This window comes from Hyaena hyaena, unplaced genomic scaffold, assembly GCF_003009895.1.
Source record: "Hyaena hyaena isolate Hyena2069 unplaced genomic scaffold, ASM300989v1 scaffold_12, whole genome shotgun sequence".
NCBI classification, from domain to species: domain Eukaryota; kingdom Metazoa; phylum Chordata; class Mammalia; order Carnivora; family Hyaenidae; genus Hyaena; species Hyaena hyaena.
The window spans coordinates 5740089-5812177 of NW_024080644.1; the positions used below are offsets into that span (position 1 = coordinate 5740089).

General features: G+C 36.8%; 1 long non-coding RNA gene across 1 annotated transcript; it reads left to right on the forward strand.

Annotated features, from left to right (window-relative positions):
* Positions 1 to 27467: 27467 nt before the first annotated feature.
* LOC120248341 lies at positions 27468 to 36098 on the forward strand. Its single transcript, XR_005532559.1, has 3 exons — positions 27468 to 27569; positions 29173 to 29406; positions 35805 to 36098. It is a non-coding gene; the product is annotated as an uncharacterized LOC120248341 (long non-coding RNA).
* The last annotated feature ends 35991 nt before the right edge of the window (positions 36099 to 72089 follow it).

Below are 72089 nucleotides of genomic sequence, written 5' to 3' on the forward strand. Positions count from 1 at the left end.
ATTTGTGAAAAGATCAAGGAGATATAGTATAATGTAGAGAGAAGAACATTCCACTGAGAAACAGGATATTTGTGTTCCTCTTCTGAGCTTGTGATGAACTACTGGGTGGCCATGAGGAAGTGACCATCCCTGGATGTAAAGTTTCTCACATGTACAAGAAAGGACTGGATGAGATCTTACCTAGTCACTACCCTGAGCACTTTCCCATTTCCTTTGATCTTCACAACACCCCTGTGAGGTACGTGTCGTCACCCCATTTCACTACTGGAGAGTCACGGCTTGAAGAATGAGGAACGTGCCGTAGACACAGCCTGCAAGTGGCTTAGCTGGTTCTCTGTATCCTAATATCTATGCTGTGTTCCTCATCTGGACCAAAATGTCATAGGAAAAGCTATGTTTTGTCATCAAAGCTGCCTATCCTGGATCTAAGATCTAGTACCTGAGTGGTGAACAAATTATATTAATATACTGAGGTGTTTGAGTCCCACTGGATTACTAGCCACTTTCCTGAGCTGCCAGACTTCCTCCTTGTTATTGGCCTGGACAATCTTCCCTCACTACCCTAGGATCCATTCTGCAACTACGGGGGCATGCCTGGTACCACCTTCTAGAATCTTTTCTAGAATTAGGGCCATTTTCCATAAATAGAGTCATAATGTCACTTTCCAGTGTAATAACAAATGTGTATACAAGAGGGTACAAATCCATAAGGCAAGCTGAGGAGAGATGGAGCTAGAGTCCAGAGAGCCCTTTCAGAGCTTCACTGCCACTGAAAAGTCTAGAATTGGTACATAAGGGGTGTAGGCCACAGTATTTCCTGACTTGAAAGCCTGCAGGGTAAGCTCTTTATGGAGTGCTTACTGAGACACAGAGATACCAACTTAGGTCCCGAGGTCAGATATATTCTCATGGTGCCACACTCCTGGGGGGGATTGGCCTGGGTCGTGGGCCGCTAAGGTCCCTGACCTAGTCCTAAAAAAGACAAGAAGTTACCATCTGGTCAGCAGGCAAATGAAAGTCTTTATTAACATATAAAGCTATTAGCCCACACGAGGTCATGTATTAATAACCATCCAAATCTGGAGCATATATGATTTCATTAATTAGTGACACAGTAACTAATGTGGTACAGAGAGAAGACAGAAAGCAGTTGGAAATGGAAGGCAGGATATTTTACCGCAGCCTCAGGGTGACCATCAGAACAAGGCACTTGACTGTGGAGGGTTGGGTAGATTTGGAGATAGGGGACAGAGGAGCTTTGACAGGATCAATCTCCCTGAAACTCCATTGAACCCAGCTCTTCCCCGGTGATGTAACTCACAGGGACACAGTTTAGTAATGGGGTCTCTCTGAAACAAAGCCAGGGAAAGGCAAGCATGCTGTGTTTAAGCTCATCTCCAAGTCAGTCACCCCTCTGGGTTCCTTAAGCGTGTGCTCTTTAATGTCCCTTAATTCTGCTTCACTCCTGTTCTTTTGTGATGAGTCTTCCCTCTCCTTTCAGGAGCTATTTGGAGGTGAACAAACAGGTCTGTGAGGGGTGTACAAGAGCTAATTATTTCATGGAAGTTGCTAAATGTTGGTATACTGCTCTACACATCCCTGTTATGGTCTCTGGTTGTAGAATTGGTTGAGTTGATATTGGTAATCTTTTTTACAACTTTGATTTATAAAGGCTCACCTTCACCTGGTTTTAAACCCTTCCTTCCTTCCTTCCTTCCTTCCTTCCTTCCTTCCTTCCTTCCTTCCTTCCTCTCTCCCTCCCTCCCTTCCTCTCTCCCTCCCTCCCTTCCTCTCTCCCTCCCTCCCTTCCTTCTCTTTCTTCCCTTTCTTTCTTTCTTTCTTTTGCTTAGTTACAGAAGTAATTCTTGAGGTTACTTATTTATAAAACAAAAGTTAAAAATTTCTAATTTATTATCGGGATTTATAGACCACTGACTCTTCATTAACTTCTCTGATTTATAAACAATAAACCAAAAGTCCTAGTTGATAGATGCAAAATCTTCTACTGGATTTAGCACTCTAACGTAGAGCCCTGCTATGAATCATTGTCACATTTCCAAATATTCTCATTAGTTAGTGCTTTGACTGTCTTATTTGAAAACACCTATCTTCACTATTAAATTTTGATTTGTCATTTTAATATATAGCTCATTCTGATAATTTGTTACTACTAAGTGCTGATTTATAAGAACATTAATAAATCTTTTAACATAAATTTGAAAGGCTTTGAGTTATATACACTATATTTTGAAAGCTTTATGGTTGAAAAACAATTCTCAGAAGCAAGAAGTAAATTTTACAAACAACATCCTACAAAACAAAACATGGAGTGTTGGCCATAAGAATGTTTTTCTTTTCTTTCTATACTGTCTCCCCACCGCCTGAATTAAGATTTTCCATAAAAAAAAAAAAAAGATTTTCCTTTTTAAACAGTTGTATACCTTTGTTGGCTGGACCTAAGGAGACTTCCAAAGACAAACTATTAGTGTTTGACCTTAACAGATTGATATGATTACTGAGTACTAAGCCTCTTTTTGAATTTTGAGGGGCCTGCATGCTTTTATCTTGGTTCTCTCTTTTATTTGTGCTTTTCATCTGCTGGGGACACACTGGTGCATATTTGGACTTAAATACCTACTTGGGGAGCTCAGAACATTGGCTGGGCAGCCTGTTCATTACGCATTCATTGAATTTATTTATTGTTTCCTTGGCTAAGGGTGCAGGGATTTAAGTTTATCAGTTTCATGCCTTTACCTACTAGTGACTGAACTACTGCCCGCTGTCAGAGTGAATTGCTCCTATAGGGGTTGAGGGCAAGGCCTGGGAGTGCTGAGTAAGGATTAGCATTTTAGAGTGATGCTCTTCTCAGAAGCGTTATATACGATAAAGGAAATGGATGATTTCTCTCTTAATTATATCAAATCTAGTAGATCTGTGTTCCTTAGATTCCTGTCATTCACATTTGTACCTTTCTCCCTCTCAAGGAGGCATACATTATTACATGGTGACATTTACTATATAGGTTTTATCCTACTGAATTTCCAAGAGCTGAAAGTTACTAAATGATCATTTAAAGGGGAAGATATTATTTGGGATGAACTGACAAACAGTAGACAGAAATTTTTACCTTGGAGGGGCGCCTGGGTGGCTTAGTCGGTTAAGCATCCGACTTTGGCTCAGGTCATGATCTCGCGGTTTGTGGGTTCGAGCCCTGCGTCAGGCTCTCTGCTGACTGCTAGCTCAGAGCCTGGAGCATGTTTCAGATTCTGTACCTCCCTCTCTCTCTGACCCTCCCCTGCTCACGCTGTCTCTCTCTCTCTCTCTCTCAGAAATAAATAAAACATGAAAAAAAATTTTAAAAAGAAATTTTTACCTTGGAGTCTCTACTTAGCCCTGAGATTTGTAGGAAATCTGGGAAATGATGGTTGGCAATTTGCTGTATAGCGGTTGAAATTGACCATAAAGCATTTTTTTCTTGAAGTATTTTTTAACAACAACATTTTTAGAATAAAGTAGTCCATATATTTCTTAGCGATCTCTTTTGGGACTATCACTGCATATTGGCATTAGAGCTAGGCACATGGAGAAACTAACACAATATTCTAGAAGTACAACACATGGTCTGTGTCCTCAAGGACAAATCAAAGTAGCAAGGAAAGGTTAAAAATCCAAAGGAGTAAATTAACAACATGATATTTTCTCTGGGATCTTTAGGCATTCAGTTAGGTTTCCCTCCTAAGTAGCTGTGTCAGCCACTGCAAGTCACACCAATCTTCCCAAGTCTTAATTTCTTTACCTTAAAGAGCTGAGCTGATTAACACACATCTGATAAGCAGCTATTATTTGCCAGGTGGTGTCAAAACTATTGGGGAATGAGGGATCATTGGAGCCACAGTCCAACTTTTGGAACTAAAGTCCAGAAGAGAAGGCAGCATTTTTACTACTACTAAGGAAAGACAGATGTTAGAAAAGTTTAAACAAATACAATAGAAGAAGAAGAAAATTCCCCAAGGTCTCTTTCAGCTTTGCAGTACCAGTAGTTCTGAGAGTTGCTTATAGGTACCAGAGGGGGCAATACAAATTTTGTTTTACAAAGAATTGGAGTTTTGTCCTGTCTGATGGCTCTCTGAAGGTTCTGGTCCAAGGACTTGCTTTTGTTTTGCAAACATGAAACTTTCTTACAGCTGGATAGCCTCCCAGTGAGCATTTATCAAAAGAATTTAGTGGCAAATGTATTAGCCTCAGCCATCTGGGACAAGAAATAACAGATTAGAAAAATACTTTGGGATAAAAATAGAAAAACCAACATACCAAAACTTAGGGGATGCACTGAAAGTAGAGCTCAGAGTGAAATTTTTGGCCATAAATGCTTGCATTAAAAAAAAGAATAAAGATCTCAAAATAATAAGGTAACTTGCTACCATCAGAGACTAGAAATTAAAGACTAAATTCAAAGCAAGCAGCAGGAGGGATGTTAAAATTAGGGTGGAGATAAATTAAATAGCGAACAGAAAGTGATAGGAAAAAAATCAATAAAATCAAAAGTTGGTTCTTTGAACATATTAAGAAAAAAGGACAAATCATTAGATAGACAGACTAAGAAAGAGAGAAGACTTGGATTTCTAATACTAGCAGTTAAATGGGACATTACTCCTAACCTCACAAAAAATAAAAGAGGATGATAAGAGAATATTATAAGCCACTGTATGCCAACAAATTACATAACCTAAATGGAAAGGCCAAATTCCTATAAACACAAAGTATCAAACCAGATTTATGAAGAAAAAGAAAATATGAATAAACTCATAACAAGTGAAAAGATTTATCTTGATCATTATAAACTTTGTAACAAAAAACCCCACACCCTTTACTGGTGAATTCTGTAAGACATTTAAAAATTAACACCAATTGCTCTCAAACTCTTCCAAAAATAGAAGAGAAGGTAAAACTTTCTAACTTATTCCACAGTGTCAGTATTACCTAATACCAAAGCCAGACAGAGATATCACAAGAAAACTATAGAAAAATACTCCTTATGACTATAAATGTTAAAACACTCAACAAAATACCAGCAAACTGTAGACTGCAGCATATTAAAAGGATCAGACACCTTGATCAAATGGGATTCATCCCAGGAATGTAAGAGTGGTTCTACATATGAAAATCAATCAATATTGTACATTATATTCATAGAAGAAGGAAAAATCTCCACATGATTATCTCAATGTATGAAGAAAATGCCTTAGACAAAATCCACATTCTTTCATGGTAAAAACACTCCACAAAATAGGAACGGAAGGGAACTTCTTCAACTTGACAAAGGGTATCTAGGAAAAATCTACAACTAACATAACATTAATGGTGAAAGACTGAATATTTTACCCCTAAAATTAAAAACAAGTCAAAGATGTCTTCTGCTACCATTTCTATTTAATACTGTGCTAGAAGTTCTACCTAAGGTAATTAGGAAAGAATGAGAAATGAAATGTATCCAGATTTGAAAGTAAGAAGTAAAATTTTGCATTTGTAGAAGACATGATCTTATATACAGAAGTCTTAAATAATCGACGGAAGTTATTAGAGCTAACAAATGAGTTCAGCATAGTTGCAGGATTCAAGATCAATATATAAATATCTATTGTATTTCTATACACTTGTAATGAAAAACCCAATGAAATTAAGAATATAATTCCATTTACAATAACATCAAACAGAATATACTTAGTAATAGTAATACTTATTAATTTAACCAAGTAAGTGTAGGACTTGTATGCTGAAATTTACAAAGCATTGTTGAAACAACTTAAAGAAAACCTTTAAGAAACTTAAAGAAAGATATCCTGTGTTCATGCAGTGGAAAATTTAATTTTATTATGATGACAATATTCCCCAAATTGATCTATAGATTCAATAAAGTCACTATCATAATTCCGAATGTGGTGGGTTTTTTTGTTTTTGTTTTTTTTTTTTGCAGAAATGGATAAACTGATCTCAATTCATATAGAAAAGCTAAGGGCACAGAATTCCCAAAACAATCTTGAGGAAGATAAACAAAGCTGAAGGACTCACACTTTCTAATTCCAAAGCTTACTACAAAGCTACTGTCATCAAAATAGTGTGGTACTGGCCTAAGGACAGAGATACAAATCAATAAAACAGACGTGGAAATCTAGGGAAAAAAACCTCTATACCTATGGTTAATTGATTTTTTAAAAAGTTTATTTATTTATTTAGAGAGCAGAGGAGGGGCAGAGAGAGAGGGAGAGAATCCCAAGCAGGCCCCATGCTGTTAGCACAGAGCCCAATGTGGGGCTTGCTCCCACAAACTATGAGGTTATGACCTGAGCTAAAACCAAGAGTCAGACACTTAATCGACTAAGCTACCCATGCACCCCTATGATTAACTGATTTTTGACCAAAGTTACAAGATTATTCATTGGGGAAAGAACAGTCTCTTAAACAATTTGTTCTGGGACAACTCAATAATCATAAGCAAAATAATGAATTTGAGTTCCTATCTCATGCTATATACAAATATTATTTCAAAATGGATCAAAGACTTTTAGGTATACATTGAGGTATACTTAGCTGCAAGTATAAAATTCTTAGAAACAAGTGTAAATTTTTATAACCTTGGATTAGACAATAGTTTCTTGAATCTGACACCAAAAGAGGGCGTCTGGGTGGCTCAGTTGGTTAAGTATCCAATTCTTGATTCCAGCTTAGGTTATGATCTCACACAGGGCCTGCTTGGTATTCTCTCTCTACCTCTCTCTTTTCCTCTCCCCCTCACTCACTCATGCTCTCTCTCTCTCTCTCAAAAATAAATAAACATTTTTAAAAAATGACACCAAAAGAACAAAGGACCAAAGAACAAACAGTTAAACTGAATTTCATCAAAATTAAATACATTATGCATCAAAAGACATTATCAAAAAAGTGAAGACAACCCACAAAATGGGTGAAAATATTTGCAAATGTGGATATATATCTAATAAGGGCCTAAAAGCTAGAATATATAAATACCTCTCATTACCCAGTGACAAAGAAATAAACGTCCCAGTTGAGAAAATGAGCAAAAGACATGAATATGTATTTCTTCAAAGAAGACAAGCACAGGCAAAGATCCTTGACATCATTAATCAATAAGGGGATATAAATCAAAACCACAATGAGGTACTGTCTCATACCTACTGGAATGACTATGATAAGGAAAAAAAAAAAAAAAGAAGTGTTGGTGAGGATGTGGAGAAACTAGCCCCCCTGATATGCTGCCAGTGTGAATGTAAAATGGCACAACTCTTGCAAAAAATATTTTGTCAGTTCCTTAAAAAAAACTTAGTCACTGGGGTGCTTGGGTGGCTGAGTTAAGCGTAGGACTCTTGGTTTCAGCTCAGGTCATGATCTCATGGTTTGTGGGTTTGAGCCCCACTGATGTGACTCTGCGCCAACAGTGTGGGGCCTGCATGGGATTCTCTCTGCCTTGCTCTCTTTGCCCCTTCCCCACTTGCAATTACTCTCTCTCTCAAAAAAAACCCAACTTAGTCATGGAGTTACAGTATAACCCAGTAATTACGTCTCAGTGTATACTCAAGAGAACTGAAAATGTATGTTCACACAAAAACTTGGACGTAAACGTTCATAGCAACATTATCCATAGTAGCTCCAAATTGGAAACAATCTAAAAGTCTACTAACTGAACAATGGGTAAACAAAATGTAGTGTGTATGTGTGTGTGCGTATGTGTATGTATAGTGCAATATTATTAAACTATGAAAAGAATGAAGTACTCATAAATTCTACAACATGGATGAACCTTGAAAACATTATGCTAATTAAAAAGCCAGATTCAAAAGTCAACTTGTTGCATAATTCCATTTATGTGAAATGTCCATAATAGATAAATCCATAGAGACAGAAAGTAAATTAGTGGTTGCCAGAGAGAAAGTAATGGAATGAGTGCTTAATGGGTATAGGCTCTACTTCTGGGATGAGGAAAATGTTCTTGAATTATTTACTGATGATAGTTGTACAACACTATGAACATAATAAAAACCACTAAGTTGTACGTTTTTAAATGATTAAAATGGTGAATTCTGTTATATAAATTCTATCTCAATTTAAAAAACATAATTATGGGGGTGCCTGGATGGCGCAGCTGGTTGAGCATCTAGCTTTTGATTTCAGCTCAGGTCATGATCCCAGGGTCATAGGATTGAGCCCCATGTCAAGCTGTGCACTGAGTGTGGACTCTGCTTAAGATTCTCTCTTTCCCTCTGCCCCTCTCCTCCACTCACATTCTCTCTTTCTCTCAAATAAAAATAAAATAAAATAATTGCCAAAATGATAATACAATTCAGTAGGCAGATGACCTCTTTGAAAAAAAGAAAAGGAACAATATTAGCCAATCAACTTGTCAAGTGAATATGAAAAATTTCCTGCTTTCTGAAAATCTAAGAAGAGAATAGCATTTTTAATTATTCATTACACTGATGCTCAGGAAAAAAAAGTTAAGTCACCTCATTTTATAAGAATTTAATTCAATTTATATGCTGTCCTTCTATACCATCTTTCACACGAGGTCAGTTTAAATAGAGATTTGAATGAAAAGTTGCAGCTTTGTCTCTTTCATTAACATGATTTTCTGCCACAATCATCACCTATACCCTATGCCTGGGCTAGTGACATCAGAGCCATTTCAATTCAGGACCATGGCTCTTCTGATAAAAGACAAGACAGGGCGCCTGGGTGGCTTAGTTGGTTAAGCGACCGACTTTCGCTTAGGTCATGATCTCGCGGTTCGTGGGTTCGAGCCCCGCGTCGGGCTCTGTGCTGACTGCCAGCTCAGAGCCTGGAGCCTGTTTCAGAGTCTGTGACTCCCTCTCTCTCTGACCCTCCCCTGCTCACGCTGTCTCTCTCTCTCTCTCTCCTAGAAATAAATAAAACATTAAAAAAAAATTAAAAAAAAAAGACAAGACAGACATGAATGATGTCCACCTTCAGAAAAGATGCTGGTGGGACAGACATGTGCTTGTGTTCAGATATGTCCTGTTCAACATTTTAATAAGTGAGTTGAATGGATTCACAAAAGAATATATGCTTTTAAATGCATGGGTGATGCAGAAATGGAAGAGTCAGCTAATATGATAGATGATAGAATCAGCATCAGGATCTTGACCCGTGGATATATGAGCTAAATTTAGCAAGGTGATGTGTTTATATCCTCTAAGGATACATATAAATTCTTTACTCAGGATTTTAAAAATCCATTGCATATATAAATGGGTTGGGAAGACCTGGACAAGTGGTTATTTATGTTAAAACTATAACAACAGTAGCAGCAAGCAAACAAACAAAACTAGAGTTTTAGTTGACTTCAAGCTCACTATGAGTCTCTGGTTGCAAGTCCAGTGCCATGAAACTCAATCTTGAAAAATGTGATGAAGCTATACAGCAAACTTGCCTTTGGGGGATGAAATATATTCTAGAAATACTCCAGTAGGAAACTCTTGCATTCTTTTTGATATATGACCTCTTGGACTACTCATACCTTGTGTCAGGGAAAGCGAGCAGCACTGAATACAAAATGTAAGAAGTTAGTACTGGAAGTTCTGATTATATCTCTCTTCTGTAGCTTCATTTATTCAAATGGCTCACTTAGTTTATCTAAAATTAGAACTGATAAGGGCCAGCTTCCAGCATTTTTGTAGGGATAAATTTGACATAAAGATAAAATTATATTAAATTCAAAAGTACTAACCAGTGTTAATTTTAAATCACAGTTTTCCATAGATTTATCCTTGGTGAGGTCATAGGAATGTGTGCACTCTTAAGAAAACAGGCTTTTGAAAACTGTCTGCTAGGGGAATATAATTTGACACAGGCAACTTGTTCATATCCTTCAAATTTCTCAAGGTACCTGTTTTAATCAAGGAATTCCATTTCTATTCGTCTTTCCTCCAGAAATACTCAAACATATTCACAAACCTATAAATAGAAAGAATGTTTACTCCAGTATTTTTTTTGTAACATCAAGACACTTGGGGGGAAACATCTTAAAGGGCACTAATAGGGAAATAGTTCAGAGTCATTAGTCAATTATGGCATGCCAATTCTATGGAATACTGTCTTAGTCACCTTGGGTGCTATAACATAATACCATAAACAGGGTGGTTTAAACAACAGTTTATTTCTCACAGTGCTGGAGGCAAGAAAGGCCAAGATCAAGGTACCTCTCAGAAGAGTTTTGCTTTTGGTGATGGCCCTCTTCCTGGCTTGCAGAAGGCCACCTTGTTGTTCTTTTCTCACATCGCAGAGATAGCAAGCGCTGGTGTTTCTTCCTCTTCTTTTTAAAAAAAATTTTTTTTTAACGTTTTTATTCATTTTTGAGAGAGAGAGACAGATTACGATCAAGGAAAGGGCAGAAAGAGAGAGGGGAAACAGAATCCGAAGTAGGCTCTAGGCTCCAAGCTGTAAGCACAGAGCCCAAGGCGGGGCTCAAACTCATGAACGGTGAGATCATGACCTGAACCGAAGTCGGACTCGCTTAACTGACTAAGCCACCCATGTGGTCCTTCCTCCTCTTATAAAGACACTAATGCCATCATGGAGACTCCACCCTCATGACTTCATCTAAACTTAATTACCTCCTCCTTTTTGGTTCCAGGACCAAATGTCGGGGGTAGGGGGTTCTCCCACAGCACCAAGCAATTCTCAGACATCAGCAGGGTGTCAAGAATTCAACTTAATTCTCACACAGTCTACTTGGAGATAGCATCAGGTTCCACAGTTTAAGGCATCAGTCTCACAACACTGCCCCATCTCCTCCACTGCAGGTGGCAGCCATAATAAAGACTCTCTTTCTAAGGCAAAGGTTAGACAGAGTTGCTAGCAGTCACTTCAAAAGGCTGCCATTTCCTAAAGTCAGGGTTCTTCAAGAATTCAGATGATACCTTTTTCTGCCTCTGTGTGTATGTGTATGGAGAGAGAGTAGGAATCAAGTTTTTCACTTGAGATGATAAAGGGTAAATCCTGCCACACCAGCAGCTTCATGAAAAACTAGGTACATCCAGAGGGCAGACTTAGAAGCCAAGACTGAGAAAAAGTTACAAGGGAAGTAGAGGTAAAATTTTGATCAATAAGAGGAAAAATTTCTACATGTTAAAAAAAATGAATAAGCAACTTCCCCATTAGTAAATCACTATTGGCCCTATGACCTTATTATTCATTTTTCAATAAAGAGATAATGAAGGCAAAAAAATATGTACACCCAATATGCAAGGGTCCTAATCTAGTGAGTCAGTCAGTCCTTGATTGAAGTTAGTGCTAAGTGCTTAAAGGGCCTTCTCCAATGAACTTGATCTTTCTCTCCCTCCCATATGTTCTCTCTTCCTTTTCATCCACATGGGTTGGCCTCATATGAGCAGCTCTATCCTTCTGAACCATTCATGGGTCTTTTCTTGTTCACAGAAGTGGGGTCTAAGGAAGGGCCAGAATTTAACGTGAAAATTTGGTGCAGCCTTGTATCTAGTTGAAATAGTAAACAAAAATTTTTCACTGCAGGTCTGTGGAAGCCAGGAGGCCACTCAGCCTGCTTTGATTCTGAGCTCTAAGTATCTCTCTTACAGGTCACAGTACTATGAACCCTGACAGGTAACTTAGATCATCTGGTAGTGCTCTGTGTGAGGTTTAGGACTAAAGAACCATTGAATAATGAAGTACCTCTTTATTTTCTGTGCCTCTCATGTACCTTCCTTGAGAAGGTGATAGGGAAAATCCTGCAGGGCTAGGTAGGATATGAAGTTTCTATAAAGTATTCCATTCATACAAGGATTGGTTTCTTGCATTAACTTCACATATCACAGGTATTAGTAAGATTAAGGCTGTAAAAGGAAGAAAGGAATAAAAATGTAAATGCTTATGTGCAAAACCGGGCACCTTAAAATGTATATTATGTCTCCCTGTTTTACAAACCACATGACAAACGAATTCTGTATGTCAGAGGAGTTTGAGAAGATAAATATCAGACAGATCTCAAGTATGTTTCAAAATCATTCTGTCCAAGTATAGCAGCCTAATGTCCATGGCAGTAAACAATAATTAATTCATCTCCCTCCTGTAATTTTCCATTCTTCCCTTTTCACATATCACAAGCAGCCAGAATACCTGAATATTTCTTAGAGTAATTGTACTGGAGTTTTCTAACCTTAACTATTGGCATCTTTATCTTCCTTTTGGGCCTGTTTCCATTTTATAGAAACATCATGCTTTCTATGGGGACTGGCCTGTACTCCTCAAGAAATGCTAATAAAATTTCCATCCCTTTTGTTAACCCTTTGGAAATGCCAAGCAATGATTTATAACTCCTTACTATGTAGGATCTTTATAAACAAAGTTACCCAGATGGTGTGAAACACTCCTGAACAGTGCAATGCGGGAATGTCTTGGAGGCTTTGTGTACTCAGGATAAGGCATGGAGAAAGAAATAAAGAGAAAAATAATGGAGCTCAAACTTGAAGCCTATGCTCCAGAACCCTTGAGAGCAAAGCTCTAAAAAGGATCATATCCTGTATTTATGGAAAGTGATGTTTAATTATAACTGAATAAATAATACAACAAATGGATGTGCTAAAGAAACTAGAAATAGGGCTATACATACAATACACACACTCAAACACATATATTATACATACTAAGTATAATATACACATGTGCTCTTTATTTCCTGCGATGTTTTTCAAAATCCAATATATTTTAGAACAGGGTCAGCCAACTTTTTCTGTAAAGGGCCAGATATAAATATTTTAGGTTTTGTGGGCCACATATAATTAGTTAGCTCTTTCATTATAGCTTTAAAGCAACCACAGACAGTGGGTAAATAAATGGGCATAGTTGTGCTGGAATTATATTTTATTTATGGTCACTGAAATTTCATACAATTTTTATATATCACAAAGTATTCTTTTGTCTAAGCTTTTCAACTATGTAAACATATACAAACTATTGTTAGCTTATGCAGTGTACAAAAACAGATGGCAGGCTAAATTTGTCCCATAGGCCATAGTTTGCTGACCTTTGTTTTAGAGGGTCAAGATCCATGAAATGAAATGAAATGAAATTTGACGCTACTTAAAAACTAAAAATACTTTAGATTTGTGGAACATCTCCTAAACACAATTCATACATCCTATTTGATGTGACTGTTTTGAAGAGCTAAAGTAGTCACTAGGTGGCTCTGTACTCTTTGTTTCCTCTGTATTTATAACAGCCTTTTCCCCATCCTCTGCCATGCGCTCAGCACTAGATGGCATCAGCCACTGACAATGTGCTTTTTTAGTCTTTTGAAATTAATATTCCTAAATATACAAGTTGTTTCTCATTTTCCCTATATTACAGGAAATACACCATCAATCTTGGTCCTTATTATCAGAATGCTAAATAATCGCTTCAGTGTCAGCTCAGAAAGTAGAGCTTACCTGTAATACCCTGTCCAAAAGGAGCATTTTTATATAATAACAGATTCAAATGATGCATTTGGCCAAGAGAAGCAAAGGAAAGAAGAATATGTCACTTTGGCATGTGGATTATTTTGAACTGAAGGCAATTAAGACCCAGGAGACTCCAGAAAAACTTGAACCTCTCTTAACTACCTGAAAGAATTTAGATTAGAGGGCCTAACTCAGACACAGAGTTATCACCAGAGAGAACTCTCCCCTGAATGACCCATCTGTATGGCAGGGCAAACATCTAATTACCAAACATCTCCTCTTTCTTTTTTAAGTTTTTATTTATGTATTTTGAGAGAGAGTGAGTGAGTGGGGAAGGAGCAGTGAGAGGGGAAGATAAAGAGAATTCCAAGCAGGCTCCACATCATCAGCACAGAGCCTGACCTGTGAACCATGAGATCACGACTTCAGCCAAAACCAAGAGTCAGATGCTCAACTGACTGAGCCACCCAGGTGCCCCAACATCTGCTCTTCTAATTGTCCTGTGAATTACCCTCTTCCTCTGTGAAGTCCCAGGCCCATATCCCATTTGTTAGTTTAGGATGGCATATAAACCCCAAATACCTGAGCTGCTTTTGGGTCTCATATTGTTATGGGGCTCCTGTTAATCTGTCTTATATCAGTTTAATTATTAGACCAGCCAAAGAACCCAGAGGGGTTGAAAGGAAAAATTTTCCTATTTAACAGAAGCTATGCTTACAACGGCTACAGAAAACTAACACATTAGTTCCCAAGTCTCTAATTCCCTATCTAATTCTAAGTAATATTTTGTAAAATACATAGACATGAAATAATTTAGTAAATCAAAAATAAAGTTGACATCACAGCTTTTGTGTCTATAGTGAAATAAATCTGTTATTTCTGAAAGCCAAAGAAATGGCATATTAATACACCCTCAGGACGCAGAATCAATCCTACAGGTCATTGACTTTTTGGGTTAAAATTGCTTTCAAAATCTTATTATTAGCATTGTTGCATCGGAGACTTCTAAATCTATTACAATAGAGGCAGGATTGCATTTCTTATAACAGTTTGCTGGCACTTTGAGCAGACTTGATTTTCCTAAATTGAAAAAGACTGAGCTCATTGTAGGTAACTTGCCACAAAGGCAAACTTCCAAAATTTACAAGTGAAAGAAACGTGCTAAAGTAATATGCAGATAAATAAATCACAGGCAGGTTTAAAAATGAAATGTTTTTGAAATAGTTGGCCTTACTTGTAATTGGCTCATTTTACCTTCTTTACCACCTTCTTAAATTTAGGTCTCTCTCAAGCTGGAGAAGAATAGATGAGGGAATCCAATTCTGTCATTTTGTTTTACTGCCAAATCTATTCTCTAATTTCTTTTCCACATGCTGTTTTCCAAATGTCATGAGATTAGAATGCTGTTTGTTTTTATTCAACTTTAAGTGGTTCTGTATATGAGAAATGAATTGCATTATGTGTGTGCATAGCCAGTGCATCTCCAAGAGAAGGAATATTAAAAATAGCTCATCAGTCAACAGGTTTAAAATCTAATAAAAATGCTTTCAATGTGGTACAATTCATTGCAGCAGGGCTGAGCAAGGCATATGTAGTTACCTTGGTTTCTTCATTCCTTTTCATTTCCGTATGCAAAATGAGGTTTGCATTGATTTCTTTTTATTCACGTGTACATTAAATCAAGAAACTACATGACACATACATTTCAGGAGCCGATTGAATGCTGTTATCAACTCAACTTATCAACTCAAAACAATGTCTATTTATTGTCATAACTATGTATCAATGGAGTAATAAAGGTTATATATTATTCTTCAAGTAGCATCTCTGATAATGGTAGCTTTGTTTTCCAGTGAACATAATTTCATCTCTCCTTATCATTCATTTGTTAACTAAACCATGTTCCTTTGAATAAGATATCTGAACATATTATTTTTATTAGTCAGGACATTTTGTTCCACTAAAGAAACAAATTCTGCTCTCTCTCAGAGATTTTCAACTGAGTTTTTTGGTAGGAGTATATTAAAAACAAACAAGCTTAGGATGTCTATGCTTTAAATTTCACTTTCTTGGTTTATTTATATTCCCCTAATGGAAATTCACATTTAAATTGCATCTCTACAGGATAATTAATAATGCAGTTGACAATTATCTGGTAGGTTTAGATTTAAGGGGAAGTCTAAAAATAAAATGATTTCAATGATTACCTAACCTATTTCCAAACAATTTCCTTTAATATCATTAAACTGCTACTTTTTATTTTTATTTTATTATTTTTTAAATATTTATTTTTGAGAGAGACAGAGAGAGCGCGCGCGCGCGCGAGTGGGGGAGGGGCAGAGAGAGAGGGAGACACCGAATTCGAAGCAGGCTCTAGGCTCTGAGATGTCAGTGCAGAGCCCATTGCGGGGCTTGAACTCACAAACTATGAGATCATGACTTGAGCTGAAGTCGGAAAGTTAACCAACTGAGCCACCCAGGTGCCCCTATTTTTCTTATTTTTTAAAATTTCATAATGTTTATTCATTTTTGTGAAAGAGAGAAAGAGGGGTGGGGGGAGGGCCAGAGAGAGAGGGAGACAGAATCCGAAGCAGGTTCCATCTAGGCTCTGAGCTGTCAGCACTCACAAAGCACAAGACCATGACTCGAGCAGAAATCGGACGCCTGGGGCGCCTGGGTGGCTTAGTCGGTTAAGCGTCCGACTTTCGCTTAGGTCATGATCTCGCGGTTCGTGGGTTCGAGCCCCGCGTCGGGCTCTGTGCTGACTGCCAGCTCAGAGCCTGGAGCCTGTTTCAGAGTCTGTGTCTCCCTCTCTCTCTGACGCACCCCTGTTCACGCTGTCTGTCTCTCTCTCTCCTAGAAATAAATAAAAATTTAAAAAAAAAAAAAAAAAGAAATCGGACGCCTAACTGACTGAGCCACCCAGGCACCCCTAAACTGCTATTTTTTAACCACATGCAACTGAGAAACCAACGCAAAATACTTCTGTCTTCCTTCTTGCATCTGGTGTACTAAGCACAGTTGTAGTAAAACAGCATAATCCTATAGATAACTGTCAGTATAAATTTAAATTCCACTGTTGAATTTTCTCTTCTAATTGTTTGTTAGTTGATTATCTTGACTTGTTCATAAGTGATCATATTGTCTGCAAATAATAAAGTTTTCATCTTCTCTTTTACAACCGCACTCCATAGTTTTTTCTCTTGCTTTATTGCAATGGGTAGGGCTTTGAGCACAATGCTATCTATTACCATAAGGGGTGATAATTTTATTCCTGCTTTTACTGTAAATTATCCTAGATCTTTGCATCTTATATTGTACATATATTTTTGATAGGTTTCTGGTACATACACTTATGAAAGTTAACTTTGCCAAAAATATTTATCACAAATAGTTGTTGCATTTTATTAAATGGTATATTAAGAGTTATTATTAATGAAATATTTCTCTCATTTGTTATTTTAGTGAGTTAATTACTTTGATAAATTTTCTAACATGGTGCTATTCTTGCAGTCTTGAGATTAGCCCTTGGTTTTGATGTAATTTTTATAGTAAATTATTGACTATATAGGTTTGCTGATGGTCTATTTAGAACTGAGGCTTCTATGTTTATAGGTATGATTAATGTAAAATGTTATTTTCTCATGACTTTCTGTCTTTAGGGTCACAGTCATTACTAACCTTATAAAATCAGTTAAGTAGCTTCCCATCTTATTTTTTTGAGTTTTGGAACAGCTTTCATATAATTGGCATTAGCTGCTTTCTTAACATTTAGTAGAACCCACCTATAAGCCCACATGGGTCTGATGTCTGTTTTATTGAAGAAATTTAACTACTTTCTCATTTACTATATAGCTTTCTTTTTCTTGTTAACCAACCATCTTATTAATTTATACTTTCCTAAGAAAATTTTCCATGCCACTTAGCTTTTCATATTTATCCTTATCAACATGTTCAAAATATTAAACTGTTTTTATATTTACTTTTTAAAGCTTAAATTATATTTACATTTTCGCTACTGATGTTTATTCCTAGCCCCTCTTTAAAAAACAAGATATTTGACAGAATATCCTATTTCATTTTTCTTACCAAAAATGAGAAAATTCTAATTTATTGGTCAAAACTGTGTGGGGTTTTATTTTTAAATTTAATTAGTATGGTTGCCCTATTTAGGGTGCTTTGTTTTTGCATGTTCTTTTTTTTGCCTTCTTCAGCTGAAATATTCTTTGTTTCTCAGGCTTTTTAGTTTTTTAGTAAATGTTAATTACTAAGCGTTTCACCTTCACTGATGCTTTAGATGCAAAAAACAGGTTTGAAATATGGTGATTCATTTTCTTTTATAAACCTTTTGTGATTTCTATTTTAACCAACAAATTATTCAGCATGCACACCTAATTTTTAAGATAACTGGATTGGTGTTTTGTGGCTGTTACCTTTTTGTCATTAATTTTTCAATTTCATTTGGACATATTTTGTTTTGTGATTCCTTGGTACAGTAGCTTTAGGAAATTCAAAATTTTATTTGCACTTTTATGTCTTTGTAATATTTTACAAAGATAAATATTATAATAAGATAATTACAGTAATCTTTGTAATATGAATGCCTGTCCTGCTTTCAGCTTCTTCTTGTAGTTCTACTAAGGTTCACTTAGAACTGTTTCTGTCAACACAGAGTACACTAAATTCATATGACCTTAGCATAAATATAGTTACTGTTCTGTCTAGCCTTCTAGAGAGTGTTAAAGAGATTGTTAACTCACTTCATCTGTCTACTGGCCCATAAACTTGCTCCACTTAACTCAGATATTTTCCCACAATCAATGGTTGTTTTGCCCTGATAGTGCCAAGAGCCTCAAACACTTAGCCTCTCAGATTTCATAATGGTTAGGCATTTCTTGGACTCAGATTGTGACCACCCATTCATATCTTAATCCTCTGCACTGTCCATGCCTGAATTCTGAAAAATAGCTCACCTTTCAGTTACTGTTTCACTTAAGATTAGGGGGAATATATTCCCCATGGCTGTGTATTCTCTAGGGTAATTAGAAGGCATTTCCTACCCCAAGTGGGGTAACCCTTGGCTGGGGGTGAGGATAGGAAAGGTTATATCAAATGCATCTCACATGTCACTTCAGATTCTCTTTGGCCACTTGTTCTGGTCCAGGCGCTACTATGACAACCATCTGGGCATACATTCTGACCAACTTCACAAAAGTGCAAACCAACAGCCATTCTCATGTCACGTTTCTCTAGCGCATCTTTGTTTGATTCTAAGACCTCAGATGTTGCAATATCTGCTTAGTTCCAACGCAAATGCCATCCAGAAGAGAAGTGGAGTGAATCTTGCAGCAATGAGAACAGTGGGCAATAGGAAATTGGAGCCAGCACATTAAGTACCAAGCATTTGGTCAGTCAGAAGTTCTATGCTGTATTAATTTGTATTGATTTTCATTCCTCTTTTACGTCACCATGTTCTCCTTCCTTCTGCTTCTAGGGTTACACTCCCTAATAAAGTAGTAGTAGCCCCTAAGCTTTTGAGACATGTGTTGCTTTATGCCAAATCTACACTAAGAAAAAAGTGAAGAAATACACTGTAGAGTTCTCTTCTCTCTGTAGCTTTTAGGGTCATGGTATATTTTACACAAAAACAATATGCAAGCTAATATCCTACAGATCCATCCATCCATGAACTGTACATGTCCACAAGGACAGTGTAGTTCATAAGCTTGCTTATGCTGATCTTGCACAGTTCATTGTACAACGTACTGACTGCCTTGAATGATGCTAAAAGGATGAAAGAGACACACTCAACTCTTGTATAGGAATGTTCTGCAATGTAAACTTAGGTTCACCAGACGGGAGTGACCTGAAAGATCCTTTTCATCTCATAGGACTGTTTCTCTCCTGACCAGGGAAAGTTACTGAGCTGATTCTGTTCAGTTCCATCCATGTCCATATGCAAGAGACTTTATCTTCAAACTCACTTCTCAAGATGGCTAGGTCCCATCCTATACCTCAGGGTATATGAGTGTCTTTAGACATTGACAATGAGGCCTGTCCTAAGTTAAATGGTAATTGGGAAAATCTAGAGCAAAGTTAATGAGAACTGGGAAAATCTAGAGGCCAAAGTAACATCATATCTGCTGGACAGTCAACAGGAAATAAACTGTTACCAAAGGGATATTTTTCCCTTTAATCTTTACCATTTACCAACCATAAAACAACAAAATTACCCCTTAAGTTCACGGTCTCTACTAGTCTCTGTTCCTGTCTATTGCTCATTCCAGAATGGATCCTTCCATTCTAAATTATTTTTTCTCCCAGATTTATTGACATAAAATTGACAACTCACATATAACATCGTATGAGTTTAAGGTATACAGTGTGATGATTTGGTACACGTATATATTGTGAAATGATTACCACAATAAAGTTAGTTAACACCTCCATCACCTTATATAATTACTATTTTTGTTTTGTGGTAAGAACATTTTCACATATATAATACAGTACTCTTGGCAATTTTCACATATATAATACAGTACTGTTAACTATAGTCACCATGCAGTACATTATATTCCCAGAACTTATTCATCTTATAACTGGAATTTTCTCCCCATTTCCCTCACCCCTCAGCCCCTGGCAACCATTATTCTACTCTCTGTTTCTAAGAGTTTAGCTTTTTAGATTTCACATATAAGTGAGATAATGCAGTATTTGTCTTTCTCTGTCTCACTTATTTTACTTAGCATAGTGCCTTCAAGGTCCATCCTCTGTGTTTCAATTGGCAAGATTTCCTTCTTTCTCATGGCTGAATAATATTCCATTTCATACACGTGCGCGCGTGCGCGCACACACACACACACACACTACTTTTTTATGATATATATCTATCACATTTTCTTCATCCATTCATCCTTCAATGGATGTTGTTTCCATGTCTTGGATACTGTGAATAATGCTACAATGAATATGGAAGTGCAGGTATCTCGTCAAGGTAGTGATTTCACTTCCTTTGGATGGATAGACACCCAGAAGTGGGACTGATGGATCATATGGTTGTTCTATTTTTAATTTTTTTTGAGGATCCTTCATACTCTTTTCCATAATGGTTGTGGCAATTTACATTCCTACGAACAGTGCACAAGGTTTCACTTTTCCCTACATCTTTGCTAATGCTTATTATCTCTCTTATCATTTTGTTAATAGTCATTCTAACAGATATGAGATAATATCTCACTGGGGTTTTGATTTACATTTCCCTGATGAATAGTGATGTTGAGCACCATTTCATGCGCCTGTTGGCCATGTGTATGTCTCCTTGGAAAAATATCTATTCAGGTCCTCTGCCCATTCATTAATTGGATTGGTTTTTTTTGCTATTGAGTTACAAGAGTTCTGAGTTGTTTACATATTTTGGATGTTAACATCTTAGCAGATAAATGCTTTGCAAATATTTTCTCCAATTCTGTTGGCTGTCATTACATTTTATTGATTGTTTTCTTTCCTGGGCATAAGACTTTAGTTTGATGTAGTTGCTTTTATTTATTTTTGCTTTTGTTATTTGTGCTTTTGGCGTCATATCCAGAAAACTGCTGCCAAGGTCAGTGTCACGGAGCTTTCTCCCTATGTTTTCTTGCAGGAATTTTATGGTTTCCAGCCTTCTGTTTAAATCTTTAACCCAGTGGAGTTAATATGTGTGAGTGGTGTAACAGTTCAGCTTCACTCTTTTGTATGTGATTATCCAGCTTTTCCAACACTATTTATTGAAGAAACTATCTTTTTCCCATGACTATTTTTAGCTCCCTTGTTAAATATTAGTGGCCTATATATGGGAAGGTTTATTTCTGGGTGTTTGATTCTGTTTCACTGGTCCATGTGTGTCAGTTTTTGTCCCCGTGTCATACTGTTGTAGTTACTATAGCTTTGTAACATAGTTTAAAATCAGGAAGTGGGATGCTCTGGCTCTGTTCTTTCTCAGGATTGCTTTGGCTATTTGGAATCTTTTTGTGGTTCCATCTGAATTTTAGGAGTGTTTTTCCTATTTTTGTCAAAAATGTCATTGGAATTTCGATTGTGACTGCATTGAAACTATAGGCGGCTGTGAGTGGTACAGACATTTTAACAATATTTTTTCTTTGGATCCACAAATACAGGATACTGTCCCATTTATTTATGTCTTCTTCAATTTCTTTCATCAGAGTCTTATAATTTCCAGTATAAAGATCTTTCACCATCTTGATTAAATTTATTCCTAAGTATTTTGTTTTTTTTGATGCTATTGTAAATGGGATTATTTTGTTTTTCAAATATTTTTGTGTATAGAAATGCAGTTGATTTTCTGTATATTGATTTTTATTCTTGCAACTTGACTGAATTCGTGGATTAGTTCTAATAGTTTTTTTGGTGGGGTCTTTAGGATTTTCTATATATAACATTATGTCATCTGCAAAGAGAGATAATTTTACTTCTTCCTGTTCTGATTTGGATGTCTTTTATTTCTGAGTCTTGCCTAGTTATGAGAGTAGGCAGTTAGTTAGGTATGAGCAGGAGGGAAGGATGGTGTGATAAATAGGTTACATGTTAGAAGCTGTGTGTGGGGGCACAACATCATACATTAGAAGCCTGGGGGCACAATATCCTGGCCTTGTGGCTTCTAAGACCCTGAGGCTAACAGACAAAGAGCCACAGGTACAGGACATGTACTCTCCTCTTCCACCTCTGCCCTAGGGTAACCTCTGGACTCACTATAATCCATTTGTACCATGGTTATAGACACCCCCTACCATGGGGGAAGGCTGCCATGATGGTTCCAGTACAAACCCTGTAGGGTCAAACTCTGCCCCTCCTAAACTGTGAGAGGAGCCCCTCAAATGATTGGAAGCAGCCTCCACTAGAGACCACCCTGTCCAAGACCCAAGACCCTGTCCACCCATGTTTCTGACATAAAAGGAAAAGATCCCTGTAGTTTAAGGGCAGTTGTCACCTCTGGCCTTGTCTACTCTCCCTTCTTGAAAATATACTGTCCTTGGGGCGCCTGGGTGGCTTAACTGGTTGAGTGTCTGATTACTGATTTCAGCTCAGGTCATGATCCCAGGGTCATGGGACTGAGCCCTGCATAGGCTCTTTGCTGAGCATGGAGCTTGCTTAGGATTTTCTCTCTCTTTCTCTCTCCCCCTGCCACTCTTCTTTACTCATCCTCTCTCTAAAATAAGAAAATTTAATTTTTTTTTAAAAAGAAGAAAAACGTACTGTCCCTAATAAACTGCTTTGTGCTTGCTACTTTCCTCCTGGCTGTCTTTATTCAAGCTCAGTCTCACATAAATCTTTCATGGGAAATCCAAAAACCTCCATTCACACAAGGCAGACTCTCCCACTACTGACAGCTACTCTGGCCAGGACTTCCAGTACTATGTTGAGTTAAAGTAGTCAGAGTGGGTACCCTTGTCTTGTTCCTAATCTGAGAGGAAAGCTTTCACCTTTTTGCCTTTGAGTATGATGTTAGCTGTGGCTTATCAAGTATGTCCTTTATTATGTTTTTATTATGTTGAGGTACATTCCATCTATACCTAATTTGTTGACAGCTTTTATCATGAGTGGATGTTGAATTTTGTCAAATGATCTTTCTGCATCTATTCAGATAGTCATATGACTTTTATCTTACATTTTAATAATGTGGCATATAACACTTATTGATTTGTGTATGTTAAATTATATTTGAATCCCAGGGATAAATCCCATTTGATCATGGTGTATGGTCCTTTCACATGGTGTTGAATTAGTTGCTGTATTTTGGTGAGAAATTTTGAATCTATATTCATCAGGGATATTGACCCGTAATTTCTTTTCCTGTAGTGTGTTTTTCTGCCTTTGGTATCAAGGTAATGCTGGACTCAAAAACTAAGTTTGAAAGTATTCCTTCCTCTTCAATTTTTTTGGAAAAGTTTGAGGATTATCTTTAATTCTTTAAATGTTTGGTAGAGGGGCCCCTGGGTGGCTCAGCAGGGGGAGTATCTGACTCTTGGTTTCAGCTCAGGTCATGATGTCACATTTTATGATACTGAGCCCCATGTGGGGCTCTGTGCTGACACCATGGAGCCTGCTTGGGATTCTCTCTCTCTCTCTGACCCTCCCCTGCTTGTGTGTGTGCACATTCTCTCTGTTTCTCTCTCTCAAAATAAATAAACATTAAAAAAATAAATGAACTCACCAGTGAAACTATCTGGTTCTGGATTTTCTTTATTGAGAGGATTTTGATTACTGATTCAATGTCCTTAAATGTTATTGGGTCTGTTCAGGCTTTGTTTCTTCATGATTGTCTTGACAGGCTACATGCCTTGAAGAAGTTAGCCATTTTTTCTAGGTTATTCAACTTGTCGGTGTATACAATCATTCATAATAGTATCTTACAATCCTTTGTATTATCTGTGTTATTATAATATCTCCCCTTTCATTTCTGATTTTGTTTGATTCTTCTTTTTTTTAGTCTAGCTAAAGTTTGTCAGTTTTGTTTGTTTCCACAAGTCAGCTCTTTGTTTTGTCAATCTTTTCTACTGTTCTGCTGATCTCTATTTCATTTATTTCTGCTCTGAATGTTTCTTTCCTTCTGCTAATATTTGGGCTTAGTTTTAAAATTCTATCTCTAGTTCCTTGCGAGGTATAAGGAAGTTAGTTATTTGGTTTTTTTTCTTTTTTTAAATTTATTTTTGAGAGAGAGAGACAGAGACAGAATACAAGCGGGGGAGGGGCAGAGAGAGGGAGGGAGACACAGAATGTAAGGCAGGCTCCAGGCTCTGCACTGTCAGCACAAACCCTGACATGGGGCTCAAACTTGTAAGCCATGAGATCAAGACCTGAGCCAAAATTGGTCGCTCAACCAATTGAGCCACCCAGGTGCCCCAAGATTTTTCTTTTTTCTTAAATTAAGTATTTACTGCTATCAGCTTTCCTCTTAAAACTGCTTTTGTTGCATCCATATATTTTGGTAGTTGGATTTTCATTTTCATTTGTTTCAAGATTCTTTTTTTTTTTTTAAACAAACCTTTAAAAAAATGTTTATTTCCGAGAGACAGAACATAAGCTAGGGAGGGGCAGAGAGATGGGGACAGAATCTGAAGCAGGCTCTAGGCTCTGAGCTGTCAGCAAAGCCTGGTGCGGGGCTCAAGCTCATGAACCATGAGATCATGGTCTGAGCTGAAGTCGGATGCCCAACCAACTGAGCCATCCAGGCACCCCTGTTTCAAGATTCTTTTAAATTTTTCTTTTAATTTCCTTCTTGACTCATTCCTTGTTTAGGAGTGTGCTGTTAGTTTCCATATATTTGTGAAATTTCCAGCTTTCCTCTTATTTCTTGGAGCTATATCCAGGTCTATAGCCAGGACAGTGGTCAGGAAGTTAATTGCCTGAATGGAAGCCTCTTTTCTCAAAACAATTCTCCTCATTCTTGTGAAAACTGTACTGAAGTTTCATAGCTTTCTACCTGGATCTCACAGATCCCATGAGGCACTTTTGTTCATGGTTGCATGTCAAATTATTGTTGTGAGAGGAATAAAAATGAAAAATTTCTTATTTGAGCATCTTGCTGATGTCACTCCCTTTCATCCTAAATTCTAAACCCTCACAGACTTTTATTACTTTTCACACCTCTATTATTAATCTCAATCACCAAATCAAGGAATCTTTTTTTTACTTATCATAACTTCTTATAAATATGTTATCTCTGAATACAAATTATTCCTATTTTTCTGATCGTAGATTTTTTTTTTAATATTTTTATTTATTTCTAGGAGAGTGAGAGAGACAGCATGAGCAGGGGAGGGTCAGAGAGAAAGGGAGTCACAGACTGAAACAGGCTCCAGGCTCCGAGCTGGCAGTCAGCACAGAGCCCAACGCGGGGCTCGAACCCACGAACCGCGAGATCATGACCTAAGCGAAAGTCGGACACTTAACCAACTAAGCCACCCAGGCGCCCCTGATCCTAGATGTTTGAAATTCAAAAGCCAAAGCTGACTCACACTGATGCCTATTCAACTGAATAAATGAGAGTCACAGAACAGAAAGAAATATCCAAAGGAGGGTAAATTTGTTTAGTTCTTCCTAAACATCATCCTGCCACATTCCAGGTGCTGCCTGCACTCCCATTTCTTTTTCATGACCTGCTCTCCCTTTCACTCTTATTTTTGCCAAACCTGCAAAACCAGGCATTTCAAGAATGAAGACACTTTTTGGCCTTTAGAAAGATGAAGATCTATCACTTCATCACTGAGCAGAAGAAATTACAAAATGTAACTTTTAATATTTTAAAGCTATTTAGGATACAGTTTGAATAAATTATTTTATGATTTTGTAAAGAGCTCTATGACCCTGAAGAATGTGAAAGGACAGCCTTGGGAGGAAGACATGCAGGAGTAACTTGTAATTAGGTATTTAATTGACTTTGAAGGGAAAGGAGTTGCATAGCTGGTAGTGATTACAACTACATAAAGATTGAAATATTATCCAAACAAGCTACCTAAGCTATTTTATGATATCATAAGACTCACATGATGTCTACACCCTGAATTATTTTGGTGGTGCTAAGACAACCACCCTCTTGCTTTAGAGCAAAAGGAATGTAAAGTAGTTAGGTGATAAAATAAAGCATACCTTCCATCAGAGTTTTAGTATTTTATTTTCAAGATCACTTTGAATTGTCAGATTTACAGTTAAGAGAGATAAAGTGTATAATTCAAGTTGGCTTATTGAAATTGCATGATGTATTATAACTTCTTATTGGAAAAGATTATACTTAAGTCTCTAGAAAAATATTAGTATTGTAGGAAGTGCTGTGTCTCTAGATATTTGTTACCTTTCAAATATTCCCAGACTGAAGTGCAAATTCATTATTTGTGAAAAGTAAAACATTATTTAATTACATACATGCACATATACATACATAGACTATCAATATGTTTATTACTCTGCAAAAATAAATTTTGAATTCTCATACATTAATGAAGTACTGAATTTTAGATTTTGAGCTTTTATAACCAAATAAAAAACATTTAATTTAATTTAAAATTTTGTAATGTTTGTTTATTTTTGAGAGAGAGACAGACAGAGTACAAGCCAGGGGGAGGCACAGACAGAGGTAGACACAGAATCCGAAGCACAATCCAGGCTCTGAGCTGTGAGCTCAGAGCCCGACGTGGGGCTCTAACTCATGAACTGCAAGATCATGGCCTGAGCCAGAGTCAGACGCTCAACCGACTGAGCTACCTAGGCGCCCCAGCTAATTTTAATTACTTATATGTCTATTACATTTAAACATTTATATGACATTTAATTATATTTATCTATATCTGTCTTCTTAAAAACATTGTGTTTGTAATTTATATAAAATAAAATTCCTTAAATAACAAGGTGTACAGCTGATACAAAATGCAGATGGTAAAATATTGTAGGCCCATTTTAATAATAATTTTAATTCACTAAAAATAAAATAATAATAAAAAGGACCATTTCATCTACAATTTAGCTTAAATTTAAAAATATAACATTTATATCTGTATTTTATTCTGTTTGTAAATATAATTATTTTTCATTTCTTAATTCCTTGTACTATATTATTAATCCTCATGAAGCAGTATAATTTTTACATAGTCAGACGTGTATTTAGCTCACATTTGTAACCAGAAAATTGGGAATCAGAAAAGTCTTTCATGTTCCTATCCTGTATCTGAAAGCATTAAGGTAGTCAGATATTGGAACTCTTCTACAGCATGCTGGTAGCAGAATCCTTTTCTGAACACTTTTCATATGCTTAATAATTCAGTAGTCTGTTGTTCATATAAATATTATTTTCATACCAGGCCTGAAATAGTAAAGGCCATGCATGCTTCTGAAGCAAAATACTATGAGCACATAAACAGCTATTCTACGTGATTCTGCTCTTTGACATTGGCATCAAAAATGTTTTTTTTCCAGGTTAACAAGGTGAGAACTTAATGATGGCAGTGATGTATCCTCTGAGAGAGAAATAAACTCTGTGGAAATAAAGTTTGTGGCTGACATCTCCCTCCTTCCTGCCTGTCATTTCCTCTAGTGAGTTTGGCAACAATATTGCAAGGTCCACACTACTAGTTAACTGCAGATTGAGTACGTTTCCAGGAAAAAAATGTCCCCTTCCCTAACTCGAATTCCTGGCACCTACATTTATGTTATTTACAACCTTGTAAAATCAGTAAGTTTTCTATATGTGTTCTCACTTTGGATAGAGCTAAGGGAATTGTCTGTTGTAAAGAATGACTAAGTTGATATTTTCCAAAAGTAACTGTCCTAATAGTTTTTTCAGTCTTTTAGAAGACTAAAAACAGATATAAAAAGAAACACATTGGCCCATATAAAAAGTAGAATTCAGCTGAGATCCTATGTATAAGGGGAAACAGAGAAAATTTTTGAAGTTTTAAGGTAAGAAATAATCGCTTTTTAATATGAAAGAAAGACAAAGTACTTTCTCAAACCCAGAAAATAGATCAGGAAGTCACTTGCCATTATGGGCAGTGATTTAGGGTGAAAATAGAGAGTTCTAAGTGCACATGAGAACTATGAATTATTAAAACTGCGGCTCAGCTATTTATAAATACATTTCTGTTTAGAAATTTGTTCACTGCAGTGATGACTCAGAATATAAGCCACAACATCTGGCAATGCTTAATTCCAGAGCCTATCTGCCTCCAACTTAGGCTGCATTAAAAAAAAAAAAGTAGTCTGCAGGGGCCCCCGGGTGGCTAAGTTGGGTAAGCATCCAACTTTGGCTCAGGTTGTGATCTCACAGTTTATGAGTTCGAGCCCTACATCAGGCTTTGTGCTGACAGTGCAGAGCATGCTTGGGATTCTCTTTCTCTCCCTCTCTCTCTGCCCCTTCCCAACTTGAGCTTTCTCTCTCAGAATGAATGGATGAACTTAAAAAAAAAAGTAGTGTCCAGTTTATAGGAGGTAAGAGTCATATTGTACTGATCAGAAACAACTTCTGTGAAATCATCCTAAGTGTAGCCCAAGAAAAATAACCCAAAGTAATAACATAAGAAGTAGTAACAGTATTCTTTTATTTTTTTTTTTTTGTCAAGTGTAAAGAAGACTCCCGGGAATACCATTTAATTCTTCTAAAGACTCTTAGAGCTCTTATGGAAAAAATAACTTGTTTTTTTAATGTTTATTTATTTTGAAAGAATGTGTGTGCATGAGAAAGTGCGAGTGGGGGAGGGTCAGAAAGAGAGGGAGAGAGAGAATCCCAGCAGACTCCATGCTGTCAGCACAGAGCCTGATATGCGGCTCAATCTCATGAACCATGAGATGACCTGAACTGAGATCAAGAGTTGGATGCTTAACTGACTGTGCCACCTAGGTGTCCTGTAAAAATTAGATTGTTTTCTTTATCAAAAAGCAATAAAAATTTTAGCTTATTAGATAAATGGTCCAGTGCCACAATAAGACTTTATTATGAACACTAGGGTAGCATGGCAGATAATCAAGGACTGACTTGCTTATGGATCTTTGAATAATTTTAAAGTCCCCAGACCCTAGAAATATAACATTGCATAAAAGAGGAAGAACTCACAAAGCTTGCCTTCTATGTCCTGGAAAGAAACAGTACTCTCATTAATGCAGGAAAGAGTAAAGACATAATTCCTTCTTCCTAATACAGAGTCAGAGTCAGAAAAGGACAAGTAGCTGTGCAGGAAACAGTAACACCATTCTGAAGAGCTTGTCGGCCAGTCTCCTGAAACGTCATTCATTCTTTTAGCATCAACAAGGAGGAAGACACAAGACCCTGGGCTAGAAACTATGAGCACAAAGAATATGAAATAGCTACTGGAAGTGGAACTTCAGCAATGATGGCATGAGAAGCATGGCAAAAACCCCTGCCTGGCAAAACAAGGTAACCAGTAAAAATTACAAAACAAAACAAAAAATCTTTTCAGGTTTCTGGGAATTTTTCTAAAACCATACCTCATAGGAGAAACATTTATTTATTTTTTAAATCTACTCAATCATGGTAAGAGTGGTAAGAATCTGTGGCATTTGAGCCACAATGCAGTCCATTACCCACAAACTCACAGAACTGTGTTACAGAAGTTCTACTTCAGGCATGTGCAGCAAAGAATGTTCTGGATCCCTGTCACGCCAGTTCCGAGTCTGAGGCTATACTGTCATCACAAGGAGGACGTGGTGCTGGTTTTTCTCACTCATTTCACTCTCAAAGTGAAGAACCTCTATTCTGAGTGGGGAAAAGAGAGAATTGGTCTCCCTTCTCACATCCAGTTCCCACCCATCGAGTGAAAGCTCTACCACAGTTATTGCAGGGCAAGAATACTGGCCTTGATTGGCAGAGCCCCAGCTCACTGACCAGGGATAATACTGCAGTCCCCTCAGTACCCATTGTTAGAAAGAGATTGTTACTCTGGAAACATAGGTCCTCCTCATCAGCTCCAGTGCAGTGACACAGGGGTTCTTTCCAAGAGTAAGCAGACGCTTCATGGCCCAAGAACTCCCACTAGCTCTGACTGAGGGGATGGATGGACATTATTTGGAACAGTGAGTGGAGAACTCATGCCCAAGGGTGTTACTGACAACAACGGAGACCCTGGTGGACTGACGGTGGTAATTCTGATATAAACAAATCAGTAGACCAGCCAGAACTTTAATGGTGAGAACCAAAGAATGAGACATGAAGAACCTTCCTAGGATCGCAGCCAACTCCAGAGTTGAAGTTTGTGCATATGTAGTATACTTCACCCACTGAGAACTAGTCAGAGCAGAACATGAGGCAGAACCACACGAAGATCCATTGATACAGAGCAGAAGTCTACTGGCACAAGGGGATTAATCAAAACCTCTAATAAGACACTGACTGTCCAGGGAGGTACTCTAACCCAGGCACTTTCTAAGAAGAAAGGCTTAAAAATAGTATCACAGTAATCTCTGGCAGTCTGGAAGACTATATACCTAACCGAAGCTGTACTCTATCTAGAGTTATCAGAAAGACAAACTTCAAGCTACTAGTGCCTGGCTGAATATGGGGCAAAAAATGCAAATTGTCTGAACTCAGCAGCAGCCTCTAAATCACACAAATATCCCATGATAAAGAGTAAAAATACAAGCTAGCTAAGAGGGCTTAAACAGGAGCTCTAGGCAGCCAGACTGAAAGACAAAAATAAGGGAAAAATAGCCAAAGGGAAATACACTTTGTAGAAATAGTTGAGCCAAATCACAAAAACAAGCAAAAAACAACCACCACAATCACCTCTAAAGGTCAGTATCCAGAGCCGCTACAATAAATTATCTGAGATGTTCAGCCTTTAAAAAAATATTTTTAATGTTTATTTATTTTTGAGAGAGAGAAAGCAAGAGTGGGCAAGGGGCAAAGAGAGCAAGGGGCAGAGGATCTGGAGCGGACTCCATGCTGACAGCAGTGAGTCCAATGCAGAACTCAAATTTGCGAGCATTTCTTTGCAAATAAAGGTCTAATTGGGGCACCCGGCTGGCTCAGACTGTTAAGCATCCAACTTCAGCTCAAGTCATGATCTCACAGTTGGTGAGTTTGAGCCCCCCGTCAGGCTTTGTGCTGACAGTTCAGAGGCTGGAGCCTGCTTTGGATTCTGTCTCCCTCTCTCTCTGGCCCTCCCCCACTCACGCTCTGTCTCTCTCTCTCTCTCAAAATAAATACATAAACATTGAAAAAAGTTAAAAAGAAATAAAACTACCACTTCTGGTACACATTCAAAGAAAATGAAATCAGTATCTCAAAGAGAGATCTGCATTCCCATGTTCACTGCAACATTATTCACAATAGCTGAGACAAGGTAACAACCTAAGCATTCATTGACAGATTAATGGATAAAGAAAATGCAGTTTATGTACATATACAATAAAATTTTAGTTCAGGCTTAAAAAAGAAGTAAATCCTGCCATTTGCAACAAACGCAGATGAACCTGGAGGATGTTATGCTAGGTGAAATAAGCCACACAAAGAAAGACAAATGCTGCATGATCTCACTTTCATGTGGTATCTAAAAAAGTCAAACTCATAAAGGCAGAGAATGGAATGGCAGTAGTCAGAAGGGGTGGGGGAAAATAAAATCTTAAAAAAAAAAAAACAAAAAAAGTCAGATGTAAATTTAACCGTATCACAATACATTAAATATGAATGGATTAAATAATCCAATCAAACCAGACATAGTCAGATTGCTTAAAAGAACAAAATCCAGGGGTGTCTGGATAGCTCGGTTGGTTAAGTATCTTACTCTTGATTTCAGCTCAGGTCATGAGCTCCTGGTTCATGAAATAGAGCCCTGTGTCAGGCTCTGCACTGACAGAATGGAGCCTGCCTGGGTCTCTCTCCCTCTCCCTCTCGCTCTTTCTCTCTCCCTCTCTCCCTCGCTCGTGCTCTTTTTCTCTCTCTCCAAAATAAACATGTTTGAAGAAAGAGCAATATCTATCTCTGTGACATCTATAGGAGATATAGTTCAGATCCAAAGATACAAATAGATGAGAGAAAAAAGGATGGAAAAGAGTGACACAATGCAAACAACAACAGCTTCCTTGATCTGTAGTTCACATCTGTCTTCATTTATTTTGGAAAGTTCTCAGTCACCGTGATTGCAAACATTTTTCAATCTCTGCTCTATCTTTCTTCTTCTGATATTTCAATTATACCTATGCTACACTTTTTCAAATTGCCCCACAGTTATTATATTCCTGTTCTGTCTTTTAAATTCTTTTTTTCTCTTTGCCATTAATTTGGCAAGTTTCTATAGACCTATCTTCAAGCTCACTGATTCTTTCATTAGCTGTGTCCAGTTTACTGATGTGCCCAGCAACTGCAGTCTTCATTTCTATGAAAATGTTTTTTATATCTAGCATTATCTCTTGATTCTTTTAGAGTTTCCATCTCTCTGCTTCTATAAGTCATTTTGTACCCTGCACATTATCTTCCTTTTCCATTAGATCCCCTAATATATTAATCATATTTATTGTATTTATTTATTTTAATCAGAGTTATTTTAAATTCCAAATCTGATACTTACAAAATTTGTGTCATGTCTGAGTCTGGTTCTGATGCTTGCTTTATCTCTTCATACTGTGATTTGTTGTTGTTTGCTTTTTTTAAATTTTTAATTATTTATGAGAGAAAGCGACAGTGTGAACAGGGGAGGGTCAGAGAGAGAGGGAGACACAGAATCTGAAACAGGCTCCAGGCTCTGAGCTAGCTGTCAGCAGAGAGCCTGACGCGGGGCTCAAACCCACGAACCATGAGATCATGACCTAAGCCAAAGTCGGAGGCTTAACCGACTGAGCCACCCAGGTGCCCCTGTTTGCTTTTGTTTTGCCTTCTAGCATGCCTTGTAATTTTTAGTAGAAATCTGGAAATAGTAGAAATCAAGTAATAGATAGGAACTAAAGTAAATAGGCCTATGGGGTGTGGCTTTATGTTAATGTCACTCAGAATTGAGCTGTTTTATTTTTTATTTATTTTTATTTTTTAAAGAGAGAAAGCACATGTGCACGTGTGAGCAAGTAGGCACAGGGCAGAGGGAGAGGGAGAGAGAATCTTAAGGAGGCTCCATGCCTAGCACGGAGCCCTACATAGACCTCGATTTCATAACCATGAGATCATGCCCTAAGCTGAAATCAAGAGTTGGACACTTAACTAACTGAGCTATCATGGTACCCATGAATTGAGCTGTTTTAAATGGTTGCTTATAGTTGAGGTCCCAGAGTCTTCCTATTTCTCCACTGTCATTGTTTTTGTCTCTGCTGTCTTTAGGCTTTCCCAAAACTTCTCCTTAGATACAGTCTGGATCTTGCAGCTCCTTCTGCTGCAACCAACTGTAATTATACTGAAGCTTTAATGGCGTGGTGGTAAAGTGTGAAGAGGATGGTAATAACTGGTCTATAATCCTATGATTAAATCTCAGTCTTTTAGTAGGTTTGTGCCCTTCACCAGTATTCCTTAATTTCTACACCATCTACATAAAACAGAAGGCTGGAAAAAGCTAAAGTCAGAGTCACCTAAGTGGTATAAAGCTCTGGTTAAGTCTCTTCCCCTGCAGAAGAATGGTCCTTTGTTATGAGGAAAACTCTGGAAATATTTCACAATGGTTACTTTTCTCCTCCTCTTGTCAGAGTCATGAAGAGATCCTTCTTTATTCTTCACTGTAAGAACTTGGTGGGATTCTTATTGATATGACCCAAGAAATGGGTGAGGGGACTAAGAAATTGGTTACCATACTAGTTCCCATACTAGTCCAAACTCAGTCTCCAGAAGTTCTTCAAAATTATAATTTAAGTTTTCCTACAAGCTTATGGCTCCAGTGTCTTTTGCTCCAGGAAAACGAGCCTCAGTTGTTACTCTCTGGAGTAGCACATCTCTCCAGATTTCAGTGTGGCCATTTGCCCCATGATCTTAATTCTACCGATGATGAGTTCAAAAAATGTCATCCATTTTCAATTTACTCAGGCTTTTTATAGATTTAAGAACAGGAATGATGAGCTCAAGTTCTTTACAGGCTGGAGCTGAATCTGCAAGTCTCCCTCAAAATATGAATTTTTACTTAGAATACTCAATCACCTCTTCACTTCTACACATATACCAAATTCCAACATTTGTTGAACATTTGTGCCTTTTCTCCTAGGAGATGTCATTTAAATGATGTGCATTTCCTCACCTTTAAACATGTAATATATATTCTAAATGACTGTGTAGTCAGTGAGTCAGGCTGCTGGGTGCCATACATGTATGAAATGAAATTCAACTCTTTTCCATTTGTTAAGAACTGGATCAATATTCACCAACTAATGAAGAAAAGTGAAATGGTTCTTGTTCCTGGATAGTACTTGGAGCCCCGTAAGCTTGTAATAGCATGCTGCAAGAAGAACTGGTGATTACTTCCTTCCTTATCTCACATGCACTCACTCCACTAATGTACTTTGAATTGCAAAAAGAAAAACACAAATTTGTGTGTGATGCCATTTCAATGTATCTGATCATATTTAAAGGATATACCAGCTAAAAACACAAAATTGTTTTATTATGTCATATGAATTACTTAATATTAGGAAAGAGTATTTTCATGCCCAATGTTGCTATGGACTCAATTGTGTTTCCCCCAAAATTCATAAGTTGAAGAAGCACTAACCACCACTGTGACTACAAGTGAAGCTAGGGCTTTTAGTAGCTAATTCAAGTTAAATGAGAGCATAAGGGTGAGGGTCTAATCTGATAGGTTTGGTGGCCTTATAAGAAGAGAAAGAAATTCTATCCCCTGCTGCCCTTACCACTTTTCCACAAGCACACATCAAGGAAAGGTCATGTGAGGACACAGCAAGGTTGCTGTCTGCAATCCACGGAGAGAACTTTCACCAGAATCCAGCCCTTTGGCAATCTGATCTTGGAATTCTAGTCTCCAAAACTGAAAAATAAATTCCTGTTGTTTAAGCCATCCAGCCTATGGTATTTTGTTATGGCAGCTGGTGCTGACTACTACAAGTGTGTGTGACTTGTATTACCTGTCTAATTCTAGCTCTGTCTTCAGCCTTTGTCCTTAAGTGAAGGTTACCATGATGAGAAAAGACAGATATTATCCAGGGCTTATGAGCAGTGTGGATACTTCCTGAATACATCTAAATAATTTTGGTCCAGAAATGATAGTGTTCACAAAATCAGAATTCACCATAAAATTCAACTTTTCAGAATAAATTAGCTGCAAATTAATTTTTCCTTCTCTCATCTCAGTTCACATCTTTGGAAGATGCAGTTTTTCTTTATTGAATACATTAGCTCTTCAAGAAAATCAGGAAGGACTTTCAAAATCAAGGCGTACTGCATTCTATCCTCAGCCCTGACACTAAAGAACTAAAGTATTTCTAGAAGATTGATCAAATACGTTGAGCCTCAGATTGACTGCTTTATGATGAAGATTAAAAGCCAGTTATCAGATACATAAAATAATGTAATTGTATTTAATTTGTGTAAGTTATATAATATAGATACATGTAAAAATATAAAATATATACATTTACATTTATGTCATATAACACAAAATATAACTATGTATGATATAAAATATAAAAATAATATATATATATTAGACTGAATAGTATATGTATATAGTAGATTGCATAATAGCCTCTAAAGGTATCCAGGTCTTAATCCCTAGAACCTGTGAATGTTATGCTATATGGCAAAAATAACTTTGTGGGTGGAATTAAGTTAAGGATCTTGATATGGGGAGTTTGTCCTGGGCCCGAATTATAATCACAAGTGTTATATTTAAGGGAGACGGGGAGATTTGACTGTAGAAGAGGAAAAGAGGTTGTGCTGAGAGAAGCAGAGATGGAATGATGCCCACTGAAGATGGCAGCAGGGGCCACAAGCCAAGAAATACAGACGGCCACTAAGGCTAAAAGAGGCGAGGAAACAGATTCAACTCTCAAGCCCTCCAGAAGAAAACAGCCCTGCAGAAACCTTGACTTTCATCCAGTGAAAGTGATTTCAGACTTCTGACCTCCAAAACTGTAAGACAGGGAATTTGTTTTGTTTAAGCCACTAAGTTTATAGTAATTTCTTACAGAAGCAATAGGAAACAAATTATATATGTAATTATATATATGTATACATATATATAATTATATATATATATACACATACGTGTATAAATAAAACTAAATTCTTTTTTAAAAATGTTTTTAATGTTTATTTTTGAAAGAGACAGAGACAGGGTGTGAACGGGTGAGGAGCAGAAAGAGAGGGAGACACAGAACCTGAAGTGGGCTCCAAGGTCTGAGCTGTCAGCACAGAGCCTGATGTGGGACTAGAACTCACAGATCACAAGATCATGACCTGAGCCAAAGTCGGACGCTTAACCAACTGAGCCACCCAGGGGCCCCTAAAACTAAATTCTTAAGTATCAGGTCCATATCTATAAACCTATATATTTAATAATATCCACCATATAATAGGTGTTTGCTAAATGTTAGCATCCATACTTTGGGGTGTTTTTTTTTTTTTTTTAGGTTTTTTTTGGTTTATTTTTTTCTTGAGAGAGAGACAGAGAGTGTGCTGTGGAGGGGCAGAGAGAGAAGGAGACACAGAATCCCGAGCAGGTTCCAGGCTCTGAGCTGTCAGCACAAAGCCTGATGCAGGGCTCAAATCCATGAGCTATGAGATCATGTGCTGAGTCAAAGTCAGACACTTAACTGACTGAGCCACACAGGCACCCCTACACACCTCAGTCTTAAACCACACAAATGTATAACCTTGAAACTATAGTTATGATATAGTTTATGCTTGGAATATAGTGTACTTATTATAACTTTATGAAGATGTTGACAAATCAAAAGGCACAAATTGTCATGGTGGACAACATGTGTACCCGGATATAATATCTTAGGATTTCAACATATGCAGTATGCTCAAAATATCTCCTTTATTTCCATGTTTATCTTTAACTCACCGTTTTTGTCAAGTTTTAGAGAAAAGATTAAAGATTTCCTTTTATTTTCATACATTACTGAAATATAGGACATACTTATCTTTTCATGTTAAAATTTCTACTTTCAAGTGGACTGAAAAATATGTGAAGCTCTCAGGAAATCATATTCAGTGCAGTTTATAAATCAAGTTCTTTATGCTTGGTCCACATTAAACCATGACAAGATGTACCATTATATGCACAATAGGAAATGTATATAAGTATTTTAATATTGGGATATTAAAATCTGCAGGAAATGTGGCAAACCATTTCATGGGATCAGAGTTTGGCCTCCGGATTTAAAACAAATTGGTTTTAAATCCCAATTCTTCTAACTTATTCTCTTTGTGGAAAGTTGCGCAAATTACTTAACCTTCCCGATCTCAGTTACTCCATGTGAAAATGAGATAATGGCAGCAATTAGCACTCCAGTTCATTCTAATGAGTCATTATATCTAGAGTCCATGGCACTGAGCCTGGCCTTTAGCAGCCCTTAAGAAGTGATACCTACTCCTATAAGTACTTGAAAGTTTGGAAATGAAACTTCATAACCAAAAGATTCATAACCAAGCAACTAATTTTGGAGTATCTCCTTTCTCCTGGCAATCATATGGAGAAAAAAGAAGAAATTAAAAATAACATTGTATCTTCAGTGAAACTAGGAGAGAGAGAAAACTCAGAGACTTCCAGCTGCATAAGGATTACAGCAATGGTGAGGCCACACAGAAGCTGGTGATTTTAAGACCTGAGGGGAGGGCAGAGTAGGGAAAGGGGTTCTGAGGGCTGGTGGATCTCACACATCTCTAGCAGATAGTTGATTCCCAAATGAGAGCATCCCATCTGAGATGGGACCACTGTGAGTATAACTGAGACTGAGCACCTCAAGAGCACTGAGAAAGGAACAGAAAGACAAGGTTTGGAAAATGTCCAAGAGCCCAGAGGTAGCAGATAGAAGATATGCCAGCCAGAAGTAGTGTCTAAGAGTGCATCATGGTGAAAGAAAGGGTTGTGGAGAGGAGTAGGAAATGCAGGGCTGGTGGGAGAAGGTCACCAGAACCAGGCTGGGCTCTGAGAGTCAGAGCAGGGCTGTTATAGAAATTAACATATTGTAAGACATTCACTGTAGCGACAGGAGGGAGATGTGAGCTATGAAACTTAGAATGATGTGCTGTCACATCCCTGTATCCTCTGCTCCATCTCCTACTACAAGTTTAGGAAAACCCCATCCTGTGTAAATGCAAGAAACAGGAAATGAGGAAGCACTGCCTGCACACAAAGGTTGTCATAAAATAAATAATAAATGAAAGCAACATCAATTCCTAGATATAATTAGGAAAACTCACCTAAAAATAATTTTGACAAAGTGAATGAATATTAAAACATAACGTTACAATAAGAGTAAAAAAAAAAAAAAAAGGAAAGAGAAAACAAATAAAAACAAAAGCTTGGAAAAGTAATTACAGTTATGCAGGAATATCACAGCGCACAAATATAAGAACTCAAAAAAAGAAAAAAAGGTGATCAAAAACAGGTAGTGATGGCCTGGAAATAAGATGACATGAAATGTGAATCAACAGAATTTGGAAAACAAATAGAAAAAAATATTTTAAATGATGATGAAACGACAAGGGACACAGAATAACTGCTAAGGAAGCACAGACAACAAAAAACAAAACCCAAAAAAAACAGAGAGGAAATAAATGAAAAACAAAGTCTATAAAAAAAAAAAAAAGATTTAAAGCAAGAAAATCATGTCTCCTTATAGAAATGGATGATTATACACTTGGAAGATAAAAATGCAGAAAGTGAACCCAAGACATCTGTACATACTAGGAAACAAGATGATTATTAAATAATGTATAAATCATCAAACCAATTAGAAAAGAATCATGTTTTGTCACAAATGGGACAGTCTGAGCATGAATAGTAATAATTACTATGAATAGAAAACAAGTAAGTTTTAAAATATGTTTAGATCCATGAGTACTTTCTAACACACACACAGACACACACAGACACACACACGTACACATACACACCCCATCACATTCATTGGTCAACTTCAGGGAATGTAGGATACAAACAAATAAATTCATCACTTAGAAAATAAATAAAAGTATTAAGCATTAGTCTTGCTTTTCCAGAACTCACTGTAACTTTGGGTACCTCTTTATAAAAGCATTCCAGCTAATAAATGAAAAAAAAAATTGAATTAGAACCCATCACTTTGCAATCTTTAATGAAATGATGGAACAAGGCAAAGCCCATCAGTGGCTGTTACTATGACACAGAGAGTGTGTTAAGATTCTGTGTCTTCTAAAAATAGCACATCACCCCATTTATGAAGCTGTTTTCCTAAAAATGCAAATCAGAATCTAATGAAAGTTCTAGATCTAATCAAGAATTTACATAAAATACCAGAGACAAGGGAGCATGTTAAACTAAGCTACAGGGATTTAATTAGCAAAATCCAGACTGTGTAAAACAGTATGGAAGAAGCCCTTCAGGGTTTTTTCCCCCCAAAAAATAAATGGCAAGGAATTAAAGAGAGGCATTCTATCAATAAAAGAGCTAAGGGACAGAATCCATTGCAATATTTAGGCTAGATATTGTATGAGATTAAGATATTCTACTTACTATGTAGGAGTGATAATGATATTCTTGTTTTTAGAGTTTTTTTCATTTAAAGAAGAAATAGAAGGCATCCAAATTGGTAAGTAATACAACTGTCATTATTTGTAATGACATACTATATTTAGAAAACCCTAGAGACTTCACCAAAAAACTATTAGAATAAATGAGTTCAGTAAAGCTGCACGATATAAAATTAAAATTCAGAAATCTGCTGCATTTCTATACACTAATAATGAATTAGTGGAAAGAGAAATTAAGAAAACTATCCCATTTACAACTGCACCAAAAAGAATAAAATACCTAGGGATAAATTTAAGCACAGTGGTGAAAGACCTATAGTCTAATAACTATAAGACACTGATGAAAGATACTGAAGACAGTACAAACAAATGGAAAGGTATGCCATGCTCATGGACTGGAAGAATATTATTAAAATGAATTAAAATGCTTTTATACTATCAAAAGCAATCTAGATTCAATGCAGTCCCTATCAAAATACCAATAGCAATTTTCACAGAAATATAAAAAACAGTTCTCAAATTTGTATGGAACCACAAAAATCCCTGAATAGCCAAAGCAATCTGGAGAAAGAAGATCAAAGCTATGGTTATCATAGGGGCACCTGGGTGACTCAGTCAAATGTCCAACTTCAGCTCAGGTTGCAATCTCATGGTTCATGGGTTCGAGCTCCACGTTGGGCTGTGTGCTGACAGTTTAGAGTCTGGTCTGCTTGGAATTCTGTGTCTCTCTATCTCTCTCTGCTCCTCCCCTACTCACTCTCTGTCTCTCTCTCAAAAATAAACAAACATTAAAAAAAAAGAAGCTGCAAGTATCACAAGCCCAGATTTCAAGAGATACTACAATGCTATGGTAATCAAACCAATATAGTACTGGCACAAGAAGAGACATATAGATCAATGGAACAAGATGGAGAGCCCACAAATAAACCCACAGATATTTGGTCAATTAATTTATGACAAAGGAGACAAAAATATATCATGTGAAAACGTGTTGGAAAAATTGGAAAGCTACATGCAAAAGAATAAAACTTGGACCACTATCTTACAGCTTATACAAGAATTAACTCAAAATGGATTAAAGACCTGATTGTGAGACCCAAAACTATAAACCTCCGAAAAGAAAACATAGGTAATAATTTCTTGGACACTGGCCTTAGTAACATATTTATGGATATGTTTCCTGAGGCCAGGAAAACAAAAGCAAAAATAAACTATTGGGACTACGTCAGAATGAAAAGCTTATGGGGGTGCCTGGCTGGCTCAGTCAAAAGAGCATTTAACTCTTGATCTTGGGGCCATGAGTCTGAGACCCATATTGAGTGCAGAAATTACTTACAAATAAGTAAACTTAAAAAAAATAAGCTTTTGCAAAGCAAAAGAAAACTGTCAACAAAACAAAAATGCAACCTACTGAATGGGAGAAGATATTTGCAGATGGGTAATGTGATAAAGGGTTAATACCCAAAATATATAAAGAATTTATACAAATCAACAACAAAAGAAAAACAATCCAATTAAAAAAAAATAGGCAGAGGACCTGAATAGACATTTTCCTAAAGAAGGAATACAGATGGCCAAAAGACACATGAAAAGATGCTCAACATCACCAATCATTAGGGAAATGCACATCAAAACCACAATGAGATTATTACCTTACACAAGTCATAATGGCTAGTATAAAAAAGACAAGAAATAATAAGTGTTGGCAAGGATATGGAGGAAAGGGAACTCTCATGTGCTGTTGGTGGGAATGTAAATTGGTACAGCCACTGTGGAAAACAGTATGGAGGTTTCTCAAAAAATTAAAAACAGAAATACCATATGATCTGCTGGGTATTTACCAAAAGAAAGTGAAAACAGTAAATCAAAAAGATGTATGCATCCCTATGTTTATTGCAGCACTATTTACAATAGCCAAGATATAGAAACAACCCCAGTATGCGTCAACAGATGAATGGATAAAGATGTAGTGTGTATATCTAATGGAACAGTACTCAGCTATTAAAAAAAGAATGAAATCTTGCCATTTGTGACAACATGGATGGACCCAAAGGGCATTATGCTAAATGAAACAAATCTGACTAAGAAAGACAAACACCATAGGATTTTACTTATAGGTAGAATCTAAAAAAACAAACAGACTCTCAAATGCAGAGAACAAACTGGTGCTTGCCAGATGAAAGGGGGTTGAGGGGATGGGCAAAATAAGTGAGGGGGATAAGAGGTACGAACTCCCAAGTATAAAATAAACAAGAGGCTGAAAAGTACAGTATAGGGAATATAGTAAATAATACATTTCTAAAGAAGTTACAAGTAGAAATCTGCAAGACCATGTGCTAAGATGGATTTTCCACTAATTATGCAACTTTAAGTGAGTAACCGATTCCTTAGGTTTTGAGAAGTGATTCATTAGGCATAAAGGGGTAGGCAGATTTTTTTGCTTTCCCAGGCTGGTTTGAAGGAAAAAGCAAATGTTTTCAACCAGTCAGTTCTATGTTAAATTCCATCTCTTCCACTTATTATCTATGACCTGGGAAGGTAGCTTAAAATTTCTTATGAGATTTCTTATAAAATATTTATGAAGTTCTTCATGTATACAATCGAAAGAAGGGCAGTATCTGCTAGTTGCCTACCTAGGATCTATTATCCATTCTTCTTTACTAAAAGAACGATGATGCTGTCCAGGCAACATGTGCAGCATAAGTATTTGCTTCTCCAGGATCCCGTGCCTTGAGAAGGTCCCCTTTTCACACAGCTCTGGTCAATAAGCTTTAAGTAGTAGTGTGCAGGGAAATATTTTGCTTTTCCAATATAGGTGTCTTCCCTTGGCTTCATTACTCCTTATTCCTGTTTATCAAATGGACAAGAGCCTGGCAGACATTAGCCATCTCGTACTCATAAGGCAAGTAGTATAGGTAAAGGAGCTAACATAATGGTGGAGGAGACAAGAAAAAAAATAAAGAGTTGAGTTTTCTGTTACTTTCAGTTGACAGTCTTTGACAAAAATGTCCATGGATTGTTATTGGAATTTAGAGAAAAAAAAAAACATATGCAAACACACTGGGGAGTGATTGGCACTTACTGATTTACTTTCTAAATGTTAATTCTTCTTGATGATGCTTTCCACCCTTAAATGCAGAACTGGATGGGAGCTGCTACTTTCCTTTCTGTATTTCACTCTTAAAATAGTGATATTTTGGGGTGCCTGGATGGCTCCCTCAGTTAAGTATCGACTCTCAGCTCAAGTCATGATCTGAGGGTTGTGAGACTGAGCGCCATGTCAGGCTCTGCGTTGGGTGTAGAGCCTGCTTGGGATTCTCTCTCTCCTGTTCCCTCTGCCCCTCCTCCCACTTGTGTGTGTCCCACACATGCTCTCTCTCTCTCTCTCTGAAAAATAAATGAATGAATACACAAAATAATAAAATAAAATAAAATAAAATAAAATAAATAAAACAGGGATACATTTGGAAACTAAGAATGGCCACAGATGGTACACCTTGGAGGGACTTATGAAATGAGACAGTATGGTGTAGTAAAAAGAGTGCAGAATTGTGCATCACATAACCATACATTTGAATTCCAGTTTACATGTGTAAATCTGTGTTCTTGGGGAACTTACCTAACTCCTTAAAAAGTAACTTGTTAGGATAAATTTAGGTTTACAGAAAAATTGCCAAGATTTTATACAGAGTTCCCATATACTCTATACCCAGTTCCCCATTATTAACATCTGACATTAATAGGGTACACTTATCACAATTAATGAACTGTTATTGATACATTATAACTAAAGTGTATACTTGATTTAGGTTTCCTTAGTTTTTACCTACTCTTCTTTTTCTGTCCCAGGATTATATTCAGGTACCATATTATGTTTAGTTACCTTACCATGTCTCCTTACCCTCCTCTTGGCTGTGACAGTTTCTCAGCCTTTCCTTGTTTTTGATAAACTTGATAGCTTTGAGAAATATTGGTCAGGTACTGGGGAGAATGTCCCTCAGTTGGGATTTGTGTGATGTTTTTCTCATGATTAGACTTGGGGGTATGCGTTTTGGGGAGGAAGATCATAGAGGTGAAGTGTCTTCCTCATACATCCTATCCAGGGTACATGCTGTCAGCATGATTTATCACTATAGATGTTGACCTTGACCACCTGGCTGATGTAGTGTTTGTCAGGTTTCTCCACTGTAAAGGTACTCTTTTTCTCCCCTTTCCATCACAGTACTTTTTGGAAGGAAGTTACCATGAGCAGCCCACACTTAAGAAAGGGGAGTTATGCTCTACCTCCTGGAGCCTGGAGTGTCTACTTAAAATTATTTGGAATTCTTCTCCATGGGAGATTTGTCTATTTTCCTCAATTTATTTACTTATTCAATCATTTATTTATTTTAGCATGGATTCATGGGTATTTGTTTTATACTCTGGGTTATAATCCAGTACTATTTTGTTATGAGTTATGCTATTTGTTGTAAAAACAGTTTAGTAATAGTACATCATGGGCCTAACTTAGGAGTTTAGCTTGACGAGTACAGTGGAAACGTGAGTGAAAATCTGGAAGTAGGCATGACAGAAAGAATGATCACATCTTCCTAGGGTGTCAAGCCCACTCAGATAGTAGTGTCACCTGCCCTCACTATGGCATATCTTGCTCTACAACTTGTGCTCCTGTTCAGAATGCATGACACTCTTGGTCTGCAGCAAGAGAATCTGTTTGCCACTTAGTCACGCTCATATTACTCATAAGACTGGATTTATGGAGGGGAAAATATATCATAATTTTAACACTGCCACTTCACTCTGTGCCACTATCTTACTACATTCCATTCCTTAGATTAAAATAAAATAGAGACATTTATTTGGGTAAAGAGAATCTTCCTGTGCCTTTCTCAAAATAACCCACCTGCATGCTACAGTGCTGCATATGTGTGTGACTGATGGGAGGCAATAAATACCCCATGCACCTGTGTTTCCACAGCAGAGAGGGAGGAGAATGTCACTGTTTCCTCAGGGAAGACCACAAAGGTAAACGTGTCACTACCTCAGACTCTGAGCAAGGTCAGGTCCAGAGAAGGAGGCTTCCAGGGCTGTGTGGAGACTCGTCTCCAAGTACCTCTGAGATCACAGAAGTCCTCTCATTCCAATTTACAGTGCCACCCATGGCAGAAGTTTCTTGGCATTCTGGCAGTTTTCAGTACAATCAGCCAGACAATACAGAAGCACTCACGATGCGATACCTGATGCTGAGATAATGCCCAGCTGTGATTTTATTTCCCACTGTTTGGATAATACTCTTCATTCTTAGTACATTCACCAAAATAACCTGTCAGAGAAATGACCAGCGTGAAAGCACACTGAAAAATCAACATTCCTGATGCATCTTGAGATCACGGCAGCAACAGGAACATATTTCCAAACGGCCAGACTAAATCAGCAGCAAGTCAGGCAGAGGATCTGGTCTCTTCAGAGGACGGTGGCATTATCTCACATGAACACAGGCCACCGCGGGGAGGAGGGCGGGAATGAGACTTGCACAGCAAATTCTAGATTGCTTGGAAATATCCATTGTCAAGCACAACTCGCTCCTCACCGCAGCCACCGCTCTTTCAGTAACTTCCAATTATGCCTGCTTTTGTTCTACCCCTCTGTTCGATTTCTGCTTGCACAAAATAAAACCAAGCCAGACTGCTCTCCTTTTAAAATCCTAATATTAGTCAATGTATATGCCCCTCAGGAAATGGGTTTGGCTCATAAATAAAGAGCTTTGCACATTTTCCCTACTATAATGAACATTACTCAAAATGCAAGGAGTTCTTATTGTCATATCTCTGACAAAATGGTTAGCAATTATTACAAAGTTTATCTTTGCAAGAGTTTCCTTCCTTTTTAACATTTCACTTCCAGCAGCCAAACTTTTTAGTGGAGAGGATTCTGTGCAGAATTTAGGTAGAGCCAGGGCTGAAAAATTCAGAGTTTGCAGTAACTCACCCATGAATTTCATCTACTTCTAAAGTATGCCTAATAGCATTAATGTAGGGGATTTCTAGACAAAAACTTGGTTACTGATATCTTATCTTTAATACAACCAAAATGATGGAGGAACCTTAGCATACATACCCTTCCATCATTCCTTTTTGTTTTCTCTCTTGGCATGAACCTCTCAACTCCCTCCACACCATTATTCATGTTTCAAACACATTTTTCTAGATAAGACATAACTTTTCATTGTTCAACATATGGCAACCGTGTCATGCTTTTCCACCATAGAAAGCTTTCTGTGATTTTCCTTATGCAAAAATTGTAGATCTGCTCTATGTATAAATTTCACAGTGACTTTTGAAGATTTAGCATGGAAATAAGAGTATAAAATACATGATAAATAATTTTAAAACAATTAGTTGTTGAAATGTTAATATCTTAGATATATTGGGTTAAATAAACTGTACTATTAAAATTAACTTCACCTGGTTTTTTTCCCCCCTTTTTAATGGATTACTAGAAAATTTTAAACTACATATGAGGCTCATATTATGCTTCTATTGGATGGTGCTAGTACAGACTATTAACTGCAGTCATTCTTCTAGATAGCTGCTTATAATGGGAATGACACTTCATGTTAAGTCATGTGACTTTAGAGGATCACTAGTCAGTAAACTCAATAGCCTGTTCTCGGTCCTGGTACTAGTTCCTTTTCAGCCTGTTTGCAACAGCGGAGATAAAGTATTCATTCAAACATGATGTACTGGGCAACTGCTATTTCCGAAGCACTACCTCAGGCACTGTGAAAAATATACCTTTATTCCATGGACTGGAACTGAAAATCCAGCAGAGGTGGTAAATAATTCTATCAGTAATTATTCAATTACAGCTGTAAAAAGAGCCACAAAGGAAATGCACAGGATTTTGTCAGTGGAGGACTTAACCTATTATGGCTAGACAGGTAGCTAGAGGGAAGAGCCAAGTACTTTTTTCACAGGTAAAGTGACAGTTAAGCAACGTGGTAGAGGTATTAATATGATAGCTAATAGTGGAGATGTGTATCCTGGATTCCAGCCCTGCTTCCGCTATTTGTAAGCAGCATGTTCTTAGGAAATTTATTTACAAACTCAAGAGTTTGTTTTCTCATCTATAAAGTAAAGATAATTCTATCTACCTTAAAGGCCTAAGAGAAAGGCCTAATGAGATAAGATGGGTTAAATAACTTGTATGGTGTCTGGTACATGAGATACTCATCAAATTTAACTCTCATTTCTCATCTTCTCCTGGCTCTGTACCTCCTTTCTTATTTTACAAAATCTCCTTGCCACCTCTGATATCAATCATCGTTATGCTGATGAATCCTAAATCAATATCTCCAAGTCCATATCTATCTCCATCAATACTCAAAATGTCTGACACAGCCACATAAAGGTATCACATTGTATATGTATTTATTGTAGTACAGACCCATTGGTGATTAACCATTTCAGCTTTTGTACACCTAAAAGAATTTTGCCTTCACTTTTGAAAAATATTTTTTCTGGTAATGGAATTTTAGGTTTACACTTTTTCTTTTGCGGTGCTGTCTTCTCACTTGCATGGTTTCCAACATGATATTTGCTGTCATCCCTAAATTCACTGCTTTTTATACAACATGTCTATTTTTCTGGCTGCTTTTAAGATTTTCTCTTTTTCACTGGCGCTGAGCAATTTTTTTAAAAAAATTTTATAATTTTTTTTATTTATTTCTGAGAGAGAGAGAGACAGTGTGAGCAGGGGAGGGTCAGAGAGAGAGGGAGACACAGAATTTGAAGCAGGCTCCAGGCTTTGAGCTGTCAGCACAGAGCCCAACACGGGGCTCAAACCCATGAACCCTGAGGTCATGACCTGAGCCAAAGTCAGATGCTTAACCAACTGAGCCACCCAGGTGCCCCATGGTGCTAAGCAATTTGATTATGATGTATGTTGGTGTAGTACTCTTTATGTTTCTTTTGTTTAGATTTTGATTTACCTGAATTTCTAAGTTTATAGTTTTCACCAAATTTTGAAGATTGTTTATCGTTATTTCAATAAAAGTAATTTGTGCTGAATTTCTTATTTGATAAGAGAGATATTTCAAATCAAGTGGTAGAAAGATGAAGAAGTATTTTTTAATTGTTTATAATTTTCTTCAATAAAAAGGTATCACTTACATAATTTAAACCATAAGAAAGAAAAACAAAAGAAAAACAGAAAACAAAATATACATACTCTGGACTTTGTCAACAGAATAACTGAAAAGATGTTCATTGTAGTGCATAATGTCTTATTTTTTCGACACACCTCTCTAGAAAAAAATGTCACATTTTTGTAGCTCAAGGAGTAGTGCTCTTGGATAATTAATCATTTGATTTGATTTGGTAAGCCTCTTGAATCTATAATTGTCTAAATTTAATACTCTATATAGAACATTAGAAATTTGTGGCCCACAGATGTTAAGTAATAATTGAGAGCATTTTAGCCTAACTCATGGGTGTGCTTACTCCTCACCCTTCATTTTGTTTTCCCTTGCCACAGTTTTTTATAAACTCACATATTTTCCAATGTTACATATTCTTTTGAGTTTCCTCAAATCCGTTTTTGGAACAAGGAGTAAAAGCATACAGATTAATATACAAAATGTGATTAAGTGGTTAGTTCTATAATAGTATTATACATGGATATACCTTATCTACTGGAAGACTATACCTGTTAAGGTCCTTAGAGTATTCATGACAAATGGTGAAGTTATACTCTCACGAATGGAATAATGCTTACTCTTTAACTCTTCATTTCTTAAATTTCAAGAAATCATTTTCCTATATATTATGGAAACAATATACAAAGTAGGTGGCTATTATTTTCAATCTCACATTCTTTTCTTACATGAATTACATGAGAGTGTCTCTGATAGAGACCTGAGATTTGCCTTAATCCTTGAATGATAACAGGGAAACATGCTAGCTTCAGAGTAATGTTCTCACAAGTCATGACTAAAAGCTACTACCCCTGTATATGTCCTATTGTTTCAATGATCTCTTCGTGATTAACAGTCTGATCTGTAGTTAGTGGTGTTAAACAAGAAGAGAAATTAATGTTTAATTGCTATTCCATTACAGTTCTAGGTGTTGACCTCAGCTCAGTTTGAAAGAGATTTACTTGGAATCTCTCATGATGTTGCACTTGAGCGATGGCTGAAGCTGGAATCATCTCCAAGCCTTCCTTACATGTCTGGTGGTTGATGTTGGTTGTTGACTGGGACTTCAGCAGGGGCTAACAACAGAAAAATCTACACATGGTCTCTCTATGTGCATTAGGCTTTCATACACTACAGCAGCTTTGTTCTAAAGGGAAGTGTCCTCAGAAAGCCAGTGGGAATTGTACAGCTTTTTCTAAACTAGCCTCAAAAGTTACACACCATCACCTCAGCTACATTCTCTTTATTAGATGTTGTTAACTAAGACCATTCTATACTCAAAAGGGAGTGAGGTGGGAAATTAGACTTCATCTCTTGATGTGCAAGAGTTTTCAGATGTATTGTAAAACCATACACTCATCTTGTCTCTGTGATGCTAAGACTTACTAGTACCAGTTTAGGATATCTACCTTTCCCTTGCTATGCTTCCTACATGCAGTGGGATACGTTCTTCAGACTCTATGCCCTTTATGACTACATCACCACAGCACACAACATAATGACCTGCAACTCCATATCTATTGCCACTGTGCTTTGTTCTAAGACAACATTGCTGGAGTCTGTCTTGACCTTTTTGTGCTTCAGGGGACAATGGGTTGTATCCAGATTAATAAGACAGTTCACTCTATGTTGCTGATGGTACGGCTTTGGAAGGCCTAAAGGTTTCTTTGGATATGTTGGTTTCTGGGATCAATTCAGGTGTCTAGAAGACAGTCAAATTTCCATTGTTTTTAGTCCTTGCAGTGTCACTCTTTTTTTTTTTTTTTAATCTTTTATTTATTTCTAGGAGAGAGAGAGAGACAGTGTGAGCAGGGGAGGGCCAGAGAGAGAGGGAGACATAGAATTGGAAACAGGCTCCAGGCTCTGAGCTGGCAGTCAGCACAGAGCCCGATGCGGGGCTCAAACCCACAAACCGCGAGATCATGACCTAAGCGAAAGTCGGACGCTTAACCGACTAAGCCACCCAGGCACCCCTCCTGCAGTGTGACTCTTGACTGATGCTCAAAGGCAAGAGGACTCGCTGAAGACTGTATATAGTTATGCTGACAGAACTAAGTTGATTTCAAAATCAACTCAGTTGTCAATGTGCCTGGTTGAGTAGGTCCTGATTAAAAGACCAATTTGTCATGGTATGGCTCCAGGGATCAAAAGGTTTGAGTATCACTGTAGGCATGTGAGATGATTAGAGAGTCAATGGATTGACTTTATAACTACGGTCCCTTTATGACCATGCTTCTGAGGAATTACCATCTGGAATAGTACTCTGCTCTTCGAAATCTGAAACTGGGAAAACATCCTGTAATATAAACTTGCCATTGTAAAGGCAAGACCCAAGTATTTCTATATTTGGAGAAGTAAGGAGAATTGTGGAAGTAGTAATATTTACAGTATTTTTTTAATACTTGCAGTATTTTTATTAAAGGGATATTTATGACAGATCTAGTAAATATTTTGTCGTCTGTGGGCATGTGTATGTAAAATAAGGTAAATGAAATGAAGTATATTTGCTAAATCAATAATACCTTATGGTCTGTATGTATAAATAACTCATCTCCAAATGAATGTAACTTGATCATTCAACTCATACAAGCTAATTAACCTATTTGTTAACCTAATTTAATGTGTTATTTAAAACAATAGTTATTTTTAACCATTAAACTGCAAGTTTTAAATCAGGTTGACATCATACAATATGGAATTTAATTTGCTTTAGTTAACATCATGAACAAAATTAAAGCCACAGGTAAGTGGAAAACATCTCATGTTCATGGATTGGAAGAATTAATATTGTTAAAATGTCCATACTATCAAAAGTGCCCTACAAATTCAGATCAATGCAATCTCTATCCAAATCCCAGTGGCATTCTTAATAGAAATAGAAAAAATATCCTAAGATTCATATGAAATCATAAAAGACCCCCCAAAGCCTAAACAATCTTGAGCAAGAAGAATAAAGATGGAGACATCAGACTTCCTGATCTGAAATACATTACAGAGCTATATGGTAGTAGCATAAAGACAGACACATTGAGGGGTGCCTTGGTGGCTCAGTCAGTTAGGCATCCAACTTCAGCTCAGGTCATGAGCTCGTGTTTTGTGAGTTTGAACCCCACATTGGGGTCTGTGCTGACAGCTCAGAGCCTGGAGCCTGCTTCAGATTCTATGTTTCCCTCTCTCTTTGCTTGTCCCCTGCTCATCCTCTATCTCTGTCTCTCAAAAATAAATAAACATTAAAAAAATAAATTATAAAAGACAGACACATAGATTATTGGACAGAATAGGGCCCAGAAATAGATGTACACATCTATAGTCAACTAATATTCAATGAGGGTGCCATAAACACAAAATTGGGAAAGGATAGTCACTTCAATAAAGTGTGTTGGGAAAATGGTAATACATATAAAACGGAATGAAACTGAACCCTTTACTCACACCATATACAAAACATAACTTAAAATGGATTAATGACTTAAACATAATACCTGAAACTGTAATACCACTAGAAGAAAACATAGGGAAAAAGCTTCCTGACATTGGTCTGGGCAATGATTATTTGGATATGACACTGAAAGCATAGACAACACAAGAAAAAAACAGACAAGTGAGATTATATCAAAATAAAAAGCTTCTGCACAGCCAAGGAAACAAATGAGAGAGTGAAAAGGTAGTCTACATATGGGAGAAAATATTAACAGACCATATATCAGATAGGGGGTTAATATCCAAAACATATAAGTAACTCAACTCAATAGCAGAAAAACAACACAATTAAAAAATAGTGAAACATCTGAATAAATATCTCTCAAAAGAAAACATACAAATGACCAATAGTTATATGAAAAGGTGCTCATTTTCACTAAGAATCAGGAAAAGGAAAGTCAAAAGCACAATGAGATTATCACCTAACACCTGTTAGAATGACTATTAGCAAAAAGACAAAAAATTACAAGTGTTGGCCATGATGTGGAGAAAAGGGAACCCTTGTATAGCATTATGGGAATGTAAATTGTTACAATCCTTATACAGAATACAGTACATAAAGGTTCCTCAAAAAATTAAAAATGGAACCACCTTATGATCCAGCAATTTCATTTTTGGGTATGTATCCAAAAGAAATGAAATCAGTATCTCAAAGAGATTATCTGTCCTCCAATTTTCATTACAGCACTATTCATGATAGACCAAATATAGAAGAAACCTAAATGTCTATTGGCAGATGAATGAATAAAGAAATGTGGTATATATAATATTCTTTTGTGTGTCTATTAAGAAGGAAATCCTGTCAGTTGTGAAAATACAGATGAATGTGGAGGACATTATGTGAAATATAACAAGCATGACACAAAAAGACAAATGCTCCATGATCTCATTTGTATGTGTAATATAAATAATCAAACTCATAAAAACAGAGTAGAATGGTGTTTGCCAGGGACTAGGGGGAGGGGAAAATGGGGAAGTGATGGTCAAAGTTGCAAATTTCCAGTTATGCAAAATGAATAAGTTCTGAAGGTCTAATTTATAGCAATGTGACTAAAGTTAACAATACTGTATTGTATACCTGAAATTTACTAATGGAGTAGATATTTTGTGTTCTTTTATCTCATACACACACACACACAGTAACTATGTGAGGTGATGGATATGTTAATTAGCCTAATTGTGGTTATTATTTTACAATATATAAGCATATGAAAACATCAAGTTGAAATTATAAAATTTTTATTTTTAAATTATATCTCAATAAAACTGAAAGAAATTAATATGTTCAATTTGAAAGACAACTAAAATTCACTTGCTAAGCACAGCTATATGTAATTTCCAACAGAGGAGCAATTTCCCACTGTGTTAAATTTTGAAATGTATTTAAAGATGATAAAAAAACACCGCACTTTATTTTTTTTAATATTTTTATTTATTTCTAGGAGAGAGAGAGAGACGGCGTAAGCAGGGGAGGGTCAGAGAGAGAGGGAGCCACAGACTGAAACAGGCTCCAGGCTCTGAGCTGGCAGTCAGCACAGAGCCCGACGCGGGGCTCGAACCCACGAACCGCGAGATCATGACCTAAGCGAAAGTCGGACGCTTAACCGACTAAGCCACCCAGGCGCCCCAAAACACCGCACTTTATAGTCACTTGCTAGGGAAAAGTGCCTCTGAAATAATTTATGAAGTGGGAAAAATGAGATTTTAATAACATGAACTATAAACCAGTTTCTGGTAAGAACTAGTATTTGTACAACATTAGGGGATATTTAGTGTGTAAATATGTTTAATAGTATACTTTGTGTTATGTTAGCATTTTTATTAAAGACCCTAGAGCATTTTAAAGAGGCTGATGAAAATTTTCAGTTCTCTCTTCTGATTAGGGCAATGATCAAATCTTAAACTCGGTATTTCTCTCATAGTTCTATAACAGTTGCAACAGAGAATCACAGGGCAAATGAATCTGACTGCTGATTGGAAAAATAGAATTATTTATAATAACCATAGACTAGAAATTCTTAATAAATCCAAAAATATGCATATAAAACATATATGATCACCACCTGTGTTTTCTTTGACCCTAGAGGATAAATCAAGTCTCTAGGGATGGAAAGCCTCTGTATAGTGCTGTCTCTTTCAGAGTTAACAGTCAAATGTCCTCCTACCAATGAAAACAATCAGAGGACCTCTACCACCACCCAAAATACTCAGATCCAATAGAACATGTTAAGTTATATTAGAGGTCTTTCTGGTTGTGGTTTTCTTTTCACGAGTTGACACCATTAAAGCAATTTCTTTATGAATCAGTTCTCCCTGAACTAACAGGTTAGTCTCTTTATGGCTTTCATTGCAAATCACAATTAATTTAATTTTTCCATGCGATCATCTGTCTGAATGAAGGGTGATCATAACTGGTTATGGAAGACTCAGGTAACATTCATTAATTTTCTAAATTGGATTATGACACTAGGTGGCAGCCTTGCGAGTCTGGTAGTGTCGTTTGTTAGAAAGTATTTTCTAAATCTTAGACTATAAAGTGTCAACCATACTAAGTGAATTTATAGAGTTATTCCTTGTCCCACCCTTGAATAACTACTGGCTTTTAAGTTTATTTCTCAGTGGCACAAAGAAAATAGAATTTAGGGTAACTTTAGGGAAATAATGCCCTTTTCTGGCTAGGAAATGATGGAAGGAAATGGAAAAGGAAGGAAAGAGGGGAAGAAGGAAGTAGTCACCAATTTCCCCACTTGTGGCTGAAAGATATTGAATGGAAGTACCTTCTGGAGAAAAGGATAACATTAAAGGCTGAGAAGGAGGCTGATGCTTTCACTCTCCGTTGAGAGGAAAAAGTCACTTCTTGGGCTACCTCTCCCTTTAATCTTGAACAAGACTCTAGGAACTTGGTCTTATAAGGGGTTTGACAGAGGGAAGTCCTGAAGTCTTCCTTTGCTGGGACAAGACCAATTCTTATATGGCACAGATTGAAATCTGACTGGTTTCATAAGAGGGGCTCACTGTAGCTGTCGAGCCAGCAGATGCCATGGGGGATCAGTTGCAATCAGTAACCTGCCACTAGTGGAGACCAAGTTGAGGTCCAATTGTTCTGACCAAGTTAAAAGAGATAAGATCACCAACTGAACCAATCAGAGACCTCAGCCATGATTGTAAGCAGGGTTAATCACACCCAATGTTTACAAGGAATCTTGTCTCAGAGACCAGAAGAATAGAGGGCATCACATTTGAGGACCCTGGCTTTTTTTTTTTTTTTAATGTCAAGGAGAAATATAAAGCCCTTCTCTCTTTATACCCTGGCACCACCTTAGGGAGGGAAGAAAGGGGAAGGGAAGACTATCTTAAAGATGAAATATTTTATTCAAAATCTGATGATCTGCATTATCTGCATTTCTGAATGATGCTCCTCAATATTTTTGGATCACACTAAGTTCACACCAAATTGAATATTAAGTGATATTTTTTCTCTATTGACAAATTAGAGGGAAAGGGTGGTCTTTGAATGACAAAACAAATAAATTACATTTTATTTCGAGTCACTTTGCCATGCCTGAAAAGTAGAGAAAGTGCATCCCTAAGCTTCTTTCTTTGGCAATGGTTCCTCCTATTTTCTTCTCTATTAGGTCATTGAGAAAGAATCCTTGTGTTTCTGACACACTTTGTGAGGCTGAGTTGATATGCAAATGTCTACTTATCTTGAGATAAAAGAAGATTAAGAGAAGGAGCTCTAAGCTCCATCTTCAAAATACCAATTAGTTTTTAATCAAAGTACAGTCTACTAAATTCAAGAAGCTATGCTCACAGCTGTAAATAGTAAGTATTCAGCACAAGATGTCATATTCAGTGGGAAGTCTGTTCTCTCATGTTCCCTGTCCTGTCTGTCTTTCACACATTAAACCAGATCTCCACCATTATTCTAAGTGCTATCTCTCTGGCTTTCATGTCTATCAGATCCTTTTTAGTTTCACTAGTGTCTTCCTGTCCTGGATCCCACAAGCAGTTGTGTTAGTGATGAAAGTCAAAATTGTTTGCCCCTTGTGGACTTCCTCCAGAGAGAGACCATTAAGGACACCTACAGTCAACAAAGTTAAGTTTACTGTTGCAACAAAGGAGACTAAATCAGGAGGAACAGTGAGATAATCCACTAATAAGGAGTCCACGTATCTTCCTAGGATTTGGGTTTATGCTAACTGATTTAGGGAGCCCCCCCCCCCCAAGTGAATATCTGTTCTGGAGTGTATATAGTCAGAAAGCAAGAATAACTTGAGGATTGGGTCATTATAATTTTATAGGTGGCAAGAGGAAAGGAGTGAGACTAAAGTTATCACTAAGCAAGAAGCAATAATTACTTACATTAGCTGAAAGAGGGGGATATTTGTGGTTGGATGATTACAGAGTTTTTGTCTTTGTTCTTGTCTTGTTCAGTCACAGTCATGGAGAACCTTTATTTGATGATGGTATTCTGTGGTTTTATCTTTAGCAGAAGAACATCATGGTACAGCTAGAAACAACTATATCAACTACTAGCTTTCATCTCTCATGGTTCTTATTTTCCTTTTCACATCGAAACTTTCACTACCAGATCTGTCATGCCAGTTACCAAGCTTTGCTGTCAAGAAGAGTTGATCAGAAGAAAATTATGGTCATTTACTTTGAAAATCCACTGCAAATTAATGTCTTCTAACCTGAAGTGCTTCTTCACTGCTCCTCGACAATAAAAAAAAATATATACACTTCTTGTTGAATTTCTGTTATAATGACCATGGTAACCATTTCAAACTCTTCATGCACTCCTCAGGGTATAATCTGATCAAAGCATCTCTTATTCTCAAGAAATGAATACACTTATAAACTGGTTGAAAGACTGAGACCATGTAATTAAAAAACCTTCTTTCTAATTACTTCCTCTCCTCACTGCCTCTAAATGTGTCTGTGAATTCTAGTTCTTCTTCTTCTCTATACAAGAGGAGGATTCCTACATTCCTATCAAATCAGCTGAAGCTTCTGATTCCATGCTATCTGTTCGTATGACATTACACAATCAATCATGTCCTCTCTGTCTACCATATTCTTTGCGTTTTTTAAAAAATTTTTCATATACTTGTTATGGGCTAAATGTTTTTGTCCCTCTACCCCCAAATTCATATGCTGAAGCCTAACCTCCAATGTAACTATTTGGAGATAGGGCCTTTGCAAAAGTAATTAAAGTAAATTGGGGCACCTGGGTGGCTTAGTCGGGTAAGCGTCTGACTTTCGCTTAGGTCATGATCTCGCGGTTCGTGGGTTCGAGCCCCGCGTTGGGCTCTGTGCTGACTGCCAGCTCAGAGCCTGGAGCCTATTTCAGAGTCTGTGACTCCCTCTCTCTCTGACCCTCCCCTGCTCACGCTGTGTCTCTCTCTCTCTCTCCTAGAAATAAATAAAACATTAAAAAAAATTAAAAAAAAAAAGTAATTAAAGTAAATGAGGCTATAAACATAGGGCCCTAATCCAATGGGGTTTGTATTCTTAGAAGAGGTAGAGGAGAAACCAGAGCTCTCTCCATCATCCAAAGACAGACCACTAAAGCAGCCTTCTGTAAACTATGAACAGAGTTCTTACCAGAACCCAACAATGATGGTACCATGATCTCGAACTTCCAACCTCCAAAATTTGAGAAATAAATTTCTGCTGTATTAACCACCCAGTCTGTGGTATTTTGTTATGCAGCATGAATTAACACATACTAAATAACAATTCCCCTTTATACACATATATTCTCATTTTTCCCTCAACTAGAAATTAGCTAACATATTCTTCCCCATGCTCTCATTTTTAAAGAGATTCATTTACTCTCCTTGCCTTCATTTATTGTCTTTATTTTGAAATATTTTTTAAAAATCAGAAATTTAGGGAAAAATGGAACATCTGTGGTTTTACTACCAGAATTAATAAGTATTTATGTTTTTTATGTTAAAGATATTTTCAACAACAACAAAAAATATACTCCTGGTATTGATACTTTGTTGTCTTACAGACACTGCCAGAATTACCCTGCCTTAAGGTCAATATAATGTCATAAATACCCATATACTAATATAAAAGCAACCAAGTTCTCTTCTGAAATTTCATTTATTCTTTTATATGTATTTAGGTCACTAAGTCACTATAGTCTGAAATTCTGTTTCTTCCCTTCAGACAAGTCCTTTAAATTCAAATGATTTTTCCATCTCAGTCTCTCACAGTAGTTATCTTTGTATGGGAAATGTTAATATCCAAGTCTTATCCTTATTATTTCATACAGAAATAAAAATATTCCAATATTTTTCTTATTAGCCTTCAGGATCTAATTCCAAATCACTTCTATGTGAAATTCGCATAATACAAAATTCACCATTTTAAAGTGAAAAACTCATTATTCAGTGCATTCATAATACTGTGCAACGACCACCTCTATTTAGTTCCAAAACATTTTTATCACCCTAAAAGAAAACATGGAACCATTAAACAATTTTTTCCATTCCCTATTCCCCCTAGACTCTGGCAAGCACCAGTATGATATCTGTTTTAGTGAATTTATCTACTTTGGATATTTTATATATATGTAATCACATGGTATGTGATCTTTTCCTTCTGGCTTCTTTCACTTAGCATAGTATTTCAGAGATACACTCATGTATCATGTATCAGTACTTCAATTCTTTGTATGGGTTAATAAATATGTTTATTTTATATATTATATAATAATATAAATTATAAATATGTATTTCACAATTTATGTGCTCACCTATTGATGGATGATTTTATTATAATGGTCTCTGTATATATTTTTGAATTTAGACTACTTTGTTTTTATTGAGCTTCTTTCATGGGTAGACTCGTGGTTTTCATCAAATTTGAGAAGTGATCAGCTTCTTGAAATTTATTCAAGTTTCTTTCTGCCATTTTCCTTCTCTCTTCTTGGACTCTCATAATATGTATTGTGCTATTCTTTTTTTTTAATGTTTTATTTATTTCTGAGAGAGAGAGAGACAGCGTGAGCAGGGGAGGGTCAGAAACAGAGGTAGACACAGAATCTGAAACAGGCTCCAGGCTCTGAGCTAGCTGTCAGCACAGAGCCCAACACGGGGCTCAAACCCACAAACTGTGAGATCATGACCTGAGCTGAGGTCTGATGCTTAACTGACTGAGCCACCCAGGCGCCCCTGTATTGTGCTATTCTTGATGATATCCCACAGGTCCCTCAGGCTCTGTTCATTTTTCTTAATTATTTTTTTTTTTCTGTTCTTCAGACTAATTTCAATTGATGTATCTTCAGAAAAAATGGCTCATTTTTTCTTCTGCTTGCTCAGATCTGATATTGAAAAACCTCCTAGTGAATTTTTCAACTTGGGTATTGTATTTTCAGCTCCAGAATGTGTTTCCTTTTTATACTTTACATCTCTTTATTGATATTCTCTGTTTATAAACTGCTCTGGTTTCAATTAACTCTTGTCCATGGTTTCCTTTAGCTCTCTGAGCATAGTTCAGATAGTTGATTTAAAGTCTTTGTCTGGTTTGTCCATATCTGGGCTTCCTCAGGATGTTTTTGTCAATTTCTTTTTTCCTGTACATATGCCATACTTTCCCATTTCTTTGTTTATTATATTTTTTAAACTAGATATTTCAAACATTTTGACGTAGTAGCTCCAGAAATCAGACCCTTTTTCTTCCCCAGGGTTTGCTGCTATTGACTGCTGTGGTTGGAGGTGTGTGTCTGTTTAGTGACATTTGCAAATACTTTCTTTTTTTAAGGAAAATTTTTTTTAATGTTTTATTTATTTCTAGGAGAGAGAGAGAGAGAGAGAGAGAGAGAGACAGCGTGAGCAGGGGAGAGTCAGAGAGAGAGGAAGTCACAGACCGAAACAGGCTCCAGGCTCTGAGCTGGCAGTCAGCACAGAGCCCGACGCGGGGCTCAAACCCACGAACCGCGAGATCATGACCTAAGCGAAAGTCGGACGCTTAACCGACTAAGCCACCCAGGTGCCCCCCAAATACTTTCTTCAAAGACTGAAATTCTGTGTTATGTGGGGTAACTGAATACTCTGTCCTATTACCTTAGTGGTCAGCCAGTGACCTAACAGAGATATCCTTAAATGTCTGGAGATTAAAAATACTCTCCTGGTCTTTGCATATTGGCTCTAAGTTGGGAAACTCTTTCCATATTAAGCCAGGCTGCCTACAACTCTGTCTCAGCCTGTACCTCCTTGTTATGCAGAGTCTACAAATCAGACAGAGGTGCAAAATCTGGGGTCCTCTTAGGTCTTAACTAAGCATGTGTCCTGTCCTGGGCATGAGCTAAACATTCCACCTTCCTCGGTAAACAAGAAAGCCCTCCCCTAATTATCTTCCTCTTGACTCCTCCTTCCCAGACTTTGGGTCGGTCTACTGTGAATACTGTTATCCCTTGCTTTAGGTTGGTACTGGAGTATATATCTTTGATTTCAACAGATGCTGCCAACCAGGAAGCCATTCCAGTTAAAGGTGGGCAGAGCAAAAGTGTGCCTCTATGTTGGTCTCTCAGAGAACCACCAGACAGGAAAAACATACAACCACAATTTTTTTTTAGAACAAGGTCTGTATTGGCACCCCAAAAAGCCACACCAGCATCATGGGCTTCCATAACTATCAACTGTTAATGCCCAGGGTAATGGGAGATGGTTGACTAAGAGGCAAAGCACTACAATACTTTCTTGGCAAAATTTAGCAGGCTGTTTCTTGATTAAACACTCCCTCAGTAGCTCCAAGTTCTTTTTATTACATTAAAGAGATCAAAAGAATTTGATACTTTTAATATTTTTACAGTTTGTTGCTTCAGTGAAGGGACTGAATCTTTTGAGCCCCCACGCTGCCATTTTTTCTTCAACTCTTCTTATACATCCAAGATTTGCCTTCCTGAAATAGTTCAGTGAGACTATCTCTTGTTTGTTAAAGCAACAATCAGTGTGCAACTCACAAAATGTGTTCATATTTTTTCATGTGACCATCAAATTTTACCAACTGCAAAAGATAATTTCATCCTGCTACTCTAGTGAAAGAACCCTATAATCAATCTAGCCAGACTCAAATATTCACCACTCTCCAACAATACATTGTTTTTACTGTATTAATTTGTGTTTCCTTATTTTTTAACCTTCTATGGAATTTAATCCTAATTACTCCTTTTTAATATCTACCCGTGCTTAAGACTACTTGGTCTCCTCTATCTTGGTGACTTATCTGCTTACCCTAGGTCTTGTTAATATACAACTTAGTATGTGCCATTTTGTGAATCATAGAGAGCCAATTTCCTTTCTTTATTTCTGATCACACTGCTGGATAAGACTGATCTTGGCAATATAAAGAGCTAAAATATCCACTCTTCTAAGTATCACAGTTAACACTCATAAACCCTTGGCTCAAAATTTAGTCTTCCATCTTCTCATCTAAATTTATGACTAATATCATATTCATTTAAGGGACTCAATACTTTGGATAAATGGTTCTCTCATTAAAGAAAAGGATACATACTGTATTCTCCTTACAGGACTAAAATCATTAAGGCAACTATTTAGAATTTTCTTTCAAAACATTTTTGATATTGGGAGAAATGTAAGAAAGTTGGAGAATCTTCAGTGTAGAATACAGCACATACTCCTCAATGTTTGCATGGTGTTAAGGAACAAGAAATTCAAAATGTCTTCTTGATGGTCAGTCATCATTAGTTATCAAACAACCTATTAAGCTCAGAAGTACTGTCTCTTGGAGTGACATCAGTAAGGTGGTAGAAGGGGAACTCCCAGGCTACTTTACTACTCAGAAATACTAATAAGCTAATGATATTTGGGATAAAATACCTTTATGAGAACTCCAGAATCAGTTAAGAATTTGCAACACTTCAGAGGAACACAAAACCAAGAGAAACACTTTGAAACATGTAAGAGGAATAGTTTTACTCTATCTGTGTTAGTCCTTTCTCCAGGACACTACAACCCAGGACCAAGAGAGATTCACACAGCCTGTGATTTCTCCCTCAGTGAAAAGAATGAGTGAAGTGTCCATTCAATATACCTGGGCCTTTCATAGACCTACCCTAGAGACCTACTTTTGTCTCATCTCATCAGAGTGCTGAGGCAACTAGCATATTTAGAATAATAGAGTGAAACTAATAAAGAGAGTGAACAGGCATGCTCAGCAGCCTGCTGGGCAATGTGGGTCTAGGAGAAGGGGGGGCACAATTCTGATACTTATCCTTCAGGAAGAAGGGAGAGAAGTGGAGCTGCAGCTAGCCAACCAGCATTACAGTGCTGTTTCTGATGAAAAGGGGCAAGAGGCTCTCAGCAGCTTGAACAGCTCTGTGAGACTGAGAAAAAGTGCACAATCTTGAGACTTTTCCTTCAAGAAATAGAAAGAGAAGTGGAGCTTGCACACAGTCTCCCAGCATTTCAGTGAATACCTTACAGAAAAGGTGAGGGTGGCTTATGGTGGCCAATATGTCTTGGTGAGACTGGGAGAAGCTTCACAACCCTGAAACTTCTCCATCATGAGAGGAAAAAAAGAGTAGAGCAAGCACATCCACAGAGAACCTATGATAGGCTCCTACAGTCTCTACCCAGGCTGAGTGGTGAAGGTATTTCCTTGCTGAAACCAGCCTATAAAGATTAGAAGATGTGGTTGCCTCTTGAAATTTACAAGCACCAATGCAAAGCTACAGGAACACAAAAATGTCAGAAAAATAAAACATTATCCAGGGAACAAAGTAAATCTTCAGAAAATGACCCTAAATAAATAAAGATCTATGAATTGCCTGACACAGAATTCAAAATGTCAAAGAAACTTGGTGAACTATAAGAGAACACAGATAAACAACTACATGAAATAAGGAAAATAACACATGAGCAAAATTTGCATATCAATGAAAAGGTAGAAACCAGTAAAACAAATAAACATACACAATGAAGAAATTCTGGAGCTTAAGAATATAACTGAATGGAAAAGTTCAAAAGAGAGTTTCAACAATAAATATGATCAAGCAGAACACAGAATCATGAACAGAAAGACAGGTCACTTGAAACTATCCTGTCAGAAGAACAAAGAGGAAAAAAGAAAAAAAAAGGAAAAAAAAGGGTGAAGAAAGCCTATAGTATTTATGAGAGACCATCAATCAAATTAATGTATTATAGGAGTCCCAGAAGGAGAACACAAAAAGAGAGACAGAAAATTTATTTAAGTAAATAATTCCTGAAAAATTCACAAAACTAGGACAGAAATAGACATCCAGATTTGTGAAACTGAAAAACTTGTAAGGAGGATGAATCCAGAGTGTATGCTAAGACATATCATAATTATACTGTGAAAAGTCAAATAGAGACTTCAGAAAGCATCAAGAGAAAAAATGACTTATCACATACAAGGGAACCCATATAAGACTATAAGCAAATTTCTCAGCAGAAAATTCGCAGGCCTGAAGGAAGTAAAAGTGGCATAATATATTCAATGTGCCAAAAGAAAAAAACCCTGCCAATCAATAATACTATATCTGGAAAAACTGTCTTTCAGAAATGAAGGACAGATAAAGACTTTTCCAGACAAAGAAAAGAGAAATGAGTCCATTACTCCTAGACTTGTCTTACAAGAAATGCTAAAGACAGTTATTCAAGCTAAAAGGAAAGGACGCTAAATAGTAACACAATCATGTGAAATTATTAAAGTCACAGTTAAATCTAAATAAATAAATAAATAAATACAAAACACTGGAATACTATAATGCTGGTGTATAAATCACTTTTAATTTTAATATAAAAGTTAATAGAAAAAATAGTAAGAATAAGTGTAATCACCCTAATTTGTTAATGGTGTCATGATATTAAAAGATACAAATTATGAAATCGACAATACACCGTATGAGAAGAGGAAGTAAAAGGGTAAACTTTTGGTATGTAATTGACGTTAAGAAGCTATCAGCTTAAAACAGACTGTTGTATCTATAAGATTTTATGTATGTCTCATGATAACTGCAAAAGTATACATAGAGAAAACAAAGAAAGAGAAAGGAATCAAAGAATATCACTACGAAAAGTCAACAAAACAAAAAAGTAAACAGCAAGAGAGGACAAGAGAAACAAAAGAACTACAAACCAATTAACAAAATGTCAGTAGTAAATCCTCTTTTCCTATTAATAGTTACATCAATAATTAGATGTAAATGGGTTAAAGTCTCTAATCAAGAGACATAAAGTAGCTGAATGGACAATAAAACAGGACCCAAATATATGTTGTCTACAGAAATCTCATTTTAGAGTTAAGGACAGATACAGGTTGAAAAGGGATAGAAAAGCATTCCATGTAAAATGAAATTAAAAAAAAAAAAAAAAACCAAGGGGTGCCTATACTTATATCAGATCAAGAGACGTTAATTCAGAATCGTCACAAGGGACAAAGAAGGACAGTATATGATAATAAAAGAGTCAATTCATCAGAAATATATAACAATTACATACATGTATTCCCCCAACATTAGGGCACCTAAATATATAAAGCAAATAGTGACAGAAATGAAGGGAGAAATAGCAATACAATAATAGTATAAGATTTGAATACCACAGTTTCAACAATCAACAGATCTTCCAAACAGATCATCAATAAAGAAAGAAAACTACAGACCAATAAACCTACCCTTAAAAAGAACATTCCACCCAAGAACAGCAGAATGCACATCCTTTACCAGGGCACATTGAACATTCCCCAGGATCAGGCCACAAAAGAAATTTTCACAAATTTAAAAAGACCAAAACCCTAAGTATCTTTTCCAACCACAATGGTATAAAACTAGCACCCAATAACTGGAAAACTGGAAAATTCACAAATTTGGGGAATTAAATAACACATCCCCAAACAACCTGTGGGCCAAAGAAGAAATCAAAAGAAAAATTAAAAAATACCTTGAGACAAATGAAAATGGAAACTCAACATTTCAAAATCTTTGGAATGCAAAGCAAAAGCAGGAAATTTATAGTGATACAGACCTACCTCAATAAACATGAAAAGTATCTAATAAACCTAACTTTTCACGTCAAGGAACTATAAAAAGGAAAACAAACAAAGCCCAAAGCTAGCAGAAAGAAGAAAATAATGAATATTAGACCAGAAATAAATGAATAGAGACTAGAAAAACAATAGAAAATCAATGAAAACAATAGGTGGTTATTTGAAAAAGATAAAATTGCTATACCTTCAGCTCAATTAACTAGGAAAAAAGAGAGAAGACTCAAATAAAGAAAATAAGAAATGAAAACGGAGACAGGACAATTGTTTTTTTATTTTTTAAGTTTATTTCTTTATTTTGAGAGAGTGCAAGCAGGGAAGGGGCAAAGAGAGGGAGAGAGAGAATCCCAAGCAGGCTTCACACTCTCAGTGTAGAGTCCAATGCCGGGCTCTAACTCAGGAATCATGAGATCATGACCTTAGCCAAGACCAAGAGTCAGACACTTAAGTGACCGAGCCATCCAGGCACCCCAGGACAATTTTTTGTTATTGCACAAATAGAAAAGATCATAAAATATTATCATAAAAATCATATGCCAACAAACTGGATAATCTAGAAGAAACAAATTCCTAGAAACATACACTTCTCCAAGACTGAATCAGGAAGAAATAGAAAATCTGAATAGACCTATAAGAAATAAGGATATTAGATCAGTAATAAAAAATCTCCCAACAAATAAAATCCCAAAACCAAATAGCTTCACCAGTGAATACTACCAAACATTGAAAAAAGAATTAACACCAGTACTAATTAAACTCTTCTCAAAAAATTAAGGGGGAAAAATTTCAAACTCATTTTATGAAGCCAACATTACCTTGATACCAAAGGCAGGAAAATACACTACAAGAAAAGAAAATTGGGGCACCTGGATGGTTCAGTTAAGCATCCTACTCTTGACTTTGGCTCAGGTTGTGATCTCACCGTTTAAGAGTTCAAGTCCCACATCAGGCTCTGCACCTTCAGTATGGAGCTTGCTTGGGATACCATCTCTCCTTTCTCTGCCCACCTCCTCCCCCTCCTCTCTTAAAAATAAATAAATAATAAAAAATGAGAAAATTACAGGCTAGTATTTCTGATAAACACTGATGAAAAAATCCTCAACAAAATACTAATAAACTGAATTCAATAGCCCATTACAAAGTTCATATGCTATGATCAAGTGGGATGTATCCCTGGGATGCAAGGATGTTTTAACACAAGCAAACCAATAAATGTGATACATACAACATATTAACAAAATAAAGGATAAAAATCAAGTGATCATATCAATAGATGCAGAAAAATACTTTGACAAAATCTGGTACCTTTTCATCATAAAAAAATATGCTCAACAAACCCAGTATAGATTGAATGTACCTCAATAAAGGCCATATATGATAAGTACACAGCTAACATCATGCTCAACCTCGACAAACTGAAAGTTTTCCCTCTAAGATCAGGAACAAGACCAGGATTCCCACCCTTACCACTTCCAACAAAGTGCTGGTTGTCCTAGTCAGGGCAGTTAAACAAGTAAAAGAAATAAAAGGCATCAAAACTGGAAAGGAAAAAGTAAAATTATCTCTCTTCACAGATGACATGATCGTACATGTGCAAGACCCTAAAGAGTACACACATAAAAAAAAAAAATACTGTTAGAATAAATGAATTCCGTAAAGTTGAAGGACACAAAACCAACATACAAAAATCATAGTTTAGACACTAACAATTAACTATCCAAAAGGAAATTAAGAAAATTGCCCCATTTAGAATAGCATCAAAAAGAGCAAAATACACATGAAGTTTACACATAAACTTGGTCAAGGAGGTAAAAGATTTGTCCACTGAATATTATAAAACATTAATGAAGGAAACTAAAGGAGAAAAAAATGCAAAACCAACTTGTTTTGATAGATTAGAAGGCTTAATATTGTTAAAAATATCCACAGTATGTAAAAATCTATAGATTCAGGGGCGCCTGGGTGACTTAGTTGGTTAAGCATCCCGACTTTCGCTTAGGTCATGATCTCGCGGTTCCTGGGTTCGAGCCCCGCGTCGGGCTCTGTGCTGACTGCCAGCTCAGAGCCTGGAGCCTGTTTCAGTCTTTGACTCCCTCTCTCTCTGACCCTCCCCTGTTCACGCTGTCTCTCTCTCTCTCTCCTAGAAATAAATAAAACATTAAAAAAAAAATCTAGAGTTTCAGTGCTAATGCCATCAAAATCCCACTGGTATTTTTGTACAGAAATTAAAAAAAAAAATCATCCTAAAATTCATATGGAACCACAAATAACCCAGAACAGCCAAGGTGATCTTGAGAAAGAAAGAAGCTAGAGGCATGACACTTCTTGACTGAAAACATATTACAAACATACAGTAATTAAAACAAGGTTTTAAAAAAACAAAACAGGATGGTCCTGGCATAAAAACAAACATATAGTCCACTGGAACACGAAAGAGGCCCCAGAAGTAAGCCCATGAGTATATGGTCAGCTGATCTTTGACAACGGTTCCAAGAACACAGAATGAGAAGTAAATAGTCTCTTCAACTAACGATGCTGGGAAAAGTGGATATCCACATTCAGAAGACTGAAACTGGACTCCTGCCTTATACCATGAACAAAAGTAAACTCAAATGGAGTAAAGACATATGTAAGACATGGTACTCTTAAACCCCTAAAAGTTAAGGGAAAGTCCTCTTGATACTGATTAAAGGCAATGCTTTCTTGGATATGACATCGAAAGTGCAAAGAACAAAAGCAAAAAACAGACAAGTGGGATAAAATAAAACTAAAAATGCCTGCACAGCCAAATAAATAATCAAAAGAATGAAAAAGCAACCTATAGGAGAAAATATCTGCAAACCATACATTTGATAATTTACTTCCAAAATATATAAGGAATTTCTATAGCTCAATAGCAAAAACCTAAATAATCTGATTTAAAATGGGCAAAGAAAGGACTGTAATTGCTATTTTTCCAAAGAAGTCATAGAAATGGCTAATACGTTTATAAATAGACAGTCAACATCATTAGTTACAAGGGAAGTGCGAATCAAAACTACAATGAGATATCACCGAACACCTTTTAGGATGGCTATTAAAAAGAAACGAAGGATAAGATGTTAGGAAGTTGTGGAAAAACTGGGACTCTTACACACTGTTGGAAATGTAAAATGGTACAGCAGCTATGGAAAATAGTATGATGATTCCTGACAAAATTGAAAGTGGAACTACCATATGATCCAGAAACTCTAGTTCTGGGTATATTTCCAACAGAATTGAAATCACAATCTTGAAGATATACTTGCACTCTCATTTTCACTGCAGCACTACTGACAATACCCAAGATATGGAAGAAACCTAAATGTTCACTGATGTTGTGTGGAACAGGAAAATACGGTATTAGTAAATAAGCCAGCCGCAGAAGGAAGATCCGGCATGATTCCCCTTGTATGAATTATGTAAAATAGTCAAAGCTGTAGAAGCAGAGAACACAATAGTGGTTACCAGAGGCTGGAGGTTAGGGGGAATGGGAAGTTGTTATTAAATGGGTACAAAGTTCTCTCATGCAAGATGAACAAAGTCTAGGAATCTGCTTAATAATATGGTACTGTGCCCTTCAAAATTTAAGAGAATAGATCTCAAGTTAAGTGTTCTTACCATAAAAACAGAAACCAAACACACATACACAAAATCATGGGGACACAACCTCTGGGAGATGCTGAATATGTCCATTACCTTGACTGTGGGAAATGGCCTCAGGAGTCCTTGCATGTTTCCCAACTCATCAAATTGTCCACATTTAAATATGTGCAGTTCTTTGTATACCACTTATATCTCAATAAGGCTGTTCTTAAAAAAGACATAGCCTAAGAGCTTATACAGCTATAGTAAAAAGAAAAGCAGTGGGTGTTTAAATAGCTATGGCATCTATTCACCAATAAAGATTAATAAGTTACTTCTAAGAAAAATGCTACTTAACCACAAATCCCTGCCAAATGGCAATCTTCTTCAATGTTTAGAATTTTATTGTGTGTTTCACATCACAGTCCCAGGAACATGAGTTCCCCGTGCAGCACTGGATCCTCATCACAAAGAATTGTTGCTATTTCTGCTGGCCATATCCCAGCTCGTTTGGTAATTTTTCTCCACTGAACCATAATGAATAATGAAGTGTGTTCTCTGTGTTCCTATATATCTCCACCCACCTATCTTCTGTTCCAAACCAAAAATATAAACCTCCATATACCTTTAAATATCTTGCGGTGGATTTTATTTAGAATTCTATACCAGAATGCTAGCTAACACTTTCATTCTTACAAATTTTCTCCAATGCCCAAACTGGCAATTTCTCCTAAATCTGTACAGAAAACCACTAAATTATTTTAGCATTTCCAAAAATACTATTAGCATTATATATAAGATCATTCAAAACATTGTGAGTTTTTATTGTGGAGTTTGCCTTTAAAGCATTCAGAAAGAAAAAGGTATGCCCCCCAAAAGAAGCCAGACTGAAAAACAAGAAGCTCTTTGTCATAAGTCAGGGAGTCTGAGTCACCTATGTGTGCAGAAAATGGATAATTCCCAGTCATTCAAAGATTTGAGGCACCTGTTAAGAACACAGAGGGAGAAGCCTAAGGAGCATCTGGTCTGCAAAGAAGTGACATCTTAAAGACACCAATACCATTTCTGTAATGTAAATAGCATGTAAGACCAATAAAGAACCTACAGGGCCCACAAACATGAAAAATATCCTGGGGTAACCCCAGCAAAAACAGAAAGCTTCCAGTTTACAGGATAATATTGAGTCAGAAAAGGTTCAAAAGAAATAAATATTCCTAAGTCAACATTGCTCATTTGTCATCTAAGGTATGCTTCTCTGCCCCGCTTTTTATCTTCTTATATACACCTGCCTTATCAAAAAGAATATACACTCTGGGGCACTGAATATACATTCAGTGGGTTGAATGTGAGACTCTTGATTTCAGCTCAGGTCATGATCTCACGGTTTGCAGGTTCAAGCCCTGCATTGGGCTCTGCGCTGACAGTGTGGACCTGCTTGGGATTCTCTCTCTTCTATTCTCTCTGCCTCTCCCTCTCTCCCTCTCAAGATAAATAAACTTAAAAAATATATATACACTCTGTTGTATTAACTTGAGTGATGAAAGATGAAACTCATGGCAAAGTTTTTAGAAATATATGAATTCATGCTGAAGTTAAGCATATCCATGACACTGAAGGACAAATTCGGACCCACATCAGCCAAGTTAATCAGATTTTCATATAAACTCATAGCTGTTTGGCAGAAAACAGATGAAAAATATGTGTTTTGGGGGTGCCTGGGTGGCTCATTTGGTTAAGCCTGATTCTTGATCTCAGTGTTGTAGTTCAAGCCCCATGTAGTTCAAGCTTAAACATAAAGAATTTGTTTGGGGTAATGAATTCATCTTCACACTGTGGATGGTAGAGGCACTGTCCCTTGGAATCCATCGCTACTGTATTTGTTGGCCTTAGAGAGATGCACAACATGGTTTTTTGTGGATTCCCATTCAATTAAATTACAAGTCTTAGAGAAGAAAGACCACTTTCTTTGCACAGATTCATTTATAGTTTCTAGCAACTCTTGGTTGGCCTTGGGATCGTGAATTCAAGCCCCATGCTGGGCATGGAGCTTACTTAAAAAAAAAAAAAAAATTAAAAATAACTATCTAGGAGCTCCTGGGTGGCTCAGTCAGCTAAGTGTCTGACTTTGGCTCGGGTCATGATCTCGTGGTCCATGGGTTGGAGCCCTGCATCGGGTTCTGTGCTGGCAGCTCAAAGCCTGGAGCCTGTTTCTGATTCTGTGACTCCCCTCTCTCTCTGCCCCTCCCCTACTCGTGCTCTATCTCTCTCTGTCTCAAAAATAAATAAACCAAAAAAACCCAATTTTTAAAAAAATAACTAAACATTAAAAGGCAGCGTTATATTAATACATTTCTTACAAACCCAAGATTATACTGGTAATTTTCTAATTTAACTTTATAGATGTTCTCACTCCTTAAGTGAAACACAGTATATTAACAAAGTAGAATCAAACTTCGAACTTCTAAGGTGGATTCACTGTCTTTGCACCAGATACATTAATTAAAAGAATACATCCATGGGAGCTAAGGACCTAACATTCTAACATTCTCTAACATTCTAATATCTAACATTTGATTTAAGAAGTATTAAAAGCCCAAGGCCTATATACCACTACAGGAACAAATGTCCTCTGGAATGTGCACTAAGTAGGCACTGTGTTCATAAGCCTGATCATTATATGGATACAGATTGGAAATGTGTTTGTTGTCTTGGTTATGAGTTGACTATCTGTCCCAGAAGGATTCCTTCTAGAGCTGTCCTCAAGTCAGTATGATTGAAAAATCTTGAAAAATGCTGGAAAGTAATAAATCTTTAGTAATTTTTCCAGTTAATTGCTTAAGTTCAGTTAATTAAATTCAGTTGGCATTTTATGACAAGAACACACTTCAGGGTAAGTGCAGACAGGTAGAGGGAGAACAAAGCCTGTAATCAGAAATGAAGAAAAAAATGAAGTTCAAGGTTTTAGTTACTTAAATGGGGTTGACCATTTTTTCCCCAAAGTTTATTTTTACGTAATCTCTACACCCAATGTGGGGCTCAAACTCACAATCCTGAGACCAAGAGCAGCACACTCCACCCACTGAGCCAGGCAGGCAACCTGAGGATGGTCATTCTCATGATTATTTCAACATTCATTTTCTCCTGCCATACTTTTGGTGCATTATTATGCAGAAGAGGATTAAAGCCATCATATGAGATGATGACAAATCCACCTTTCCCTCATAAGGTCAAACACTTAGTTTCTAAAACCCTTAAAGGGTAATAATGCTATAAAGTTTTCTTCAGGTTTGAGCAATCCAGAAACTGGTAGGAGAAATGAAAATAATTTGACGAAATGAAATTTTTATTGCCCCAGTGGGAGGGAAACACAAATGACTCAATTACTTCAATAAGGTTAGAGAATCATTTAAAGAATCTTCATGATTCATTTGCATTTATTTTTTGCTATCATGAAACCACTCAAAATCTGTTTCCCAACGGAAAGACAGAAATGATAACAGGGGTGATATACCAGAATATAAATATAATTGCTGGGAAAATTATTATTTAAAGCAAAGCAGGACATGGATTTTAGACAGTAAATAGTAGTCTTGGGTTGATGTTTCCATGAAGATTTTTCATTTTATGGCAACCATGTATGTTGGTTAGCTAAACTCAAATTCATTTCTTCTTTCAAGACGGTAAGTTACCTCTGAAACAACCTATAGTTTTTTATAAATAGGACCATTGTAAATTATTTTTAAAGTTGAGAAATAAAGGTATTTTTTTTTCCTCTAATTCAGTTAGGAGACTAAAAATATACTGCTTTTTATTTGTTTTCTTTTTCTTATTGTGGTCATGTCAACGGACCAGAAACACTGATCCTTTTTAGCATCTAGTGATTGTGATAGCTGCAAAGTACCTCATTTAATAGTTTGTTTCAACATATTTCTTTACAAGCAGGGTATAGAGTTTACAAGTGAGATGCTCTGACTTTCAATGGTGCTTGTAAGAAACCTTGACAGAATACTATCATTTCTTCTTGGACACCAAATTATAGCAATGGAAACTCCTATTCATGGATGCTTCAAGTTTATCCCAAAAATACTGCTAAAAATGACCAACCTCCCCA